The sequence below is a fragment of the Amaranthus tricolor genome, chromosome 10 (assembly GCF_026212465.1).
Source record: "Amaranthus tricolor cultivar Red isolate AtriRed21 chromosome 10, ASM2621246v1, whole genome shotgun sequence".
Classification (NCBI taxonomy): Eukaryota; Viridiplantae; Streptophyta; class Magnoliopsida; order Caryophyllales; family Amaranthaceae; genus Amaranthus; species Amaranthus tricolor.
This window is the reverse complement of record NC_080056.1, coordinates 5,700,517-5,761,233: the sequence shown is the minus strand read 5'-3', so window position 1 is coordinate 5,761,233 and position 60,717 is coordinate 5,700,517. Positions and strand designations below refer to the sequence as shown.

General features: G+C 32.2%; 5 protein-coding genes and 1 long non-coding RNA gene across 12 annotated transcripts; 5 read left to right on the top strand and 1 right to left on the bottom strand.

Moving 5' to 3' along the window:
• Nucleotides 1–403: 403 nt before the first annotated feature.
• On the top strand, nucleotides 404–3,469 carry LOC130825167 (putative receptor protein kinase ZmPK1). Its single transcript, XM_057690250.1, has one exon. The coding sequence runs from the start codon at nucleotides 622–624 to the stop codon at nucleotides 2,992–2,994; it is 2,373 nt and encodes a 790-aa protein (XP_057546233.1). The 5' UTR covers nucleotides 404–621; the 3' UTR covers nucleotides 2,995–3,469.
• A 944-nt stretch (nucleotides 3,470–4,413) lies between these two features.
• Nucleotides 4,414–8,117, top strand: LOC130825884 (thioredoxin-like 1-1, chloroplastic). Its single transcript, XM_057691338.1, has 4 exons — nucleotides 4,414–4,969; nucleotides 6,247–6,423; nucleotides 6,737–6,901; nucleotides 7,535–8,117. Exons 1-4 carry the CDS (start codon nucleotides 4,730–4,732, stop codon nucleotides 7,832–7,834), a joined length of 882 nt encoding a protein of 293 aa, XP_057547321.1. The 5' UTR covers nucleotides 4,414–4,729; the 3' UTR covers nucleotides 7,835–8,117.
• A 1,458-nt stretch (nucleotides 8,118–9,575) lies between these two features.
• Nucleotides 9,576–16,484, top strand: LOC130825735 (54S ribosomal protein L51, mitochondrial). Of its 7 annotated transcripts, none has more exons than XM_057691118.1 (5): nucleotides 9,576–9,755; nucleotides 10,285–10,333; nucleotides 10,440–10,535; nucleotides 14,354–14,460; nucleotides 15,956–16,484. In XM_057691118.1, the coding sequence occupies exons 3-5, from the start codon at nucleotides 10,456–10,458 to the stop codon at nucleotides 16,126–16,128; spliced, it is 360 nt and encodes a 119-aa protein (XP_057547101.1). In that variant the 5' UTR covers nucleotides 9,576–9,755; nucleotides 10,285–10,333; nucleotides 10,440–10,455; the 3' UTR covers nucleotides 16,129–16,484. The 7 variants fall into 7 exon arrangements, with proteins under 7 accessions (XP_057547101.1, XP_057547103.1, XP_057547106.1 ...); XM_057691120.1 differs by having other exon boundaries at nucleotides 10,416–10,535; XM_057691123.1 differs by lacking the exon at nucleotides 10,285–10,333 and having other exon boundaries at nucleotides 9,576–9,750.
• Nucleotides 16,485–21,974: 5,490 nt separating this feature from the next.
• LOC130825734 (uncharacterized) lies at nucleotides 21,975–23,422 on the top strand. The gene is made up of 3 exons (XR_009046941.1): nucleotides 21,975–22,270; nucleotides 22,657–22,697; nucleotides 23,113–23,422. It is a non-coding gene; the product is annotated as an uncharacterized LOC130825734 (long non-coding RNA).
• Nucleotides 23,423–24,770: 1,348 nt separating this feature from the next.
• On the bottom strand, nucleotides 24,771–34,048 carry LOC130825802 (uncharacterized). The gene is made up of 14 exons (XM_057691226.1): nucleotides 33,853–34,048; nucleotides 31,952–32,036; nucleotides 31,285–31,639; nucleotides 30,458–30,644; nucleotides 29,990–30,224; nucleotides 29,844–29,912; nucleotides 29,395–29,496; nucleotides 29,246–29,286; nucleotides 27,603–27,736; nucleotides 26,778–26,841; nucleotides 26,601–26,697; nucleotides 26,392–26,507; nucleotides 25,150–25,172; nucleotides 24,771–25,056 (listed from the first exon to the last, which is right to left on the bottom strand). The coding sequence occupies exons 2-14, from the start codon at nucleotides 31,989–31,991 to the stop codon at nucleotides 24,960–24,962; spliced, it is 1,560 nt and encodes a 519-aa protein (XP_057547209.1). The 5' UTR covers nucleotides 31,992–32,036; nucleotides 33,853–34,048; the 3' UTR covers nucleotides 24,771–24,959.
• Nucleotides 34,049–46,880: 12,832 nt separating this feature from the next.
• Nucleotides 46,881–51,583, top strand: LOC130825326 (uncharacterized). The gene is made up of 7 exons (XM_057690492.1): nucleotides 46,881–47,284; nucleotides 49,139–49,210; nucleotides 49,297–49,361; nucleotides 50,130–50,277; nucleotides 50,368–50,451; nucleotides 50,971–51,066; nucleotides 51,196–51,583. Exons 1-7 carry the CDS (start codon nucleotides 46,982–46,984, stop codon nucleotides 51,199–51,201), a joined length of 774 nt encoding a protein of 257 aa, XP_057546475.1. The 5' UTR covers nucleotides 46,881–46,981; the 3' UTR covers nucleotides 51,202–51,583.
• The last annotated feature ends 9,134 nt before the right edge of the window (nucleotides 51,584–60,717 follow it).

Here is a 60,717-nt window from a genome sequence, read left to right as displayed (position 1 = left end):
ATTACACATGAACAGAGCAACAAAGCCGTCTTGAAGAATTAGGGACCCTATGCAAACTTTTATATTACGCCTTATTTATATAGTAAATATATTTAATTTATTAATAAACTTAACATATTTCTTTTTTTATTAACTTTTTTATTAATAAACTCGCACACCTTCAAACACCGATATATAGAGCAACTGTAAAAAGTTACAATCATACAACTAAGAAATTTTAGTTAAAATAATTGTATTTCAAATGATTATTAATATTAAAATAATTGTATTTCAAATGATTATTAATATTAAAATAATTGTATTAAAAGAGAATAGACAATAAATTCATTAAAAGAGAATTAAGATATATGGATGAAATTAAAAGAGAGTTAAGATATATGAATGAAATTAAAAAAAAAATTAAGATATATGAATGAAATTAAAAAAATATGAAATTATTATCCAAAAATAAAAATAATTTAAATTAAATGGTTCAAAATAAAAAATAGTTCAAAGTCTTCAAACTGAATAGAACGTAACAGTAGTTCTACTTCTAGTATGCAAAAAATAATAAGAGTAATTGTTAATAAATAACATCATCCCCATGAAGCAACAATACATTGATACAAACAGTAATTAACAATGAAAACCCAAACAACTTTCTTCCTTCTCCTCCTTTATACCAATCTAACATCCCTCTCTTTTGCTAGAAATTTTCTTCCAAAAGGATCTTCCTTAAATGTCAAAGATCCATCTAACACTGATAATCTTCTCATTTCTCCTGATAAAACCTTCACTTGTGGATTCCTCAATACAGGAACAACAAATGCTTACTACTTCTCTATTTGGTTCACAAATTCCAAACAAAAAACATTTGTATGGACATCTAACAGAGATAATCCTGTTAATGGCCGCGGCTCGCGCCTAACATTAAGAAAAAATGGTGTGATGGTATTAACAGACATTGATGGGTCAATTGTTTGGCAAACAAACACAACAGGATCAAATGTTGAAAGAGCCGAGCTTCTCAATACAGGAAATCTTGTTCTTAGAAATCAAACTGGTAATATTCTTTGGCAAAGTTTTGATTTTCCTACTCATACTTTGCTTCCTAATCAAATTTTTACAAAAACCCAGAAATTGGTTTCTGGTATTGGTCCTGATATGATTGGAACTGGGTATTTTAGTTTCTTTTTTAATATTGAAAGTGTGCTTATAATGATATATGACGGTCCTGAAATTTCTAGCCGTTATTGGCCTAATGTAGAGCTTTCTTTTTTAAAAAATGGTAGAACAATATATAATAGTAGTAGGATTGCTGTATTTGATGATTTGGGTACATTTTCTTCAAGTGATCAGTTACAATTTAGTGCTTCAGATGTAGGAATTGGGATTAAAAGAAGGTTAACCATGGATTATGATGGGAATTTTAGGGTTTATAGTTTGAATGAATCATCTGGGTTATGGAGTATAACATGGGAAGCAATTTCAAAATTGTGTAATGTTCATGGTCTTTGTGGTAGGAATGGGATTTGTGTTTATACACCAAAACCCATGTGTAGTTGCCCACCATTGTATGAACCGATCGATTCAAGCGATTCGAGTAAAGGTTGTAAGCCGAAATTCAAAAGAAGTTGTTCAGATTCTAGGTTTGTTGAGATGCCTCATGTTGATTACTATGGTTATGACCTAAATTCTAGTCTTAATGTTTCATTTGAAGGTTGTAAGGAACTTTGTGTAGGAGATTGTAGATGTCAAGCATTTAATTATAGAGTAACTGGTAACGGAATGTGTTTCACAAAAAGTGCCCTTTTTAATGGATATAGGTCGGATGAATTTCAAGCGAGTATGTATCTTAGATTACCAAGTGCTAAACAAACATCATTGAAATCTGTTGATGGGCTTAATGTGTCTCGAATTGATTGTAGTCGAGGGAAAGTGTTAGAATTTCCGAAAAAATATGAGATCATGAATCAAAGATTCAAATGGGTTTATTCGTACTCATTTGTTATTGCAATTGGTACGATTGAAGTAGTTTTATTGTTAGCGGGGTGGTGGTTTTTGTTTAGGAAACACGATCTTTCAGCTCCGATGGAAGATGGGTATCAAGCACTTTCGAATCAGTTTAGGAGTTATAGCTATAAAGAGTTGAAGAAAGCAACCGGGAATTTTAAGGAAGAAGTTGGAAAAGGAGGGTTTGGGGCTGTTTACAAGGGAACTTTGGTTGATGATAGAGTTGTTGCAGTGAAAAAACTCGGAGATGTAGTCCAAGGAGAGGAAGAATTTTGGGCAGAATTGAGTACGATTGGTAAAATTAACCATATGAATCTGGCTAGAATGTGGGGTTTTTGTTCGGAAAGGAAACACAGAATGTTAGTGTATGAATATGTACCAAAAGGATCATTAGACAAACACCTGTTCTCGAGCACAACCCTTCTTGGGTGGAAAGAAAGATTCAAGATTGCATTAGGCACGGCCAAAGGCTTAGCTTATCTTCACCACGAATGTCTCGAATGGGTTATCCATTGTGATGTGAAACCCGAAAATATACTCCTAGACGAGAATTATGAGGCAAAAATTTCCGACTTTGGGCTAGCAAAGTTACGTCAAAGAGGGAGTCATGGTTCATCGGAAACGACTAGAATTAGAGGTACAAAAGGGTATATGGCTCCGGATTGGGCAATGAATCTTCCCATTACGGCAAAGGTTGATGTGTATAGTTACGGGGTTGTTATCCTCGAGCTTGTGAAAGGGATTCGACTATCGAGTTGGGTTGAATTAGAGGAAATACCCGAATTGGTTAGATTTGTGAGAATGGCTAAAAGGAAAGAAGATTCTTGGGTGGAAGACTTGGTTGATTCAAGATTGGTAGGAAATTTTAGCAGGAATCAAGCTGCTATAATGATTGAGATTGGACTTTCTTGTGTGGAAGAAGATAGAAACAAAAGGCCAAGCATGGAATCTGTTGTGCAAGCTCTTGTAGAATGCTATGGAGATGAGAAACTAGTTGTGTAAATTCTCGTAACTTATGTATGTTTTTATGTATACATGTGATTTTGATGTAGCCTTTTAATTTCAACTTCTAATGTACTAAGTAATATATCCACATGTTTTGTGTATGTTAGAAAAAGGAAATGTTGTTATGGTGTGACAATTTGTCACATAATCACCTCATGGATTTATTTATGTGGACACATTCACAGGGCACTCGTGGGCTTGGAGTCATAAATCCACGGGTAATGAGCATTGACTTGCATATATATTTGATGGGGTTCACTATTTACAAAAATCATATGGTAGTAGGAGGATTACTTACCAAACATTATATGCAAGTGCATAACATATTGTTTTAACGATGTGGGATCATGTTCATATGTGAGACACATCATATCCAAGAATAATGCCTACTACCATAAATAATTAGGCATGAAAATATTGTTTTACCCTGTACAAGTTAAAATTGCTATATTTTGGGATTAAGGATTGACATTATTGTTGTTGTTTGGCTGTTATGATTGGACTTATCAAATTTAACTCGAAACCCATAAATTAGGGGTTATAATCTAGAATTTTTGATGTAATATGAAAATCTCCAAACTCGAAAATACTATAAAAAGTGGGTCAAATTAGGGGTTATAACGATACTTTTATACAATTATCAGCAATCTCAACATTTTAAGATGAAAAGTGAAAATATCGACATTATTAAATTTTTCCTACATATAAAATAAAACCACTAAAATTTATGGACACAATTCTTTACCTTTAGTTGATGCCTACTCATTAACAAAAAATTCTTAATCAATCACAGTGATTTGTAAATCATCATAAAAAGAAAAAAAGAATAATAATAAAATAAACAAAACTAAAAAAGATAAATTAAAATAACAAAACTCTCACCCTGTCAAATCTTACCACTTAAATGTGATTTATTAATCTTACAAATAACTGTTATTTACTAAGATATTCTATCCATACGTCACACTTTTTATTTACGTTAGTGCTTTTTGACTTTATAATATTTATCTCTTTTACTTTGTAATATTTGTATCTTCACAAGTCTTTTTCTATTTTTTTATTCGTACATTTTTCCGTTTTTAAATATATTCATACAATTTAATGGTTTTTATCAATTTTTTAATACTTATGTCAATTGTCAGTATTGTAATATTTTAGGGAGGGACCAAATTGTAATGGAAGTCAGGTGCATATCCAGATCGCCACAAAATCCTAAATGTAGAAATTATAATATGATTTCATCCACATTTGGATTTTATTTCTTGTAAGTTTTGTATTTTTCCTTCTCCAAAAAAATGTAGAACACACAAAATAATAAACTCTCATTATCCACCTTTCAAAAAAAAAAAAAAAAAAAAAACTCTCATTATCCACTGTCAAAATATTGAAAATATCTTATCCAAATACATTTGAAAACTAATAAATCACATAACTTATGACACGTGTCATTAATCTAACCATAGGATTTCCTTCCCATCACACAAACCAACGATTATCACAATTCTCTCTTCAAAAAAGAGTTTATATGCGATGGCAAAACTAAAATTGAAAGACACAAACAAAACCCTATTTCCCCAATTTTCCCTTCTACAATTTGAGACTTTTTCGTATTCTTTTCCAAATCTAATTTCTACCCTTTTCATTTTTTTCAAAGCAATTTGCAACCCTTTTCATCTTTTGTGAATAAACCCTATATTTGTTTTCAATTTTTTTTTCTGGGTTTTTAGTGTTCATGACAATGTCTAAAGTTGTTAGCAAGTATAGTGTTTTCTCGTCTACAATTTCCCATCATCATAATGATCATAACAAATGTAGAAATTTTCCCATGAAATTTTCTGTTTCTGTTGGTAAACGAGGAAAATTAGTTGGTTTTTCTTCTTTGAGGAGTAGTTTTGGTGGTGTTAGAACTGTTGTTGATCAAAATGGTAGCGTTTGGTCTCATAAGAGGAACCCTCAATCAATTCATGCTAAGGTTTTCACCTATCTTTCTCAATTATTTTGAAGTTTTTTGATTTTGTTGTTGACTTTTTGCTATGTTCACATCCTTTAGAGTTGGTTTTAATTGAAAAGATTCCTCCCAATTTTTTTCCATCCTTGATAGATTATGTTAATGTTGTGAAACTGGATTTTACTTTGGCATCCATCAAAAGTCTATTGTTGTATTAAATGTTGCTATACTAGAAAGTTGGAACTTTGCAATTATAAAAGAGGGCTTGGAAGATGAAAGGTGATTCAGAGGGGACAAGCATAATGTAAAAACAAGGTTGCATCGCATCTATTATAATGAACCGAAATTCCCCGTGTTGTAAAGGTGTAAAAAAAACCCGCGTTTTAGTCTGTATCAATGGATATTTTAGGGTTTCAACCGATATTTTGGCGTTATGATAATCACATCAACATCACTGTTATCGGACATGATCGTTACTGCATTATTACACTACGGGGACGAGTGGAAAAGGATTTTAGAAAGTTTAGACTTTTGGGTCGAGATTGTAGGAAATCGAAATGAAGTTAGGAAGAGAATCACGTCTAGGACTCATCTAGCCGAACTAAATCTTTATGACTAAGGCTTTGGTATTGTATTAAGTGTTGCTAATGCTATAGTAGCTTTTGTTATAAGCTTAACTAAAATAATCCAATGTGAATTTTCCTTTAGTTGTGCTTACATGGGATTCAAAGTAGTACCGTTTTAAGTCAACCTGTCAAATTGTGTGACAAATTACATGTATTAAGTGTTTGCTATGTTTCATCGATCTGGTCTTCCTTTTGGGTTTTGTTGAGAGGGTACATATAACTGAAAGCATTAATGCAAATTGTATAGCCTTTTGGGATTAATGAATTAATATGAGATTGGATTTTTTGATTTAGAGAGACTATTGTTATCATCATCAACATCAACATCAACCCAATATCCCTCTTGAAAATAGAGTCTGGATGAGTGAAGGTGATGGGTAATACATACCCTTACCCCCTAGAAGAGAGTGCCAGAAGAATACGGTCAATTTTATCTCCAAAAGGTGAAAGCTTTGCATAGAGTAGAATATGAGTGACACTGTTGCCTCAAGAGCAAAATTGTCTTTATGTTCTTTTTAATATGTGAGGTTTCTTTGTTTATATGCTGTATATGTTCACTCTTTCAGTTTGGCGGCGGGTTATGTTATACAGTGTGTTTGATGTTTGGACCTAAGTCTATCTTCCTGCAAGTACCTTTTCGTTGTAGTATTTATCGTTTCCTTGTTATAAATGCAGTTGGGTCTTAGCATTGGCAAATCACAAAGATGGTGGGAGAAAGAACTTCAACCAAATATGAAAGAAATAACTTCTGCAGAAGACCTAGTGGATTCGTTACTAAAAGCAGGAGATCAGTTGGTAGTTGTTGATTTTTACTCGCCCGGATGTGGAGGCTGCAAGGCTCTTCATCCTAAGGTATATCTCAATTTTGTAGAATTTGCCGAGTTCTTCATCCTTACAATTCAACTTTGATTTTCATTTACTAACGATGTTAGTGGGTGAAGAAGTAACCGATTATGTTGTATTTAAGTTGACCGCTTTGTTTTAAAAAGTGCGCTTAGGCGCAGGGTGCACCATGGCGCCAGCCAAAACGCCTCCTAGACTCTCAACGCAGGCGAGAAGAAAAGTGCGCCTCACCTGTGCCTCACGCCTCTTAAAACTAGGTTGACCGTGAGACTTCTTTTTTCTTATAGAAGATATAATTAAGTATATATTTTGATTTTTGCAGATATGTAAGTTGGCGGAGATGCACCCTGATGTTCAGTTTCTTCAAATTAACTACGAGGAACACAAATCGATGTGTTATAGCCTTAATGTTCACGTTCTTCCTTTTTTCCGGTTCTACAGAGGTGCTGATGGTCGTGTTTGCAGTTTCAGCTGTACAAATGCCACGGTTAGTTTGTATTTCTCACACCGTTCATTTAGTTGAGATTTGCTTTTTTGTTGAGAAGAATAAAAACTAGTTTTGTTCCATTTTATGTATGGATCTAGGGCTTTTGGCATATTACATTTTCATGTGTTAAAAAGTCGGGAAAAATATATTATGTATTTTTGCCAAACATAAGAAGAATTGGAATGTCGATTGAACATTTGAACTGATTGTGACATGATAAAATGTTTAAAACAAATTTTTGCTACCAAGAGTCAATTAGAAACAAGCTTTTTGTTACCACTAACAAGGGTAAGCTTACGTACATCAGCAGGCCAAACCAGTTTAGATGTGAGCAACTTAAAGTCATTGGGTAACCGAATGTTTTGCGATCAATCCTCATATTTTAAAACTCTGTTTGAGAACAAATTGTCTTGTATGAGACTGTCTCACCATGAGACGGACTATATAATTGGCCAATTTTTCTAATTGATCACTTTACTATTGTAAGTGATCACTTTACTATTGTAAGTGATCACTTTAACACGCTGAATGTACATGGGTCAGCCCAATAAAGATGGTCTCACCATGCTCATTTAAGAATTTGTGATTTGAGAAGTATTTATCTAAATTATATATTCAACCTTTTCATAACAGATCAAGAAATTTAAAGATGCTTTGGCCAAGTATAACACAGTAAGATGCAGCCCTGGGCCAACAAAGGGGCTAGAGGAGAAAGAGCTCCTTGCTCTTTCTGCCAACAAAGACCTTTCGTTCACTTACACGCCAAAACCCGAGAAAGCACCCACCGAACAAGAAGTCTCTATTGCGACCGACACAAAAACTGGAGCAGAAGAATCCCACGTTCCTTCTAACAGGAAGCTTCTTCACTCTCCATTTACCGCAAATTCTTCTCAAGATAACGAAGAGAAAATGCTAGTGACTGCTAGTAGATGATTTTGAGCTTCTATCCAGCCATTTACGGCCTGTACAGTATGTAAAAGTATGATTCGGGATATCGTTTTAGTCTCTTGTAAAAAGGAAATATGTAATGTGGCAGGTTTCGGGTTCGTTTTTTAGTCTAAGCTTGCCATATCTGTGGAATTGTACCAGCTTGTAGGGTGTGTTTTTAGATCCCTCATCCTTGTAAATAAGAATGAACTCATGTTGTTTCTCACTTTCGATGTGCTTTTACAATTATTGTAATGTTGAAGCATCATATTTGGTTGAATTACCTTAATCGTTGCGTTTTCATTTATAATTAGGTAACAAGTTTAAAGGTCGATTATTAAATTAGATCTTACTCCCTTTGCTCCGTTGAATTCGCTAGTTCTCTACAGAACGATTAAAAACCTCACTTTGATTTGTGTTATACAACTAATTTATATACACCGAGAAGAAAATGCTAATGAATTTACACATTTTTTATTTTGACAATTTGCTTTTCTTTTAGTTTTATCCACAATTTTGTTCAAGTCTTTTTCACTTTTGTGTTTCTTTTACACATTTACTTAGCTTTAGTGAAATAAAACACCTTTGTGTATAGAAACTAGCTTTCTCTCATGGAAAATTGAAAAGGCCATTTAGGAGGGAGTTTTTGATGGGTTACTCTCTCAATATATATTTTTTAAATATCAAATTTATTAATTTTTTAAAACCAATAATATGTATTATTTGAGTTTTAAATTTGAATTGAAATCTATGAAAAAAATAAATGAAAAGAGCATAAGCAAATAAAAGAATAATTAGTGAAAGACTTCACAGGGTGAAATTTGAGCCAAAATTTAGACTCATTCCCATGTGTGGATTATTTTTATAAGTAGTCGCACGTCGCAACAAATACAACTCCTTCCATTCTATTCAATTTGCGTTCTTTGGTATTTTAGGTTGTCGCACTTATTTTGCATCATCTTTATATTTTAAAATGGACCAATCACTTTCTTTTAAACTCATCCATATATTATAACTCTTTTTTAATTTCATCTACACAATTCAATTTATTTATTATCAAATATCTAGGTTTTTCTTACAAATAATTCATTTTAGTATTTCCAGCAAAGGGAGAAAGCGAGTCTCTCGAGTCTCCAATTTGCAAACTTGTAACATCTAAAACCCTAACTCGTTCTCTTAGACTCAAGTCAGGGGCGAATTCGATGTAAGTGTCAATTGACTTCATTTAAATTTTGGACAAAAAAAATATTAATATAAATTTTGTTGGCTAAATTGGTAAAGAAGTAGACTTTTAACCTAAAGTTCAAACCCTTTTTAACTCATTTTATTTTGGATTTTTCTTATTTAATAGGAAAAATTAATTAGTATAATCTAACCATTTTACGATATTCTTACAATAATCGCACCTATTGATTAACCATGAATAACTCTAACTTTAGAAGGTATTTTCCTAGAATAAAATTGGTAAACCGATGACTTGTTATAGCAAGTTTTATTTTTTAAAAAGAAAGATAAATTTAAAAAATCTAAAAAATATGAAAAAATTATTAAAAGAAATTCTAATATTTTTAATTACTCGAAATTTTTTCACATTAGTATTTAATTTATTTTTTTGTGAATTATCTATTATATTAGGTCATCGAGTTACCCAAACTTACCTCTAAGATTAGAATAATTAGTTGGATTATTCTAATTCATTTTTCTAATTTAATATCATGACCCCATTCCCATCATTTTTTTTTTCTTAATTCATAACCCAGTAAATCCCAATCCCCCATTCCGCGAACAGTAGCCTCCCCATTTCCCATTTTCAGAAAAATACCCTTCCCTTCCCTCTCATTTTCACGAACATCAAGACAGCAACAGTCGGCAGGCGCAGGCCGCAGGTGGAAAGCCGGAAACCCTCACCGGCGGCAAACCCAGTACAGTAAAGGCTAAAGCCCTCGTCTTTCTCAGTTTCTCTTCTTTGGGCTTTTGTATTTATATTTCTATCTCTAGTTGTTTATCTTTAATCATTATGTTTATGAGTTTATCTATTTATGTTTAAAAATTAGGGCTATGTTTATGTATTTAGATAAGTTAGGGCTTTTAGTTTTCTTATTAGTTCTTAGATGAATTAGGGCTTTATAAAAAATTAGGGTTTTTTTTATTTGTTTATCTAATTATCTATTTAGCAATTGACAATTGTGATTAACTAGTTCGATAGTTTAAATGTTATATACTGGATAGTTTAAAGGTTGTATAATTGTGATTAATAGTTATTTAGTTTGATAGTTAAATCGTGAATTCGTGAAAATGATTGTATTTGCGGTTCAAATGGATAGGTATTTCAAAAAATTAATTTCTGGATCGCCTTTTGGGACTTCTAATTCAAGTTCAAATGGATAGCTATTTCAAAAAATTTACTTCTGGATTGTATATACACTATTAATGATTGTATTATGCGCCATTTTCAGAATATGAAAACTCGGCTTGGAAAATTACCTTAATCAATCGTTGTTCAATGTAATATTTTTAACGTAATTAATTGTATTTTTTTAATTATCGACATCCCTTTGTTTAATTTTCTGGTTCCGTCTTGACCCAGTATTTGCATTCTGCATAAAATCAGATCGTTGAATTACCAAATGTCACTAAGAGGAGTATGGCAGCTTCAGAAACTCGTTGTAAGCTACTGTGATTGGGGTGGCAGTAGTCGCGGTATCAGGTTACACCTTCAATCCCACTTTCTTTCATTTTCCATTTAATTTTTGTTTGCTAATTTTCTGCTGTATTGATATTGATTGAGTGATTGCTTCATTCATAATCATCACAAGTTTAAGTTGCGAATGATTCTATTTTTAATTACAGCTAAGAATTCAGTTTATTGTCTATTCATTGAAAAATTGAAAATTGTGGCATTCGAGAACTTCCATTGATATTGTATAGGCTATTAACTTGAATGTTTGTTGGAAATGCCCAAATATGGTGTCTATCTAGATGTTGGTTTTGAGAGATAGCGTGTGCCCATTGCCATTTTCCATCTGGTTATTTGTATGCTGTAGGCGAATGTCGATAAAAAAGACGGATACTGTGATTGTTGTGGTCAGTCAAGTTTTCAAAATGCTCAACATTGAGATGAATGATGTGTAAGTCTTTGGTTCATAGTTATGTGAAACGCAAAACTTGGCCCTGAATCCCATTTCGAATTATTGTTTCCAAAGCTCTAAATTAAAGTTTTTCTTTCATTTCCAAAACTCTAAATGGTTATTGGGAAGCTAATTTTTTTTCTTTTTGGCACTATTGCACTATCCTTTGGAGGCAGAATTGTCATTTCGAGTGGGTAGTGGTTTATTTTTGAGCAAAGGGTTGACAGTAAATATTTTAAAGTGTCCTTATGGCGCTTCTTCCCATTGTTTTGATTGTCTAACTGTGTAACTCTCTGCTTCAGTCGCATGTATAGGGGCTGGGGCATATGTTCTTTAAATAACCCTCATGTTAGCTTTAGTAAGTTCAGTTTGCTGCTAAGGGGGGCTTACATAATAATTGAAGTCAAAGCTTCATTGAATTTGACGTATTTGATAAAAATGAAATTCAAATAGCAAGGTAGTGTAATAAGCTATAATGATGATATTCTTAACCAAAAAATGTTTAGTTTATTGCAATAGTTAACTGTCCGAACCACGATGTACACTATCTTTAAACACATACAAAGTATAATTGAATGTGGGAAATTGGACTTACATGGCATACATATGATGTACTTTCATCAAGCTATTTTTTATTGGGGCTTGTGAAAGTGAGGACTAAGGAGCCTTTTGCAATCTCAGTCTAAGAAATGTTTCATCAGAGTAGTTGGCATGTGGTTGTGACTTATGTCTTACAATTCTATCAGCAAAGTCTGCAAGAGTTATTTGGCTGGTTTGTCACGAAATCAAGTGGGCTCGATGTAGTCTTGAAAGCAAATATTTAACACTTTGAGTTGCTTTAGTTTTTAGCTTATCATGGGTGCCTAGTATGATATTAAAGGGACGAACGAAAACAGCCAAATGATAAAAATTGAGGTTGGAAATATATGTAGCAAAATTTTTTTAAAAAGTAGTTGCTAAGAAGACTTGGCTCTCTACCTCTATGCAATGTAGAAGTTTCCTTTACAATTGAGCCACTACTCCTTGTGCACAATAAAAAGTTTGTAGTAGCCAAACTTCAATAAATGGACTGCAAGGGTGGGCCACTACCATATATTCTCTTGAGACCTGAGTAAACACACATTCAGGTCAAAGGAGGGAAATTTTAATGAGAAAATGATAGAATGTTTGTGATATCAAATGGGATGATAAAATATGGTTTAGGGCAGAGTGTTGTTCCTTATTTTAAAACACACGCCTTGCTTTGCGCCGTGTGTGCCTCAACTGAAAAAGCTTCGGCTAGGTAAGGTAAAGCCTACTACAAGAGGTGTGCGTCTTGGTGCGCGTCATTTCGCCTCGATGTGTTTAGCGCCTTGTGCGCTCGGTGTGCCTCGTCGTTGTGTTGGATAATTAAGTTAAGCATGGTTGTTTGAAAAAGAAATGAAACTCGAAAACAAAATTTACTTAAATATGAAATTATGCGCTAAAGTAGTGTTTCTCGCGATGATAATCAATGTTTTCAAGCTTGTTGCTATTATAATATGAATTTCTTGTTGTTTGAAGTATAATGTGTTTTAAAATTTATTTTTAAGCTTTTTAACGTAAGTGTATCTCGCCTAAAAAAAGCTTGCGCTTTTGCCTTGCCTTAGCGCCTACGCTATAAGGACCTTTTGGGCCTTGGTGTGGCTCGTACTTTTCAAACTAAAATGTTGTTAAGGAAAATGTAGAGATTAAGAAGTGAAAACAAAGATGGATGCAATGCTCTTTGTTGATACAACAACACCACAGCTTAGAATAAGTAAGCAACATTTAAATAAAATGAAGGTAATGGAAACCCATTGATAAGTCATAAGTCTGATAGAAATTTTGATTTAACGCAAGCGTACGATGTATGTGTAGCTAACAAGTCTAACACGCGGAAGCTAGACCAATCTATTTTGTAATTCTAATTATCACAAAATAAATTATTTAACCATCTTTGGAAGGGAAGACTAATTAACCATACTTTTGAAGTTAAGGCTCACATTTATTTTAGAAGATTGCTCATTTTTGGTGGTTGTATAACTTCCTTAAAACTTCCAAATAATGTAACCTCTATGCAATTAATAACTTTATATGGTGTCCGTCCTTTAAGGGTGATGTAGCTTCCTTTGGACTTCTTGAACTTGTTTGCCTTTGCTCCTTGGACTCACATGAATATTCCAACTAGTAAATATTCTAGCTTTACTTAATTTTTTGAGACCCAGACCTGGACGGCTAGACCCATACCTTTAGGTTTGAAATTTTCAGACTCATATCTAGGCCCTATAGGTTTAAATGGAAAAAATCCCGGTCGTGGATGCGTTTGCGGAAACGGTCTTGGTGTTGTGGAAAACGGCTATAACGAAAAAATAACACGAATTGCGGCCGATGCAGTATGATTTTTGACAGAGAGAGTTTGAACTTATAATTGCATTTTTGTTGTTGAACTACAATTATTATGCAATATTATGCAACTAGCTATTATAATTGTAATATTTGAGATTTTTCTAGTGTATTATTAATTAACTTATTAGTGATTAGTTATTTTATTTATCAGCTAAAACTATGAGTAACTGTAATTTAAGTGATTGTAATAATTAAAGTTAATGGGTATTAATGAAATTTTAACAGGAAGACAAATAACGTTGTAACGGTGAAATATCGCTGTAACGGTAAAATAACGGGCGTTACACGTTACGTAACGGTTAGCGCGGCGTTTTGACCGTAAAATTTCATGCACCGTTATATGACGGGATTTAACAGTGTGACAACTTTCAAACAGGTTATATAACGGGGGTTACGTAACGTAACGGGGGAGATTTTATTCCATGGCTCTAATAGGTCTAAGGAACTTAATGCGTCTTTTTATCTTTCTTTTTAGACATAAATTTATTATATAAAACCGAGTTAAATCCAACTTTATTAATTTACATTTCATCATCCAACACTAAAAGTTAACTTACCAGTTCTATTGGCGTCGATCGTCGACATAGTGTAAAAACAAAGCCGCATCGCATCGGCCGCATTTTTTTAATCAAGGGTCCAAGGGTCGGGTCTGGGTCTAAAGAAAGTAAATCCAAACCCAAACCCACGCATACTCATTAGGTGTTAAAATTAGGACCCAAACCCTTAAATAGAGTTGAGTCTGGGTCGGGTCCCCTAGGATCATGGACCTATGACCATCTTTATTCGCAACATCGCGACCTCGTTACCACAATTGCGACATTATCCGCGATTTTTTTCTATGTTTACTAGCCATAAAATCTATGATACAAGTGGGTATTGAATTGAAGTGTCATGTATGCAAAGTTTACGATGAGATTGTTCAAACTCTGTGTGCTAACCAAAATGTTCACCGAGTTAGAAGCTCTTGAGAAGATTTTTTAATACATTGCAGGGCATTCATGGAAACACATTTGCCAACACTCAAGGAGAGCAACCCACAGCTAGAGGTGGTTACAGAACTCATTCGTGGACAGCATCCGAATCTTAAGGGTTTCTACCGTAAGCTCCCTTCTTAAACTCTGTTAGCTTTTTGAGTAGTGCACCTCTTCCGTTTTGTTTTTAATGAAAATGATGAGAAACTACTGTTTCTAAATAAATTATTATCGGGTGACTTTTGGCGATGGGAACTTATTTCGCTTGATTAATTTTAAAATGAATTTATTTGTATTTATCAAAACTAGATTTCAGATATTGAAATTGATTTTTTACTTTTACCGATTTTCTATAAGTTTCTTTTTTTTTTTACCCGTGAAACTGATTTGTAATGAATATAATTTTTGTTTGCTAATTGATAAGTCATTTCTATCTAATATATATTGGGCAGCTTTAAGAGAACATGGCTTTGTTCACATTCCATTTTATAATCATGCACTTGTTGATGATATATATTTTGAGTATTTAGTTGATTCTATTATTTCTTTTGTCTTCATTGGAAGAAACATAATTTCAGTTTTGCTTCTCCTTTTACCCATGAAATAAGAGGGTCAGAACTCAGACTTGGATCTGAGTTGCAACTTTTAGGATTTAGGAAGTTAATTTGAAATTGGGACCTTAAATCTAAACATGCAACATAATTATTTACTTGGACAGTCTTAATAGGATTCCGATTTGGTTTATGCCTTGACTGGAACTTGTTGAATCTATTGGAAACGTTGTCAAGTTGAGTGACAGTAGTATCCTTCAAGATCACTTCTTTTTTGGGTTTCAACAGAAAGGCGTTAGATTTTTGGCTGTCCTGTACCCTATCGGCCCGTTTGGTAGGTGGTAATAAATGATAGTAATGGGAATGAAAAATTAATGTAATTTTGGTTGAAAAATCTCTTGGTTACGTTGATGGCCATGCTTGTCCAACTTCAATCATCTTATTTTCTTCATAAAATTCATTCCATTGCATTACAATTGGGAGAGGTGGTATTAGGTGGTAATGGAAATTTGTAAACAAAAAGAAAATTTGTGATCAAAGTTTCATTACCATGGGAATGATATGAAATTTTTGATGAAATTTTACACTCTAAATCATTCCCATTACCACCATTTAATATCACTAACCAAACGGGCCGTACAGTTTTCAGCAGTGTTTCCTTTGTTATAATCTTTTTGGTGACTTTTACCTGAAACTCAAAATTCAGTCCTCACTCAGTAACGCAATTGGTAGTGGGGCTTGTGGAATTAGAAGGATTGAAGTGTAGAGCAGTGTAGTATTGTCGAGTTGTAGTCATATCTGCTTATGGAGAGAGCTGAATTATCCACTAGTTCTGGCAATTGACTTTTAGTCAAGGAGATTGCAAATATGCACAACATAAACTATATACTCTAGTTCCACATAACAACCAGGCTGAATTTTTCTTAAATTCTGGAGTTCCAAGCTTCTAAATGCAATTGTTAGTGTGTGCCCCCAACTCGATTCCCTTTTTTCTTAAACGAAATAGATTAATAGTTGAATTACTGCAGCTTTAGGGCTTTTATGTTTCATTAACTCTGCCTTATCTTATAGGGAACAAGAATGAACGAGTAGTTTGCGTAAAGAACATGACTCCAGAAGAAGTATTGCTGCATGCAACTAGGTTAAGGAATGCTTTGGGAAGGAAGGTGATAAAGTTGAAGACTAGACACGTCACGAAACACCCTAGTGTTCAAGGCACCTGGACAACTGCCCTCAAGTTATGAAGCTATGACAAACCGGCTAGTCCGTGGTTCATTCTTGCACCATTGTGTTAGAGGTATCTCGATAACGAAAGCTATGATCAGCTAGCAAGCTTATGATTCATTTTTGCTCCTTTGTTAGACCCCTTTACTGAGAAAATTTTATATTTTGGGCTATGTTGGATTAACCATTTTGACAATCTTCCCTTTGTTGGCTAGACAAATAGGATCATAGTAAAGCGGACATATAACTACCAGACCATGTTATCTCTTCTCTTTGTATTATAATTAAAATAACTGGATTTCACCAATGTTACAATTTCTCAGAATCAAGTGACAGAACCTTGATCTCAAAAGATTAGGGTTAATAGTTTCTAAGAGACGAGACATCAGAAAGTTAAGTTTTACTGCGTTGAAATTATATATATATATATATATATATATATATATATATATATATATATATATATATATATATATATGTATATGTATATATATATGTGAAAAAGTTTTAGTGAGAACTATCCTTAAATGAAAACTAATTTGGCTTATAAAAAAGTATTACTTTTTTTTTTTATTAAAATGTGTTTTTTTAGGCAAAAAAGTGTTACTTTTTAAAAAAATTCTGAACAAAACTCATAAAAAGGTTTTACTTTTTACATAAAAAAGTGTTGCTTTTCGGAAAAAAACATGTTACACTGTATTCTTTTTTTTGAATTTTTCTTAAAGTACCACTTTTTTAATAAAAAGTAGCAACGTTTTTTTAAAAAACAATTACTCCTCCTATTCCTCCCATTAGTCCAATTTGACTTTTTACCAATTTTTAGGTGGGTCAAATGGGACCATTTAAATAGGATAAGGAAGGTGAATTAGTAAATTGTTAAAGATTCCTTATTAGATTAATGATTCCCTTCAAAATTTTAATTTTGCCTCCTAATTTCTAAAAATGGATAAAAAATCTGAAAATGAATTAAAAAATTCAGAAAATTAAAAATAATTCTGAAAATTAAAAATCTGATACAAGCCCTCACTAATACATTCATGAATTTATACATTACATTTTAACCATTGATTAAAATTAACAATTCCAACAACGAAAAATAAAATTACATAAGGATCGACTACTTAATTTCTCCAAACTTTTTCAACTCTTCAACTGCATCGGGATAGTCGATGTCTTTGCTGATCATGTGATTACGTATTTTTTTTCTTTCATCGACTTTAGAAAATAATCAAAACATAAACTGATGCATTAAAATTAGGCCACAAAATTCAACCAAACAACCACATTTGTCAAATCTTTTTGTTTCATCAAGTATCCAAAGGTCCAAAAATTTCAAAAACTAAAAACAGAGAGGAAACCGTCAAAAATCAAAATCCAAAACATCCAAAACTAAAAATAGAAAAACAAAAGGGAAACAAGCAAAAATAAGCTAAACAGAATTTGAGAGGGAACCATCAAAAATCAAAATCCAAAACAGCCAAATTTGAAAACTGAAAATTAGGAGGAAAACAAGCAAAAATAAGCTAAATAGAATTTGCGAGGGAACCATTAATAATAATAACAAAATAATTATAGCTGTCAAGTATACATTGCCTCTTACTTTCTTAGTTTCTTTCAACCTTCAATTCTTACCTATTATGGACTATGACCAAATTAAAAAATAATTGTGAAAAGGAAGATTTTGACGAAAAATATAGATTGTGAAAAAAGCGTAGATCAATAATGGAGAAGACGCAAAGAATGACGATGATATTTATAAAGATGATTTTGGTCAACTTTCATCTATTGTGCGATCATAAGCCCTAATTACGACCCTTGCAAAGTTAGGGCTATAATTTTTAGATCTAGGGTTTTGAAAATTCATAAAACCTAAAAATGACAGTACAATTATAATTTATTCCCTCTAGAATCTAGATGTTGTATTCATGTTTTGTCCGGTTTAGTCAATGGCAGCAAAATTGGCGAGTTCGAGTAATATAAGTAGCAATTAGTTTTAAGGAAACGCGAATGGTAATATTTTTTTAAGTTTTTTAAAACATGTTAGCAATTAAAAATGAATGAAAAGACAAATATGCCCTTATATTTTGAATAAAGAAAGAACAAAACAACAAACCCTAAACAACCTAGCCCCACCCTAGACCCACCCACCACTACCCATACCACACCTTTATCCCACTCAGCACCACCGAGCCATCCACCACCACCCATGTTGCACCTTTGGCGCACCTAGCACCACGAAGCCTCACCAACACACCAAAGCACCCTAAACCTTACATTTGTGTCCTCTATTCAGCAGCTGAACATCACGTTTTCCGTCCAACAACCCAACCTAACCCTAACTAGACTCACCAACCAATGCAACCATGACTTTAGCCTCCACAATAATGCTACAATTTAGGCACCATAAACCACCAGTAATTACGACCCACACATTAATAATCCCGTCTCCGATTTCAAACTAGGTGGTGGTCAACCCACTTCAACCTCAATCCACTTCGTAAAACAAGTAAGATAGGGGTAGCCATTTGGATGAAAGATGTTTTGGGTGGTAATGGTCTGGTTAACAGCGTTTTTTGGTTGGGGGTTGGAGGCAATATGGGGGAACAATGAGGAAATCGATTGGGGTGGAGGAAGGGGTTGGGGGCACGGTGGGGAAGGGTCGGGATAGATGGGTTCAAGGGTTTGATTTTTTAACAATACTAAAAACAAAAAAAACTTTTGTAAAAAAAGTTAACGAACTATGCTACGTTTTAACGGAATTTGTTATGGCTTTTCTAAATTTGAAACCTTGTTGCTACTATGTGGAAAAAACGTAAAAAAATGCTAATACTTGCGTTTCCTTAAAACTAGTTTCTACCATGTAGAATTTTCTTGAGTAAGAGTCTCATTCTTGAGTAAGCTTGTACGTTTTCATTCTCCCTAATGATTTTTTTTTTTCCAGATTGAGACGGTCTCAAAATATTTTTTTGTTCCAGCTAAATATAAGGTTTGTTTATTGTAATGATTTATTATTATTTGCTTGAACTATGATATATTACTATAGATTTATAATTATCAATAGTCTAATTATAATTGAAAAAAACAAAAAATTAAACTATAAGGTATTTTACACAATCTGACATTTTTATATGATGGAAATTTAGAAGAACAAAATTATAAACGGGCCGGAGATTGCCTAGAGGGCTCAACCAATTTGAACCTGTTTTATTATTTATTTGCCCAACTCATTTTAATTTGAGCTTGACCCGACCCAACCTGACCCTTATTCGGCCAATTGCATAGGTCTATCTACTCATTTCTTGAATCACTTTGATTGTGGAACTATGATGAAGCTAAGCATTATTTATTTAATTTAGAGTTCTTGCTAGAAGGTATTTTGATGGAATATTTAATCTTATTGTAGTATAGTCAATTTTTCATTATGTATGAGAAACTTCCGAGGCTATCAAAATCACTTTATGGCTTGGGGTAATTGTTTCTGCGACAGTGACAATTTTTAGTTTGGTTTTTTGGTTCATTAGTTTGGTTTTTTGGTTCGTTAGTCTATTTCATTTTGTTTGCACATCTTTTATACAGTTGTAAATATTTTTTTTTTAGTTGAATAAGACAAATAATAAGTGAAATGAGTTAATGAGCAGATGATATTAGAAGATAATAAAATTATGGATGCAATTAAAAGAGAGATATGGGGATCATTTTTAAAAGAAAAAAAGGGTGCAAAGTAAGTGAAACAACCTAAAATAAAAATTAGGTACAAATTAAATGGGACAGTAGGATTATTGGGAAAAGCAAGGGTAATAATGAAGTTTGGCCACTGGTTACTAAGATGTTTTTGAGTGGAAACAATGAAGTGTACTTTCCATGAATTAAATCATGAAAAGCAAGGGTAAGTGCTTGGAACTTGGGTATTGGAATGTCTTGTGTGTTGTGTCTATGCATGATATTTCTACATATATACTTATGTCTTTTATTTTTTAGTTATATCGTATTTGTCCTTTCTAAAATAACTTCTTGTTGTAGGCAAAACGTCTTGGAGCACTCAACAAATTCAAAGCTGGAGAATGCAATATCTTCATTTGCACTGATGTAGCGAGTAGAGGTCTCGATATACGCTCAGTGGATATGGTGATAAACTATAATTTTCCCGCTACTTTCAAGGTCGATTTTTCATGCTTACTTGTTGGATGTATGCTGTCTTAAGTTTCGTGAATTAATGCCTCTTTTCTTTTTCTCCAATGCCTATGCTGGTATGTGGATCCTTGATGAATTTTACCTGTGTCACATGATCTGCTCACTTCTCTAGCAAATTCCGATTCCATTCGACCTTTCTTCTATTGTTCTTGTTTGTGGGTCCAATCGTGCGAATAAGCAATTTGAATCGGTAAAATCTTTGACTTGAACACAAGACACATGCTGAGTTGCAAGGAAAATGTGTATCACGAGAAGATGAATGAGAGAACTAGTGGTATCCCGATTTCCAGCTATCCCGTCCAAAATCGTTATGTCAATCATTATAATATGAATTGTGTGGCTGCCCATTGAACCGCCCTATGGAAGAGGCGCTTTCTAAAGAGAGAAGGTTGATGCAATAGAGTAGAGGCAACTTCTTTTCTTGAGAATGAAATTTGTTTAAACCCCAAAGCCTTCTCCACGTAAGAGTTTGTCCAATTCTTTAATTATTTCATTACAATTATAATAAAAAGGCATACATGCGTCCGACGTTTGCCTTGCCCACCCACGGTCCTGCTAGCTCTTGTTGCATGGGTTTTTCTTGTATTTCATTTTTTTTTACAATGTTGAGAGTTTCCGTCCTACCGCCTAAAACATATACACAACAAATAAATTTTTAATATACTTGTAATCTATTTAAAAAATATAAATATTATTTGTATGAATGGGTATGATACCAAGGGTTTGATGCTTTTACTTCCCCAGATTTGTCCGGGTCATTGGTTTCTTTCTTCGAAAAATTAGTCTACATGTAAACGACTCTACCACCAGATGGGGGTATTCCCGAAAAATGTTGTCAAACTGGTTTTTCCTCTTCTCCTAAATTGAAACATAAATCATACAAATACTACGAATTTACAATACATAAACAATTTATAATTTAAATTAAACTATAATTGAACATTTGAATTACCATTATATTGGTATTTGACACATCTTGCACCACCTTGTTGTTGTGGTTGTTATCTTATTGATGATTGTCGAGAACTAATTACCTTAATGAACTAATTAGCTTAGTAGGGGTAGCTTGTTCTTAATTAATTTCAAGTTGATCTTCCATTTCATTTTTAAACTTGTCTAAATCTTGATCGTACCCTTGGTAATTTAGCTCATAATCACTAATCGAGCCTTTTTTTAGCTTGATCATCCTAATGATTATTCATCTTACTATTTTTTTCGTGGCTTTACATGAAGAAAGACATGATTATATATCTGAATTCGATTTGTTAACACGAAATAAGTGGGTGTGACTTTCGACTTAAGAACCAATTAGGTAGATGGGTCAACTCGGCCTGAACTGTTTATTAAATGTGTGTAAGTAAAGGTAAAATTTATAAATTTGAAACAAATCGGTATAACCCATATAATTAAATAAGTTAATTTCGAATCAAGTCAATCAATATAACTTGAACTTACTTCGTGTAATATTTTTCTATTTTTTATAGTAAATACAAAATAAAAAACTCATAAACTATTAGTTTTAAATTGAATCCTAAAATATATAAGATGTTTCAAATGTGAAAACCCTAAAATGAAAATATAAAATTCTGAATAGATTATGTTAGGGTTATGTTTTCGAATCCAATTCACTAAACGGGTCAGGTTCGGATCAAGGGGTTTTTTGACCTGATTATATTTGATCTAAACACGAACCTGACGCGACATGATTATAATCCTACATATTGGTATTTCATTATTAAAAAATTAAAAGAGTAATTAGAGAAATTGAAAGACTAATTAAGTAATTATCAAAGCAATTGCGTAATTAGAAAGAGTATTTAGAGAGTATGTGTAGAGAGAGAAGGAGAGAGAGTAGAAGGTGTGGAATGGATACATACCTTTATCCATAATACCCTCCAATGGGTATAATAGACCTCCAACGGCTCGAAACTAGCTCCAACGGTCAAGTTAAGCGTTTTTAAAGAATCAATGGTCAGTTCATTTCGGTTTCCTTGTTACTGTTTGTTTCGGGTCAGGCTTGATTTTGGAACTACCCCTGAACTGCGGTTCGGAAAGTTCCATGCTGTACCGGTTTAGGCCAATTTCTGATTGGTTTGGCTCCGGGTAGACTGCTAAGGAGCCGCCAAGAACCGGAACCAAAAATATGCTTGCGGTGCGGTCCGAATCAGGTTCCACTTTGGTGGAACCAAAACCGGGCCAACCTTGGCCGTGGTTATCTCTTGTTGCAGGTAGCCTGCCCTATGGCTATCTGTAACGAATCAAAGCGAACCGTTAATCATGTGACGATGAATTAAACAAAGTTCATCAAGGTGTATACTTCCATTGCATCTAATTGACAATGCCATTATGGATTACAGGATTACATACATCGGGTTGGGAGAACAGCTCGTGCTGGAAGGTCAGGAGTTTCCATCTCATTAGTGTCTGAGCAGGCTCATATTTTTTGGCAAATGATTACAACTTACTGTTGTAATAGTTGTATTAAAACTTTGCATGATGACGACTTAGAAACTTCAGGGCCAGCTTAGTTGATACTTGAAAGCTACTAGCTACCTTTGTTTTCCATAATATTTTTTTTCGGATCAAAGTCATCGAGCCACGGTTCTCTGGGATATGTGTGAGCCGTGTGAGGGAGGGAGCCTTGATAAAATCACCTCATGGAACATTTTTGTCTGAATTATTTTCACATTTTCGACAACATTTATGTCAATTTGACGTTGTGTGTTCATCCATCTTTAACTTCAGTGAAAAAGATGTATGCTGGTGTTTCGTGACTAATAAGAGTAAACGGCTCAATTTGTTTTCACTCACAGAAAAACAAGGAGTCGGGGCAGAAGAGAGGAAGAGAGATGGATGATGATGAAGAGGAGGAGATTCGGAGATACTTGAACAAGCCCAACAAAAGTCGCAGCAAAAATGGCAAGAAAAGTAGCAAACCATTCAAGAAATTTAGAAGATGAACTTCGCTTGATTGGTTCGACCGGCTTTTTGTTAGAATCATCCGATGCACATAGCCCACAGATATCAAATTATAATTTGATAGCCCAATTCAATTTAATTAAATTTTATGTAGGTATTTATTCAACTTTTAATAATTCAGTCATTTTAAATGTTTTATTTCTAATTTAGATATGTTAACTTTATCAATTTACCCTTACTAATTTAACTTTTTCACATTTTTGCACTTATTAAAATTTCATTTTTTCCTATGAAAATTTAAAAATAGTATACTTTTTCTTTCTCCTATGGTTTTATTTGACCACTTAAAAATGGTGAAAAGTTAAATAGGACATATTGAATGAATAGAAAGGAGTATCTTCCATTGATTTTAGTTTCTTTAATTTGAATACTTTTTGAATTAATTGACGTATAGATATTTATATTATCTTATTTAATTTGTGGCATCTTCTATGTACAAGCACATATACCATTATGTCAAAATAATCTAAATATGAAATTTATTAAAAAAATATATAACTTCCTATCAAGATTATATGGCGTAAATATGCTTCATCTCAAAGAAAATTTGAAAAAAAAAAGACTTTTTAACAAAGTTTGTCAAAATTAAGCTTCGGCCAAACTTTTATCCCAAGATAAGCGTGCTTGGCTCTAAAGTTAGGTTTGGTATATACTCGATGTTACTAACAGCGAACTAAGAAAACTGGTCAAAAAATAGTCAAGCCTTTGTTCGTTGTTAACAACGAACAAAAAGCAAACTTAGTCAAAGCAGGTCAAACCTTTGTTCTCTGTTACTAATAGCGAACAAAGGCTTGACCTGCTTTGACCAGGTTTGCTTTTGTTCGCTGTTAATAACAGCGTACAAACATTTGACTTTTGTTGACTTTTTTTCTATGCTTTAAACTAGGAAGAAAGGAGAGCTGTTGTATTTAGGGTCGTATTAGTTCGCTGTTACTAACAGCGAATAGAGACTTGGTCAAAAAAAATTAATATCTCTGTTCGCTGTTAGTAACAGCGAACACATATGTTGACTTTTTTTACCATAACCTATGTTCGCTGTGACAACAGTGAACTAACCCTTGACTTAAATTTCATCACTCTCTCAGTTCGCTGTTAATAATTCACTGTTAATAACAACGATTAGATACCGAACCTAGCTTTGGAGACAAGCACGCTTATTTTGGGATAAAAATTTGGGCGAAGCTTGTTTTTTTGACTAATTTTGTTAAAAACACTTAGTTTTTTCAAATTTTCCATCTCAAACATGTTCAAGCTAAATGTTTTTATACACACATACGCTTGATAAAGTACAAGCATATAAATGTTAAATGTGCAATTGTTCGACTCTTACACATCTTGACGCCATTTTAATAGCCGATTTTCAAGTTGAATGTTACTTAATAGGTCATGTAAGAGTACAACACTAAGTTCATACATTTAAAATCAAATTTTCCATTATTTTTTTTTAAAAAAAACTTCAGTTTAAGTTTTAAATAAACCGACTAAACTTCAATTTTTATCTGTAAATCCCTAATTATACTCGACTCACCTTTACTTATTCTCAATAAAATCCCCGAGGATTCCTCAAAATTAATGTCATCGTTATACTTGCATTGAAAGACAACGTTTCACCAATTAAATTCAACAATTTCAAAACGAAGCAAAATTCCGACTACTCATTCTATGTTAGCGTCACACTCGATCATGAACCACTGGCACCAGATGCAGCTTCCGCTGCTTTCTTCTCCCGCTGCTTTTCTCTTTTCTTTTTGTTTTTCAACGCGTTTTTACTCATTTCCCTGCATAAGCATGTGAATTATGCTTCAGAGAACTAAGGGCAAAAACGAAAGGAAAATTAATCACTTCAGACAATGTTATTTTCGAGTACTTACTGTGTATCCATCCCTCCTAATAGCTGTCAGATTAAAACAAAAAAACTGTGTTACTAACTTGATTATAGGCCTAAAAATGAATATCATATGCAAGATCTACAACTACATAACGCAAAGCATTCCAGATACCGACAAATGAGCATTACGATTGTAGCCACGCCTTTGTGCGCAGTGAACTTGCTGCCTAGCTTCCCGGGTCACCGATAAGTGGTATCAGTGTAACATAACTCGGTAACTAATTCACTTTTTAAATTTGCGATTCGCTCAAATTTGCCCAAGAATAGCCCAAAACCGACCATAATTCGCTTTTTTTGATTCGCAATTCATGAGGAGATTAGCGAAGTATGTGACACTGGGTGGTATTGATTCCGTTTTATTTAATATCGGAAACTATATTAGCGTATATTCATTTCTAATATTAGCATTAGCCTGTCATAAGTTCTTTTTAATATAGACTACAAGGTCTAATCAGCATAAGCTTTGAATTCAAAATGACCTACGATCCTACGAAACAACGGATCTACTGAAAGGAATTGGATATCAACAAACTACCAATTTGAAGACGTTATTTCTAGACTTATAAAAGAGGGTAAAATTCAATAGCTGGAGAAACATTGGAGAAAAAATTTATAACCATACCCATGTTCCAACTCCTGCACTAGTCGGGTGTTTGGATTTTGGTTTTTACATCGGCTTTTTGGTCGACTTTTGACTTTTTATTTGTTGGTTGGTCAAACATCAAAAGAAAGTGTTTGGTAAATGGCTTTTAAGCCGGTTGAACTTTAAACCACAATAAAAAGCTACTCCAGTTAGCTTTTTTGTTGGCTTTGACTTGTTGACTCGCTTTTAGCTTGTTGACCCACTTTTTCGCAAATAAACAGCGAACAACTAATACCTGAATTCACCAAACATCTCCATAAACAATTGGCTTTTTCAGCTAGCTTAAAAGCCAATAAAATAACCAACATTTCCAACTGGTCAAAGCCAACTAAAGCCATCAGTCAATTGTCAAACACCCCCTTAGAATTTTAAGGCATACATGGAGTTCATTATATTGCCCAATGCCACACTAACCTGGATTTTCTTGTTTTAGCACTTAAATGAACGGTTCTAGCATTCAAATCCAGAAAGATATAAAAGTTCTCTAGAACGAAGCTTGCCAACCATTTACGTTCATTATGTTAAAGAATATAAATAATGATAACTGACAAATTAAGCACAACGCCAAGGTGTAGCTAGTACCTCTGCCTTAACAGAAGCCGCCTGCTTAGCATGAGGTGGTCGATATGCAGCAGGTTTCTGCGGTAGATTTCCCGAGCTGGCTTTTGTAGCACTTTGGGACGCCTTTGACCCTTGTCCTACAAGGAGAAAACTCTATTTATTCAAGCAAAAGCACATTACAGAGACAAATATTTCGAGCAAATTGCACAAAAGGTGATCAAGTGAAGAACCTTGTGATTTGATATCTTCAATCTTCAATGAACCAAAAGACTTTACAGCTTCAGCAACATCACCAAAACTATCTGCTGATTCGGGTTTCCAATCAGCCTGAGGTTGACATAAGACACAATGAGCATTAAAAGATGCTATTATGAGGCAATAGAAGAGGTGGCACTCGTCGCACTAACCTGGAACAATTTGTCAAACATTTTCTTGTAATACAACGAACCGTTGTGGTGGAAAATCTTGATCCTACATTATGAGAACATGTATGATCAATTAAATCCGCCCCTAAATTAGAATATTGGACCAGTGTAACATAATTCGCTAGCTAATTCACTTCTTGAATTCGTGATTCACTCAAATTAGCCTAAGAATAGCCCAAAACTGACCACAATTTGCCTTTTTTTTGATTTGCGATTCGTTATTAGATTAGTGAATTATGTGGCACTATACTGGACATCCATTTCGAAGTATTACATCATTGCACTAGTTACAGTGAGCCAAATTCATAGAAGTTTTTCCATTATCTCTTAAAAAATAAAATCGATACGATATTGTTGTGATTCCAGATATATAAAATTTCTGTGAGTAGTTGTGTTCCAAGAATGCGCTTTATAAAGTCATATTAACGCGATTCGCCAAAAAATTGCATTCTTGAAATGCAACGACTCACATGTTGACATACTAATCTCAGGTAACTTGTTCAAAACAAAGAAGAATGGACAACTGTACAAAAAAATTGTATGCAGTTTATAGAAAATCCAAAAGCGATTTTAGCTGACATGCAAGCTCAATCCCATTATCCCCCATCATACAAAAAACAAATACCTTGCCTAAATAGGCAACAAAAAGAGTTATAGCTTACATGTATAAGGAATTAAATCATTAACTTGAAGCATTCGTCAGATTAAATCATGATAGTCCATACAAGATAAGGTGCAAATCAACCTTTTCATACGAGTCACAATTACATTCATACATTAGCTATGTTTAAGCAGAAAACAGCATACCCATTATCAACCTGACGTCTTGGTGCAGTTGATGCGGTCATAAAGAAACACCCATTAGGAGACCATTCACTAGTTACAGACCACTCAGCTTTAGTTGTTCCAAGCTTCTTTTTCTCGGTAAAATCCCAGAAAGCCTGCAACACACAAACGTGTAGTTGCACAAGGCAATGGTTTCCAGTTTTTGTAATATTGTTGTAATATTGACAGCATAGATACGAACGGGTTTAATATTTTATTAAATAGGTCTAAAAGAAAAAGGGGATCATAAATGAATCAAAAACAGAATTGGTGCTTCAAAGATAAATTACTCGTCTGAAATTAGCAACAACCTGCATCCACTTTCATACCCATAAAGGAATGTAATTACTGGAAACTATTCTAGATATTAGAACTGAAGGAAACTATAATCAACATTTATTTTCTAAATCGGGTGGAAATAATGGTAAATACTCGGTAAAGGGCATACACAAATCCATCCTAAAAAACTTTCGAGTATTAATCGAGTCATCTATGTGATGAGTCATTATTGTTTACAAACATATTATTTAAACAGCTCATCCGTCTTACGTGTAAAGAGTTGTTTGTTATTCTCCATTTGTAACTTCCTCTTAGTATTTGCCACATTCTATCTAACGCATCCTCCAACACACTATTTAATACTAATATCTCAAATTACGAATAAGTAAAATTATAAAGTTGATAAAATATTCATTGAGAAAAATCGAAAGATTTCACTTAACTATTTTTTACACAGTTTGTGAGCGAATATGATCAAACTTAGGAAACAAATCGCGTAGATAGTCTATATGCTACAACTACTAAGAATAAACCAAAAAATGACAACTCTTTAATTTCATTCTGCGCATCAGAGAAATGTGAAGTGGAGTTGGACAGAAACCAGGCGCAGATTGGTGAATCTGGCGAGATAAGAATTTCAGTAGCCATGAAACTCTTCTTCACATGGATATTCACGAATTCGCCATTAACTACAACAATACTAGAGCCTTAACACTAAAAGATTGAAATGGAGTCGGCTACATGAACCCATCTATCAGTTCTAATGGTCGTCCACTCCACATGAATTCTTGTTTTTCATTCATTCCGATTTTCTGTCAATCAATATGTAAGTTTAGATCCTTCATATCCTTTTCCACTCCAACCTTCTAAATCATCTTCGGCCTTCCTCGGTCACTTTAAGTGTCCTGAACTCCAACTATTACAACTTGACATTTCAGGGTTTTCACGAGTTTTATGCCTCTCCTTTGAAAGTGCCTCCAAGAGGTTAGTAATAGTAGTAATAGGAGAATTAATTTACTGCACTTGCCCTTTAAGTATTTACTAATAAAGTTTTTAACTTAATCCAGTAGTTCTTTCTCTTTTACTTTATTTATGATTTTATATATTTTTCTTGATTTTTAATATTTTTCTTGATTTATTTAGAATATATTATACTTTCAAACAAGAATCTTATATGAAAAGAAACTACTGCAGGGAACGAATCTTTTCACAACAAAAAACTTCTCTTTCTAACATTAAACAACCTATCTTTTTGCTACGACTCATAAGTCACAAACTCACAACCCAAGAAAAATATTAAAAGCTAACATACAAGCAATTTAAAAAGGAAAGCCAGTTGGGCATACCATATCACCAGGTAAGTTTCCGAAACCAGCCAAGCACAAAACTGCATGAGGGGACTTAAGGATTTAAACAAATATAAAGAAAGAAAGACAAAAAAGCAGGAGGATTATGAGAAAACGGAGATGGGAAAAATCAGTTGTATGAAGGATACATCTTCCCTTGGGATTCCATTTGATAGTGTTGTACGGGCCTTCACCAAGATCGAGGAGTGGGTTGCACTTCTTATCAAATACTGTAGCTTTAGCAGGCATAACTGAAGTTAGGTTAAAGAACAACATCAATAAGAAACAATCATCTTTTTTAAGAGTAATCCACCGTCATTTTACGAGTCTTCAGTTGAGCGACGTATCTCGGTCCACAGTTCCGAAGAAAACTCCTCTAGCTCTAGAAATTAATTGATCAAACACACATTTAATCTTTCTAGAGCTACTCTTGTGAGAGACCGTCTCTCGATGAGACGATCTCAAACAAGAAGTCTATTTCCCATATTATGTATTAGATGGGCTATTTAACTCATGTATAAGGCGCGTCTCTCGGTGAGACCGTCTCATACAACAATTCGAGATCATTTAAGGGAAGTGTTTAACATCGAAAGGATACATCCGTAAACAACAGCAAATTCTGAACCCGAGTTGGACCACTGAACATCATGAATGGGTCCTTCCTTGCCTGTAAACATATCCAACTAAATCAGTTCTACAAGAAAAGTCGAACCATAACTGGAGCTATAAATATCGGTCACATACGAAGAGGTACAAGGCCTTCATGAACTCCATCGGTTGTCAAGTAATTCAATTTTGACTCTCCATAGTAACTTTGGTTCGTTTTATCAACATCCGCTTGAGCCACAGCTAGAAGACCAGTAGATCCATAGTTCCAATGTAATTGCACAGTTGTGCAGCGGAAGAAACTACGCCGTGCAACAGGCTGGCTAGAGGCATCACTTCCACATGGAAATATCTGGACACTTGCAGGAACTCCCTAATAAAGGGCATCAAAAGCAGGGAAAGGGTCGTTTAGAAAACAATTAACTTAAAAAAAAATCCCAAATTTGTGCATACTAGCACTAATATACCGTAAATTTTGGGCTCGTGAAACATCCACTACAGGGATTATTGAAGACCAAGGACAATATTATCCTTATTTAAACACCATACAATATTATAATTTGTAATGTCACATGGGGATGAGAGAACAACACAGCTAAAGCCAACCTTTGATTCAGGAACAAATGCCGCAACATATGAACCAGGACGTTTGGAAAGCTGAGCCGCTGCCACTCCTGGAATTCTGAAGCGAGATACAAATCCTTTGGAGAATTCAGCAGGATCAAAAAACTGCAGTTCATTTGTGACAAGCCGGCATGCAACAACTTCGTCCGAGCTGAATAGAATAGAGGGCCTGGAAAGCACATATACATTTTCATTAAGAGGGCCAGGATATCACTAAAATAACTATGGATACTTAGGAAAAGAACACATAAATATTCACGTCAATATCAACTCTCTTTATCTCGGTTATGAACCAATACAAGTTAAAGCCAACCAAAACCCTATTTTCTTAAAGGAATACATAAATATTAACATTCATATCAACATATGGTTACACAGGATATAGAAGCAGCATTTGAACTTAGCTTGGGTGGTTCTAGGCACATTCTGGGTGCCGGACCACGTAGGGCCCCCATAAATTTAGGGGCTTCAAATTAGTTCTAAGATGCATTTTTTTGTACATTAATTCAAGTATTGCAGTTCATATTTAATTTTCGCTTTTAATAGATTTGTTGGATTATGAGATGAATTCTGTGTTGTTCTTGTTTACGAACGAATATTCAAGCATAAACTATTTCATTTTATACATTTTAGTGTTGAATATTTGTACAGTTGATGCAATTTTCTATAATCATTAGTAAAGGATGTAAGGACCCCATTTCAAAAGAAATTGCACAAAAATTAGGGCCCCCATAATTTTTGTTCTGCCCCTGGAACTTAGAATACAAAGGCCGAACATCTGTTTTCCTACATATATTGAGTAAACGTACCAGGTGGTTTTACTTATGTTCTTCTGAGAAAAACTATACACAGAAGCGCCCGTCTCAACACTCCATATGTTGACATTTTTCTCCTGAGGGGCTGACTGTTTCTGAAATGTCTGAAGGTATGTCCCACGGGGTGATAGATTTGCAGCGGCAAGGCTAGGAACTTGAATGAATCTAATCTCTTTGTAGGTATTGCATTCAAAAATACTTATAATTCCATCAGGTTTAACCACCATAAGCCTAGAACCATCTTCACTAAACATAGCACTACTGCAAGGAACTTTCGGCATCCTGGTGTTTGGTTCACCATTGTTGAAGGGTGGAACAGTCCATATACAAGATCCTTCTTGATCACGGACTAGAGACAAAATAATAGAATTCATCAACTCAGCCATGATAAAAGTTCAGCTTTTAAAAACCATTTGAAAGCATAAGTATAGACTATATTACTCGGACTCTTCATTTTGCTTTACGTACCCGTGTCCGATCCTTGATGCTCGGACATTGGTATGGCACTTACAAACTTCGTTTTAGATGTAAAATTGAAAATTTAGACGTATCCGACACTTGGACACGTACTAGTATCCGACATCAATACCCAAGTCCAAGTAACATATAGTATAGAGATAAGCACAAAACTATTTGGAAGCATAAGTATAGAGATAAGCACCTAATATCTCCAAAGACGGTGGAGGCTTTGCAGCAGCCATATTTGTGTAACGAAATAAGCTGCAAAGTACTAACCAAACGCAACCCTGCAGATATATAACAATGTCGAAATTAAACGTGTTTCCTAGATATCAAAAAAAATTTAAACATGTTATTTGATTCTATGCGCTTGAACCTTAAACTGAAGAAAACGAAGTTACAGTAGCTTTCTAAGGAAAAAAAACATTTTCCAACAGCAAACTTTTTCTCATAGGATTTGTTAATAAATAGTAATTTATTTCTGGAGGAGAAAATTATGTTCCTTGTAAAATGAAGCCTTGTTTTTCATTGAAATACCTCATGTAAAAATGAAGTTCATTATGAATGTTTCCTTCTACATTTACTCGTCACATTGTTTAGCAAAAAACCAATTAAAGGTTTGTTGAAGTTTGAAAAGAAAATTTTCGTTGAAACATACTTCGCTTAGGAAATAAAATTTAATGCAAAATGCTTTCCATAAGCTCCAAAACAAACTCACCCTTAGGGTTAGTTTTCCTTAACTTATTTTCAATTGTATAATGTTTAGTTCAAATAGTGAAGTTAAGTTCTCAATAGAGAATTTAGTGTTGTCTCAGTTCGAACATGTATCACTTTTCCCGGACAAGAACTAAGGTCGTGGGTTTGATTCCCACTACCCCCCTCCTTTGGCTCTCTCATTCCCTCAACCTACCTTGTCCTCCAAAAAAGGTACAATTCAATAATATTTTCCATCACTTTGTTTCTCACAATGTCACTTGTCAATTTTGATAGCTTCACTTTAATTTTAGTAAGTTTAATTTACTACAGTATAGAGCCCGATTAAATCCGCGAGAAAAATTCTTTAATGCGAATAGAACCAAAGTTCTAATTTGATTTCAGTAATAAAACAAAAATCTTATCTTTCAATTTTATGATAGCAACAATGCAATAGCGAAATCCTTAACTGGTTAGCCCCATATAGGTATGATCAATAAACCACTAATTTATCTTGAATCAATGATCATCCACATAGCTCATATTTTGCCATTCAATAAGGAACTTAGCATCAACAAAACTTAAATGTTCCGACTAAAGTTTGCTATGCTGAGAAACAAACAAACATACAAGTATTTGACACAGCAAGCAAACTCACTTGGATCAAATCATACTCCCTAGTCCTACATCCCTCTTAGTTTCCTACAATTTATACTTTTGGTTGTCCCAATAAATTTGCTACATCTCTATTCATAAATGTTGATTCCCATTCTTTCCCCTAATCTTATCTGGCAAATTCAATCTCTCACTTCATCTCATCCATACATTTCATTCACCCACTAATTTTTATCTTAATTTTCCAATTACAAGCAACCAAAAACTAATATTCAGAATCGGGTTTTGTCTCAATTGGAACATGTTCCACACACACAAAGAGGAAGGTTATATTCTCGATGCCCTCTCCCCTAGGCCTACCGTTCCCTTAGCCTACCCTCTACCAAAAAAAATTCCACCAAAAATCAAATGTAGTAAATTGAGAGACAAGGTTGGAAATCAAAATCAAACTTTATGCCATCAAGCTCATTAACCCATCATTTTGAAGAAATATAGTTTCAAAACAACATTAAACTATTTACTAAAATTCACAGACAACAATCAAACTAACAAAGTGATGATCAAACATAAAACAAACTAATTATAGGGAACAAAGAATAGACACCATCATTTTCAGCATACCCACAAACAACATTAACTAATCCCATCTAAAAAAAGTTCGGAACTTTAGCAACAAAATTCAGAGCAACGAACGGAAAACAAATTGAACAAGTAATTTATATTTGCAATAAAACAAGCTATAAATCAAGGGCAAAAAAAGGATTGAGTGTAATAGTGAGATAGTTAACACTTAACAGTAAGAGGAACACTGGAGCAGACAAGGGGAGAAACGGTTGTGAGACGCCGGAGCCGATGACCTCTGAATTATAATAGAGATGCAAGGGAAATGTTGTTGGGTTAATGGTATCTGGTTTTTTTTTTTTTGGTTTTGGGTTGTTGATATTGGATCTTTCAATATGGATCTTTGGAGTTGGAATTTGAACCGTAAGCTGAAATCAACTCACCATGAAACGGATCTATATAATTAGCTTAGCCTATTACTCTAATTGCTTTAAGATTGTTAAAAATCAATTTAAGATTATAAATGATCATTTTAAAATTATAAAATAATCACTTTAAAATCATAAGAAATCACTTTAATCGTTATAAATAATCACTTTAAGACAATATATATATTAAATCAGCTTAATAATAGCCTTATTGTGAGCCCCTCTTATTTGATAATGTGTGTTGAAGTGTCTCAAAACAAGGAGCATGCATTCTTTCTCATTATTTGTATTTATTTGGCACCTTAACTTGAGTATGAGACTCATCTCATAATGAAATTGGCTCGTATGATAATTTGTGGGAAACTAATCACAAATTATTGTATGCACCCATCTCTTATGGGTTGGACTCTAGGAGGATGCATTTTAGTCAGAGACAATCTCTCATACAACAGGTAGATCATGTTACGCAGAGATATATTTGAAGTGGCTCTTCTAAAGAGTTAAAGTGAATGTTTTAATATTTAAAGCCTCAATTTTAATATCCAAATTGATATGCTAAATATATTAAACAACTAAAAGTGAGTATTTTAAGTATGAAAGTGAATGCTTTAATAAAAAAAAAAAGTAATTTCTTTTCTTTTGCCAAAATAACATGCAACCCGTTTTTAGATATAATTATGGGTCTAAAATCCGGTTAAACTTGTTATAGACTTGACCTTTATCTAAAAATATGGATTTGTAATTTAGAATAATATGGGTCCAAGGTTGAGTTAGGATCCGACTATACTCAACCTGATCCTAGAGTCAATTAGGATTTAGTTACAAACCATAAAACAATAATGAACCTTTTCCCTCAATATTGCAAATTCTATAATTATTTCCCACTTTGCATGAAATGGAAAAGTATTTCCCAATATACCGTCCACGTGGCAATTTCTTTTTTTTTTTTTAATTTCCCAAATAAAAACCGCCAAATGAGGTGGTGGTCTATGTTGAACAGTAAACCGCCACATGAAGTAGCGGTTTGGTTAGGGTAAACCGCCATCTCATGTGACGGTTTTCTTTGGGTAAACCGCCATCTCATGTGGCGGTTTGCTCTGTGCCCTTGCAACATTTTATTTTGTTCTTTCAATTCCCATAAATAGTTAGCACAACCTGCATTAAACTAGTTCAATACCATGTATTCCATAATAATCAACTACGAACCAGCTTGATTTGTAAACATTAATTATGAAAATAATGCGAACATATATTACAATCATGGATTACAATCATGGAAAGTGATACAAGTAGTTCAAGCCATATAAATTGATACAAAGTGTGCTAAACTACAATCCCTGACCCCTTTTGTTGTGCACACCGGTGGGTGAGGATGGTGTATACTCGTCAACCTCTGCAATGACATTAAGAGCAGGAGCTTGTCTTTGACTAGCACGCTGATATGTAATGATCGTATGCGGAGGCGATGGATGTAGAGGAGTGGTCATGGAAGCTGAAGGAACGAATGACGACATAGCACCGGATGTCGATGGGGATTTGGAAGACCGACCTCGAGTAGATGATCGCTCGCGACCTCTTGCCGACTACTTGATCCTCCGAAAGAGCTACCTCGGTGGGCCGAACTTCGTGGAGAAGGAGTGTGGAATGTATCATCAACCTCACCAATGATGGGTGGAGACAGAATGAGGTAATCATACCCCACCTGAGTCAATGCATCGGGCAATGACGTGTTAATGGAGCCAAGGGTCTGAGAACATAGTCGATACCCCACATCAACTGGCAATGTAGCGGCCCCGTGAATCGTGTTATTGCATTCTATAAGGACCGATCTGATGTGCTCAGCCTGTATGTTATCATTAATTGTTAAAAGAATCACATAAAAGTATTATTATATATTATGATTGTTAAAAGAAGACGTACCAGTAACGTAGATGTCAGATGGTAATGTGGTGTTCGTGAGGCGTAGTATGGAGATACGCCTGTACCAATTCATGTGCACAGCAGTGCTATGACCGGTGTAGTTCTCTCCCTGAACCAATCGAGATGCTCGGTCATTCCACGCATCTACTTGCGATCTATGTCATATGATGTAGTTCTTGTTCCCAGTCCTCCTATCAATCGCATGTAGTTGAGGTTGGGTGTCACAGGCATGCGGAATAACCTGCTGCAAACCGAATTGACGCATGACACGATCCGGAAGATATAGTTCGACGATGTCAAAGCAAATTAGTGGACAACGCAATCTCCAAATCTCGTGGCCCGATCTACATAAGTGTGGCAAAGCGTCCATCTTAGCCGTTGTGTAAGGCTGCCATTCTGTAACAAGCATGAAGTTCTTCTTGTATGTGGATACGTATTCTGTAGTGCGAAACGAAGGGTCCATAAAAGGATCATAAGAAATGTTACGAGCTCGACACACTGCAAGAACATGTGAGCATGGTAACTTGAACATGGTTGGTTTCTCACAAGAGCATGATGTTGCTGTGAGGTCAACCATGTAACATTTTCCACCTTTTCTTGCTATCATGTTGCCACAACCAGTGTTGACCTCAAATATCCCACGTACTGTGTCATATATCCTAACATTATGAAAGCGAGCTTTTTCAATATTCTTATCAATCGTGTTAGTTGGTTTCTTGGCATACACATGTCCATTTTGTAATCTCTTTCTCCCTAAATTCCTCCTTTTTGCAAAGTATTCGTTAACCCGGTAGAATGCCATCCTAACCAATGAAGTGATTGGGAGACACCTGGCCCCCTTCATTACGCCATTGAACGCTTCAGACATGTTTGTAGTTTTCACTCCATATCGATGACCACCATCATGAATCAAAGTCCATTGGCGCTCAAGAATGGAACCATCGACTAAGTACTTATATGCGTCCTCATCATACTCTTTAAGACGATTCATATAGAAATTATATTTCCAAATCTTGTCTGCTCAGAAGCTTTTCCAAATAAGTTTTTAACTGCTATGTTCTTGAACTTCTTATGCATTTTTGAGGCAAGATGACATTTACAAAATCGATGGAATGCATATGGCTCTTCCCACCCTTTTCCAACTCTATTCATTGCATGCAAAATTCCCTTGTGACGATCAGATATAACACATAAGCCATTCCTTTTAGTGACATACTGCCTTATACAATCCAAAAACCAACTCCATGTCTCGTTGCTTTCTCCCTCAACAAAATTAACAATTGACTTTACCTTGAAAGCTGGATCAACTCTTATCATATCCACGATAAGATCAACAACAAAATCAGAAGTAATGAGGGGATGTTCATCACTGTAATGCGTTGCGCAATCTTGATTATGACCCTTATATCGCACAATCTTAAATGAACCAGTGGCGGTCATGATAGCTCGCATCCTCCATTCACAACCTTTCTCCTCCTCATTAGTACATTGGATAACATACTTTGAAGGCTCCGACTCAATTACACAGAAGTTTCTATTGTTAGATATCGCCCATGCTTTAACATTCTTCTTAAGGTGGTCTAACGAGCTAAACTCTTGCCTTATCCTAAAGTCACCATTTTCAGTCATGGAGTTGTCATTATTTCAGATCATCAATCAATCTTTGATCAACCTCATCAATTCTAAGCCAGTCTTGAGATGGAGCACCATCTCTAATCGCTGCATCTAGAGCTTCTCTTTTTTCATCATCCTCCTCTAAATTAGAATCAATATGCTCATCCTCCTGATCTAAAGAGTCAACCTCGTTGGCATTACGCCTACCCAAGTGAGTCATAGAGAAGGTGTTCATTGCACCACAACCAATGGCACGTGAGTGAGTTGGAGAAGTAAACTCTTCTAAGTGCTCATTAACGTAATTTGGGTTTGTTAAAATTTCTATAAATGTATCATGGTGTACACTAAGACCTGATTCTGGAAGTTCCATGCTAGTCATGACTTCCCTCTCATTACCCAAATTTGCAACCATTTCGACATAAACCTCCAATGCCGTTCCTGGGGATTGTGATGCCGCATAAGCAAGAGCACTTATGCTTTCATCATTCTTAACCGGGACTAACACATTTTTCCCAGACACCGGATATTTCATCTCCATTTTTAATATAAAAGAGTTGCGATCACAACCAATTACATCATAGACTTTGCTAACAAACACCTCAAAAGTCGTATTTTGACGATGGATAAACATCACTGCATTCAATCCTCCATTATACATAATATCGGATCCCGTATAACTTACTTCCCCACCCCAATACACTACAACGGGATAATGATCCATATTCTGCACACACAAGCATATTTTTCATGTGATTTCACATAAACTTTATTGTTGATTGTGTGTAAGAGAAGTATAAATGTGTATACAAGAATGTGTAATATTAAAGTATTACAACACTTATTAGAAGGTCAATTCAAATATAAAACTAACAATATCATGAATATATACTAAATCCATTAAACTAACACTAACACTACAAAGTAGTAAACTTTCATTGTAGCATTTCATCGAACACTTTATATGCATACATAACAAATCATAAAATTCAACTACAAATGTGTAAAATGTAAGCTTAAATGATGAAATCTATACAATGTTACAAAGAATCAATCTACTATAAGTTCAAATGACAACAATGATGAACAAAAAAAATCAATTTGCAAATTGAAAAAATTTAGGGTTATATTCATACCTTAAATGAGGATGATAATAAACAAGTAATGAAGGAGAAGATGGCAATTTAGTTAATTGATTTAGTTAAATGAGAGGAATTGTGAATATGAAGTAAATGAGGAGTGTAGAAAATATATTTTTTTAAGAAGAACCGGCAGCAGCAGCAAAGAAATGGGAAGAATTGGGAAATGAGGTAGCAGGTGCGTTTTTGTACAGGAGCAAAACCACCACTTGAGATGGCAGTTTACTATAATTTAATTTTTTTTTTTAAATTCCACTGCAAAACTGTAACACCCCGGCCCCTCGGACCGTTGGTGACTACTCTTGGAGACTGTAGACTAGCCCCACAAACCAACATAAGTCTCTCCAGCGCACTTTAGCCTCACTCGTGCGCACCCAGGAAAACTTCTCAGGATGTCACGCATCCTAAGATTGCTCTCCACCAAGCACGCTTAACTGTGCAGTTCTTAGTAAATGGGCTCTCTAGAAAAGAAGATGCACCTTGTTGGTATGACTAGTCTATCAATCCTTTTTCAAGCTAAATCTAGGGTATTACAAAAACGCTACTTCATGTAACGGTTTTGTTGGAATTCCTAAGCAAACCGCCACACGAGGTAGCGATTTTATTTTAAAAAAAAGAAAAAAAAATTTCCACACTTGTCCTACGTGGACAGTATTCAGGGAAATATTTTTCCCTTTTACGTATATTGGGAAATATTTTTCATTTAGGCATTATTTTAGGAAAACTTTCAACAATAATATTTCATTATTTCAATGACATTGAGTGGCTACACCTACAACTATAAAAATAACGAATTATGATAACATTAAAAAAATATTATTTTTGTTGACTCTTGATTTCAAACCATAAAACCATTTCAAAAAATAAACATTGTGGAATAAACATAATAACGCAAGACCTATTTTAGACAAAACTCGTCATAACTAATATATAGGATTAGGTCCAAAATTTCTTAACACTAATGACAAAAGCATGAAATGAGACATGCTCAATACAATCGGCTTTTCATCTTTGCCCTTACGATATTAAACCATAGTGAAATAGTCTTTCAATAATGTTAAACCTTTATGGCCTGTTGGGTCAATTTAACTATGTATATAATAATAGAAGTATCATATAAAAATATTTTTAAAAAAAGTATTAAAATATTTTTTATAACCAATTCCTATAAGGCTATAATTATCCGGCCCGATCCCGTTGACCCCTTACTCAAATGCCTGTTAACGACACAACCCGTTATTAACCCGACCCATTAACAACCCGTTAAAATATTACCCGACCCTTGACCCGTTGGATCGACCCGCCCCGTTAAACACCTCTATTCAAAACTTACATATGATCACACAAAATATTATTCTATAAAATTAATAGACAATCACTTATAATTAAATATAAATTTTCATAGGCATAAACTCATTTAATATTAAAATATTATCTTTAGGAAAATAATTAAAACATTCAAGTCATCTACCTTAATTTTATAATTAATGCTCAATAAAATGTTATATACTCAATCACGCCCACTTGATTAAGATAAACATTAATTATACAAGTAATCTCGTTCTTGCTTCATAACTCCAAATAGATAGATTAGTCCAAACTTAGCACCACTAAATCATATTTTTGTAAAAACCTAAGTCACCCATCACAACAATATTACATAAATAAAATCTCGGTTATCCTAAAATATTCTCTAGTTTTAATAATAAATCTAAATTTTTTAATAAAATATTATAATCTATATAGATTGTAGACCAACCCTAGCTTCCCCAAAGTGGTAACACTAAACGAAAGTATGATTCATGCTACATACCTTATTATTATTAAAAATAAAAGAGTTCCTCATCTTGGCTTGGCAATGGATAAAGCTTGAGATAACACAAAATGTGAGAATAGTTCATAATGTGGAATCCATCCAAGTAATAATAAATATTCTTTTCTATTATGAGAATCATAAATTATGTTGTTTATATTCATATGATAAAGACAACCTACCAAATAAAATACTACAATCTCAAGATGCTCAAAAGCCTAACTAGTTGTATAATTGCAAAGAATACAAATCAATGATAGAAGATCATTAAAAAAACGCCATGTATAATAATCAACCATATAGTATAACATGATGATTTGCACTTTATTTTATACTAATTTGCAAATTATATTTTTAAAATTTATACAATTTGTAAATTACAATTATAATATTAGTTTTGCAAATTATAGTCGTCAATATTTCAATGTCTATAGCATTTAAGCCAATTTTAAGTTAAGTGGTCGAAATCCAGAGAATTTGTCTGAACGCTGTGGACATAGATATTTGGTAGGGGTAAATTGAAAAAAACTTAGGTTGTTGACTTGTTGCAGATTTGTAGTTCACAAATACTTTTACTTTAAGGCTATAATTCACAATTTAATCTTCTTTTCAATGTAAATATTTTTAAAGGATAATTTTTTTTACTACAGAATAAGTTATAAAAGGAAAATATTAGGTAGAATTTGAACTTACCTCTTGCGAAAGGTGGTAAGACTCGATCAAAATGTTAATGCAATTTTTTCATATGTTAAAAGAGCCACAACAATATCTAACACAGTTAAAATTCAATTACCAAAACACTATTACTATTTGCTAATTGCATTTGTATAGAAATGTTGTGTTTATTTGACAATTGAGCTTATTTTGACACGTTGATAGTTAAGTTATCAAATCATCTGATAATAGCACTTGGTAAATTAGGTGGTTGAAACAATTTGTTATTATAAAATATTTTTTAATAAGCACCTCCTAGCAGCGTTTTCAGAATCAGTTGATCGAACCAGTTACTCAAATCAGTTACCAACTATCAAATATCAGCAGTTCACCAATAAAACCTTATATCAATCAAGATATGCGCTCTCACTTGTTGATTTTGTTACACTTTTAAAGAATTTGTTCACTTTTTATTTCAGCTTATTTTATTTATTTATTTATCTTACAAATATTCTACACTTTTCCTTTAATTTTATCCTGAATTTTGATTATTTCTCTTCATCTTAAACATACTTATTTCATTAATTTTTTGTCTCATTTAACCAAAGGATTAACTTGAAAAATATTATTCCTTAAAATGATAGAGAATAATTATTAATATCCAAAAATATAATTTTCACATTAGTTATATGGTACACATAGCACATGAAGTATCATGCCACATTGTTAGATGGCCCAAGACATCATTATCTTAACATTATCCAAGTTGTTCTCTCTTATCCACACTTGCAATTATTGTTATTCTAACCACAACTTGGAACCTTTTTTTTTTCTTTCCTTAATACGCAATGAATTGATAGCTCCTAAATGGCTTCGTTGACAATACAATTTTATATTACTAATAATAACATAATATGTTACCAATTTAATAAGAATCACTAAATTATATAAGTAATATTAGAAATAAAAAAAAAGAAAATGTAAAGATAAAATTTAAAAATAATGAAGACATTACTTATAATAAAAATAATACTCTCATAAAATTTAATAAACGGACTAAAAATAAAAAATATGATAATTTCATGGTGATTGAAAAAATAATAAAAATTAAATATTGTTTTAGAATATAATTATAGCTTATTATTGTTATGATGTTATCAAGATTTGAAGTTATACACCGCTAATTGTAGGACATGCAAACTGTCATGCTTTCGTATGATGATGTCTATGTTATTTGGTACTCCTAATAAGTAATACCTTTGTCCATTAGGATTGCATCATCTTTCATATTGGACGTACGAAAATAACAGATATAATTAAATAAACTTATGAGAAAATAAATCAAATAATATAAGTTATAATTTATAATTATATAAAATTACTCTCTTCTATTCTATCCATTAATTTCATTTATATTTTATCACTATTCACTTATCACTTTTAATTTGTATTTTTTTGCTTAATATATAAGTTAAAACAAGTCATGTGAGATTTTGTTTGATTCATCTCTACAATAATTATTAATAATAATTTTTTTATAATTTTAAATTAAGGACAAATAGAGATATTAGGGTCAAGATATTGTTTTGACAAATATGAAAAACTAAATGAGACTAGTGAGTTAAATACGAGATACTGTTATTTTTACGCATATTCGATATTGTTGTGAGACGCTCTTCATAGAACTGTAGGAAAATTTAGATGGTAAAATAGTGAATCGATTTATTTGGAGAGGAAGATGAGTGAATATGTAGAATGAATATTGTTCTTCATTGCCTAAAAATTGATTACATCAATGGATATTTATAGTGTTGAGTTTAGTTACAAGTTTACTAAAATATCTTAGATATTTTTATTTTTTAATTACTTTTTCTAGGATCTTCCATTATATTATCTTAGATATTTTTAATTTTTAATTCTTTAGTTTAGATATTTTTATATTTAATTAAAATCCTAAATTTTTCTAAATTATTTTAACATGAACTAAATAATCCCATTAATATAATTATTTGCATATAAATTTCGGTCATTTTACCGAAAACGGTATCTAAAAAAATAACTCGTTGTTTTCATATTTAATATTGTATTATATATTTTTTTTAGATAATTTAATAGGCGCATTGTGGAAGTATTATTGAAAGACGATATGGTAGCGGTTTGAAAAATAGGCACCAAAATGGTCTTGTAAATGGCAAGTGGTCAAAAGCAAGAGGAGCAACAGTTCAGCTTTTACGGGTAGTTGTTACACCACACTTCATACCAATCGCAGCATTCCTAGATATTTTCCCCCACTCTCCAATAAACTCTTATTATTTTAATTATTTTAATTTTATCTTTGAACTCATTTTATATACTGTAGATAATATATAAGAAAAATATAATCAGGTGCGTTATTGTTTGAATTGTTCAATAGTATATTTTCATAAGGAGTATCAAAATTTTAGAATGTTTAGTTATGCATAACTCGGAATATAGATGAACAAACAACACATTAAATTGCGTTATAAAGTAAAATACAACAAGTAGAATTATAAAGAAACAAAGAAAGTACAACAACTTTCCACTTTAACACCCATTAAGTGGTTCTTAGCTAGAGTAAGATATAAAAGACTTCAAGGTACTCAACTTTATCAATACTAATACTCCCTCCTATTCAGCTTATGTGTCCCATTTCCTTTTATGGTCAAGTCACCTTAATTGTCCCATTTCTATTTTTGGTATGCATTTTTTACTTTTATGCCCTTAGTTTTTTTATTCTATTTTCAATTATACCCTCCATTACCCATACAAATTTTCCTCCTTTTTAATTAATCAACATATCTAAATCCTAATTAACATACACACCCATTTAAACACTCCCTCCCATTTTAACCCTAAAACCCTACCCATCCCCATTTCCCTTGCCGTTTTCGTATATTCTGGGTTGAAGCTTCACCTTCTTCCTCAAGTTCTTTTGTGTTGTTCTCTGATAACCCTAATTCTGGGTTGAAGCTTCACCTTCTTCCTTAATTTCTTTCGTGTTGTTCTCTGATAACCCTAATTATGGGTTGAAGCTTCACTATATTCCTTAATTTCTTTCGTGTTGTTCTCTGATAACCCTAAATCTAGGTTGAAGCTTCACCGTCTTCCTTAGTTTTTTTCGTGTTGTTCTCTGATAACCCTAGATCTGGGTTGAAGCTTCACCTTATTCCTTAATTTCATTCGTGTTGTTCTCATGGCAAACTCCAATTTGCCTTTTAAATCCCCCTGAAGAACCCTAACTCGACAATCAACTCACCCATGAAAACCCTAACTCGCGTACTTCTATACTTCTGAGAATTCCCAAATCTCCTTACAAATCGCCTTCTAAGATAGAGTTTAAGGGGTTCGATGATGGAAACCCTAGATATGGACTGAAATCGTTTGAGGAAGAGTCTTTTGATTACTATGATGACTCAACTTCTGTTGAGACTGATCCTAAGTGGGGAAGAGAACTTGACTCTGAAGGTGAACCCATTTACACACCTGAGCTTGATATGTATCATGATCGTGAATATTCTTCCATAGATGCTGTTTTTTCGAATACTGATTGTGAAGAAGAAGATTGGCTTGATAAGCTTGGTCTTTTCTCAAGTGAGTTTCTGTTCCTGTTGGTGCATGTTGATTTTGACTGATGATGATTTTTAATTTAAACGTTTTTGTACGCATTTTATTTCATTGATGTGTGATCTGTAAGTGAGAGCATTTTTTAGCCACCATAAAATCGAACAAAGGGAGTTTGGATTGTTTTCCAACGTTGTATGCACAAAGATGTTCGATGTTCCACTTAATGATTTCAAAAAAATAAAATAAGTATACCTGAGAGTACTAAAACAACCAATTTTTTCATTAATGTATATTTGAATACAAATGTTTCATTGAAAACAACATAAAATTTTTGTTGTTTGCATCTGAAACATCCCATGTTAAAGATCCCAAAAATATGTCCAAAGTCAAAAGGAATTTACATTTGAAACATGTTGCTGTGTTGGTTAAGGTTGTGTTGGCTGCTGTTCTGTGCTGTTGTTGCTTTACTGTGTGTCCCAAAAAATTTTGTTAGTTGTTGTTCTGTTGTTCATATGCTGATTTCTGTTTCTCCTGTTGATTTCTGTCCTTACAATTAAAAACCCATAATACCACTCTCTTTCCTACCCTTAGGGTCCCATCTTGACTTTCCTTAAAATCCGTAAAAAGTCAAATGGGACTCCTAAGCTGAATAGGAGGGAGTAATAAAATAAAAGCAAAGAAACTTGTTTTCAATTGTCATTTGGTAATAAACGATAAACAACTCATCCTGTATAAAACTGTCTAACAATACATAACTATATAATTAGATTAGCCCATTTACTAATTAGATTGCCACTAAAGATCTTTAATAAACCATTTAATTTTAATACATAGAAGTATTTATTTAATCAATTTCAAAAAAATTATTCCCTCTCATTTACTTTTTTTTCAAATCCCAATGTAAACTTTAAATCAAATAATTTTAATTATGAGTTTTTAAAAATTCTAAAAAATTGATATTTAAAAAGTGTATATTGAGACGAATCTAACAAGATTAAAACATATCAAAACGAAAGGATTACTATATTAAATTTAGAGTTGTTCAAAAGTGGCCCGACCCGAAAATCCGAACCGAAACTCAAAGTAAACCGATCCGAAAACGTGTTCCTTTTTTAGGTTTATCGAACCGATATTACCCGACCCGAAGTTACTCCCGAACCGGTTGACAACCTAAAATGGGTAAACTAAACCCGAGTTGTAACCGATTTTTGTAACTGACACATAACCGTTAATCGAGATTACCCAAACCTAATAATGACCGACCCGAATCATATCCGACCCGAATCATGCTCGAAATCGAATCGATCATGCTAAAACCGACTTAACCCGAATGAAGTTTAGATCGAACTGCTGTAAACCTGAACCAATTTTTAACATAGAAGTATGATAGACTCATATTCAATCATCTTATTCGTTATTCTAATAAAGTGATAAATATTTTAATAAAATAAATTTTATAAATGCATAGTTTCATATATTTAGAGTTAATGATCAATGGTCAATGTTTATTTAACTACTTTTAATCGAATTAGATGAAAATTGATAAAACTTTATAATTTTAATTTTCGGTCAAACAAGTAAAAGTAACAATGTAATAATGATCAATAATTGATTTGCATTTTAATTATTTTGCTTTAAGTAAAGGAAACCTTATCGATTAAAAAATGACTAACAACTTAATCTGATACTGACTCGATCGATAGTAATTAGTAATTCGTAATTCGACGCCGAATTCTACTTGAAAAATACCCGATAAAATCGAACCAATTATTAAACGATGACAACCCGAGACCGATTGAAACTCGACACGAACTGCAACCGACGCCGAACTGATGCTAACCCAATAGCTCGAATAACCGATCTTCAACCGAACCGTGACTAACCAACCCGACTCGAGTGTGACCCGTTGTAATACGCATCCGAAATACAACTGAACTGTATGACATCCGTTCGAAACCGACCAATCACCCGAATGAACACCTCTGATTAAATTAATAAAAGTCCAAATTTAAACCCGCCCACTTTCGTAACTTCTGCCTCTTAAACCACCCACTTGCTTTTTTTTCCAAACATTATGAATTTTCTTTATATTATTATTTTTATATTATTATTATTATTATTATAAACCAATCTTCATCATTTTTCTCCTTTTCCTGCCCTTTCTCTCACTCTCTCTCTATCTCTTCCTCTGTTTTTCTCCATTAAAACCAAAAATGGTGAATGATTTCATGGTCTGTGTGGATCGCATCATTGCTTCAGCTTGTTTGCATTCTGTTTCTGGGATTAATCTTGATCACGACAAGAATATTCTTACAGAAAAACAAGATATTTTGAGTACTAATAATAATAATAATAATAATAATAATTATAATAATAATAATAATAACTTTATTACTCCTTCTTCTTCTTCTTCTTCTTTGTTGGGTCATAAAGAGATGAAAGAGTGTAGGATTTGTCAAGAAGAAGATGATGATAACTCCTTGGAATCTCCTTGTGCTTGTAATGGCACTTTAAAGGTTTCATCTTTTTCCCCCTTTTATTTTTTTTCAATTTTCCTGCAAAATTATATATTTTCTATTTTATTTTGTGCTACTTAAATTTGGGAAATTTGATTTGAATTTTTGGGTATGTTTTATTTTTAGTTATCTGTTGTTTGGTGATTTGGGTATTTTATGATTTTTTCAGTAATTGTTTTTTGAAGTTCAAAGTTCATGGTGTCCTTGATTTTGTTGCTTTATTTGGGAAATGATATTATTAGCTTGTTTTGCCTTTTTTTTTTTTTGTGGGATTGTGTTGGTCAAGTAAGAAGATTTTATTTTTTTAAATTTATTGTAATTTGTTCTTAATTTTTTAAAATATTTTTATTGTAAAATTAATTTATTCCACTAATATTAATTTCTCACATCTTTCTTTTAATTCAAAAAATTTCTCCTAAATGAAAAGAAAAAAGTAGTAGAGGAATTAGGAAAAGTCTGGTTTTAAGATTCCAAGATATTTGTGGGGTGAATATCATAAATTACTAGTTTTACATTTTGTTTAAATTTGAATTTTTTTAAAAGAAATGTTTAATTTTATTAATGTGGAGTGCTGTTGAATTGATTATAATTCCTTTAGTGATTATATTTCCTTTTTTTTTTTTTTTTTTTTTTTTTTTTTTTTTTTTCCTTTTTTAGGATTTCAAGACATTTAAAGAATTAGGTGAAAGAAATATATGAAAGAGATAAAAAATATGATTTTGTAGATGTGATAAAAAAGTAGTGTAGGATTACTTAAAATAGAAATGTTACATAATTAAAGCAATAATCCAAAATGTTAAGTGTAGCAAACTGATATGGCACACAATGTATCCTTATTTTTCTAAGTAGGAGTAAATTTTTAACTAGTATTATTGGCATATTTTCAAGTTTTTAACCTGCTTAAAAAGTTTAACCATTAATTTATGTTCCTAAGTATTCTTTCAACTAGATTATTTATCAAGTTTTAGCTTAGATTGCAAGCTTACTCCTTGATGATTAATTGCTATGATGTGGGTTTATCATGGATTAGCTTTTTAATGACATCTTAAGGCATACTCTTAGCTTCTTAATGAAGTATTTTGTATTAGTCTCTTAGAGATATAAGTATTAATATCCCTTGGAAAAACAAAATGCAATCATTTGCTTGTGCTTACTTTGAGGTCTTGATGACTTATTTATTCGTTTTAGATCATCATGACTTTTTTCCACAACACTAGCATAATATTTGGATGTCATGATGTGGAATAGGCCATGGGCCGGGCCCTATTGGGCCTTGTTTTCGACCCTTAATTACTCTAGCTTCTCTGTGAAGCTATATGTTGTGCAAAAAGTTTTGTATGAGACCGTCTCACCATAAGACAAGCCTACATAATTACTCTAGCTTCTATGTGAAGCTATATAGGTAATTGCTCTAAAACTAATCACTTTAAAACTGTAAGTGGTTAGCCCAATAGAAATGGTCTCACTGTGAGACTGTCGCTTGAGAATTTGTGATATATTGTGTAACATGAGTATCTTAGTCATTATTTGGTGTGAATGAAGGATAACTATACCAATTTAATGAATTAAAGCAAAGAAGAAACCTAAAATTTGTTACTTTGTAGGTGTTTGTCATTTGTAAATAGGATTCACATTAGTATTCGACTTTACTTGGGAAATACTGGTGTTAAGATATGGAATGAAAATCACCCTTTCTTTTTGTGTCTTTTCTTTTACCAAGTCATTAAACTTTCTTCCTCCGAAAATATTGTTAAAGTCCAAATGTAATGTGTGTGTTTTCATGTCTATTTCCGAGTGTATAGTCTTTTTCCTATCAATATTATGTTATTAACTGTAATGTTCAATGTTTAACAGTTTGCTCATAGAAAGTGCATTCAGAAATGGTGCAACAAAAAGGGGGATATCACCTGTGAGATTTGTAATCAGGTTCGGTTTCCTGATTGTGCCGACTTACTAGGACTACTACAATTGAATTTTCGACTAAAATGTATGTTCTGGCCCTTGTGCTGCAGGTGTTTACACCGAACTATTCACTCCCACCAAGATCCGAGCCAGACGTTACAGCAGTTGATATCAGGTATTGGAATTATTTTAGGGACTTTTACCAAATAGCATCTGATACATTTGTTATTGCGCTTATATACAATAAGACCCGCATAAGAGAAGAGTTGACTGCACATAAACCCGATAAGGTTCCATCCTAAAATCAATTTGAATGAGGGATAGCTTTAGGTAATGTGGACTTATGTGGTTTTTCCGTGGTCATGGGTAGAGTAGCTTTTGCCATTGTCAACTTTTAGGTTGCGATGAATGCTTTCATTGTAGTAAAAGTTCTCTCGGGTCATATTCTCTTGGTTAGTGTCAATTAAGTGAATGTTTGAAATGGGGCTCATTTGTACAAAGCCATTTGATGGTAAAGTTGCGAGTATATATTGGTGGTTTAAGGTTCGTGTATATTTTTCTAATCGTTTAGGATCTTAGGTGTTCGCTAGTGCAAGTTTGGACCCCTTGACCCATGAGATGTGCTAGGAGAAAACTCCTTTGTACTGAAGTCTGTCAGCAAATTACTCTTTTAAGAACTTTCTATTTTGGGTATCCTCTTCTATAAGAGTTGCTTATTTTTGACAAATCAAACATAGGAATCTCGTAAACTCTAGTGTGCATCTCCAATTCTCGATTTTGCATCTTTTCAAGCATTTGCGTTGCAGTATGATTTGCCCGCAATAGGATGAGCCTTTAAACTATACTTCACTTTCTCATAAAATACGTCGTTCTTGTGCTATTCGAGAATCTTTAACATGATGCATCGATTTTTTACATGATTGGTCGATAATTTTTTTTGCAGTCAAGCTTGGACTCATCATTTCGATATCCATGATCATCATCTTTTAGCGCTAGCTGCTGCTGAGCGTCAATTACTCGAATCAGAGTACGACGACTATGCTGTTGCAAACGATGGCAATGTCACATATCTACGATCAATAGCTGTTGTTGTATGTCCCGATAAATATAGTTGTTACCTAAATTTAACCGAATGTTCTCGACATTTAAGCTTGATTCATTCTTCATTTGCGTTTTTTCAGTTGATGTTCATCTTGCTAATCCATCAAGTACTGATGATTACAAGAGATTTCGGGCTGATGCAGGGGTATATGACATTTTTCCATGTAAGTCTGTCTAGCCAATATTGTCAATTGTCGTCATTTATGAATCATGATCGTTTTTTCTTTTTTCTGGCCACAACTTGGCAAAGTCGTCAGCTAGTAATTGTCGTGCCCCCCTTGAAATCAAGTTGATGGACCGGATGGGAATTGCAGCCCCTTCGTCCCATTTACCTAAAGTGGTAAACTCGTAAGGACATTTTTAAAGTATTCGAGGGTAACTTAAATGAATGGTGGAAGTATCTTCAATTCAAGTTACATAGTGTCTAGAGGTGTTTCACGGTGCTGGTTGACCCGGGTGAAGGTCGGGTTACATTTTAACGGGTCGGGTTGGGCCAGGTCGGATAATTATAGGCATTGGTTGCGAAATTTTTTGTACCGCTATTAGTGTCTAAAGTGATCCGCATAAGTTCTAAGTTACTTGCAAGAATGTATCTAAATTTATGTGTTCGTAAAATGGTGGTTAATCTCCGTAAACAAAGAAAAATGGAGTTTAACAATTTGTCGTATGAATATACTATGCAGTTTGAAGTTTCGTTTCTTCAACTTGCTGGTCTTCTTCTCCCATGCTATGTTCTGGGCCGTTCATGGTATATTCTGTATACTAGGAGGAGGCGACAGGTCAGTTTCTTACATTGAACTGCCCGAATGATTTGCTTTCTTTTGTTGTTCTTCGAAGATATGTTTGCTAGCAACGGATTGATTGCACTCGAAGATTCGCTAACTGTATACATGCCTTTCCGGTTTCAGGGTTGAAATATCAAGATAGTCGAGATCAACCCATTATCATTTGAATCGAGATAATTTTACTCCGATGAAGCTAGAGGTACTCCGCTAGCTACATATGATTAAGCGACATTTAGATTTCGGAACCAAGTTCTTGGCTTGCAAGCTTGCTTCTAAATATGTTATTAGTTTATCAATCTTTGATGATTTAGGGTGAGGGCACTCGAACGAATTGTAAATGTAAAACTCGAGTGCGTTAGGCTATTAAAGCTCTAGCCTACGACATGCTCTCGCTCTAAACTTTTCAATCTTTTTCGGACATCATTAAATTATGTCCGGTTTTCTTTGTAAATGTTGCGAAAAATGTGAAAAATTGGAAAGCTTAATGAAAAATTGAAATTGCCTTTGGTAGCGTCTTTAGAATCAGAATCTTATTATATTTGGGTATGATAAAAGCTAACTTAATTTGCTAATTTGATCTGAACTTAATTTGAAATAAGTGGTTTTGGTTTGAGATTTTTGATCTGATTAAGAAAATAGGACGATTTAATCTGATTTGTTTATTAAATTGTTTATATTAATGTTAAAATTTAAAACTAATATAAATCTAGATAAATATCATCATCGTCATCATTCCCAGTGTATCCCGCTCATAGAAAACTATGGCAAGGGTCTGGGGGGAAGGACGGCAACAACTCATACCTATAAAGGATAGCGCGGCTAAAGAGTCTCCCGACTCGACTCGAGAAAGAATAAAAAAAGTTTTTGCAATTGATGAGACCGAGTGAGTCTGAAGCTAATAAATCTAGAGAAATATAACTTATTTTATAAAATAAAGTTGATTGGGAATTAGGTCAATCAGTATGACTTGAACTCAATTTATTTAAGATTTTTTATTTTTCATAGTAAATATAAAATAAATAAATCATGAACTAAAAGTTTAAAATAAGGACTGTAAAATAAGATATAGTCAATGCTAAAAACCTATAATGTAAATATTAAACTTTACGGAGGTTAAGTGGGTTAGGTTAAGATCATAGTATTAGATTAGGATTGCGATTTTCAACTAGCTAACTTAATGGGCGAGGTTCAAATTAAGGGGTTTTTAATCTATTTATATATGATTTATATGATTTGAAAACAAATTTAATCCAACTTGATTCTAATGTTATTACTACAAATCAATAAAGTACTCATCTTTTCTACTTGATCTGTCTAATTTTTTATTTTAATTTGTTTAAATGAGTTTGCCTTAATTTTATTTATAAATGTCTACGTTACTTTTAGTCTCTATATTTTCTCATAAGTTTAAATATCTCACTATTTTAACTCATTATATCCAATTTCAAAGATTCATGTCAAAAACAAATAAAACTAAATATTAAAACGGAGGAAAAATCTTTATAATCTCACATAAATTTAAAGGATGAAATGAAATACTTGAAAAATGTTTAAAATTGAAGAAGATTAAAAGTTGTTAATGAAGTAGTTGTAGGCCCTAAGACACTTTAATTGGTGGATACATGAAGTTTCCTTTTATAGAAGTCCCTTTCCTAACATTTCATCCATGTTTGGTGCCTTGATTACCGGTATGCTTCTTAATTACTTTGACTTTTACTCTTAAGACTTAAGCTACTTTAGTAGTGACACTGGCGACTAACCACTAATGTTATTTTTTTTAAAGGTATATAATAATTCATTCATAAAAATTTATAAAAATATCATATGATATTTATATTATTTTATAAGACTAAAATTCGATCAAATACACAATAAGTTTTATCAAATAAATTTTATATAGAAAAATTCACGATTATTATTAAGGAGATTTGACATTAAAGCATTTCTTTTATCACATTGATATTTGATACAGTTTCATCTAAAAGGTCTTTTGATCTACTCATTATTATTTTTGTTAGTTTGATTTTAGTTTTATTTTCTTTTTGTTTAATAATTTTTACAAATAAGAAAAAAAAATTAATTATTTTTGTAGGTAGTGAGAATTGAACACCTATTACTATTACTAAGTTGAAACGAAAAGAAATCAACCACAAGGTTCATCTACAAATACTGTCATTTTAAGACTCGTTTGTAACTCGTTATCTGGTCCATAAATCCAATCTTTATACTTTTTCTAAAAAGACCCTAATTCATTGATAAAAATGTCATACGACATCCACAACAGAATAACAATCGATCAAATACATAAAGATTTTCTATATAGATTAAGTCACGATCATTATAAAGGAGATCTAACACTAAAGTCTTCCTTCTATTACATCCCTGTTTGATACAACCTCTATCAAAGAGATTTTTAGATTTAATGTGACTTTAAAATAAAAATAAGTTTAATTCTATTGATTGTACTAATCGAACTGATACCCATCATGATTTCGAGGAAAAAGAGAGAGAGAGAGAGGAGGGAGAGCCGTCAATCCATTCTTTATACTAAACTCTCCATAAACTCAATATCCTTCTAATTTTCATTTGCACATTATTTTCCATCAATTTTTGTAATCTTATTTTTTCAGGAGTAATAAAATAAAATTTCTTTATTGTGGCAAAAATAAAAAGACTGAAAGAGTGCTACATGTTTGTATACTTCTATCTACGTATTCTTGTATTGCGTGACGATGAACAATTTCAGTAACCTATAAATCTATAACCAAATTTTAAGAGTAATAAAAATGGTGAGAAATTTTTAATTTGTTAATTTTTGATTCAACTTAAAGTTGACTCGAACAAAATGTATTGTATTTGGACATTTTAAGGGAATAAATGTAAGAAAAGTACTTGTACGACTTGTGTCAAATAACAAGTTTGGAAGACATTTTCGCTATATTTAGATAATAATTTTGGATAGAAAAGAAAGAAAATAAGGAGAAGGGAGCAGAAGGAAAGAAAGAGAAGAGAAATGGAAGGAAAACAATTTTTGTTTGTTTAGTAGGGAAGGAAAGGGAAAGAAAAGGAAAAAAGAAAAGCAGAAATTTTTCCTTCAAATCTTTCCAACTTTAGAAAGATTAATACATTAACAAATATTATTCATCCAATCCCTTAAATCACTTCCCTCTCATTTTGTTATCCAAACAAGAAATCTCTAATCCTTCTAAATTTTTTCCCTTAATTTCCTTCCATCCAAACATAATGTTTATCTACGATATCTCTCCACGTCCATAAGCTCGTGATTTCAATTTCGTTAAAAAAGATCATAATCAAATTTTAAGTGTTTGTGATGTAAGAAATTATAAATGTCAAAATGCGAGAAACATCAACAATTGTTAAACGTCTATAATCCAAAAAAATTTGTATATTAAAATTATTATTACACAAATTACAAATATTGTGGGTGAGCCACAGACAGAAATTGAAAACTATCAAGAAATATTGAAATGGCATATGGCACGAGAGAGTCACACGGATTGGCTTAGTCAACACAACACGTGACACAACATATAAAAATTATTATTACACAGATTACAAATATATATCATCTAAATAAATAAATAATACAAATAGACAAGCGTTTAAATAAATAAATAAATAATACATGTATGTAATATAATCATTTACTATATGTAATTCGAAGTAGTCTAAACATAAAAGTATCATCATCATATCTAGTGTATCTCGCTCATAGGGACTATAAGCAATAACAAAAATCCAAAAATTAGTGAACTTATACATGGATCAAGGCAGGACACGATGGCATGTGGGCCTGGGTCATGCGTAGGCCTTATTTTTGGATGACCTAACATCATGACACGAAATTTCACGATGCTATTCATGGCACGACTTAGTCTGTGGTACAACAGACACGATATATATTTTCATCCACACATTTAAATTATCCTTTCACACCACTTATCTATTTCTTTCACTTTCCTATAAATCTCACTTTATTACTCACTTTTAAGACATATCTTATTATCTCTCCTTCACAAGTTCTCAAATGAGACAATATCATAATGATCACTTACACTTTAAAGTGATCACTTTTATAATTTCAAAGTTATCATGTATAACATTAAAATGATCACTTACAATTCGAATGTGATCGGTTAGAGAAATAAACTAATTGTATGAACCCGTCTCAAAATCAGCCCTAAGGGTGGGCGAGAAAAACCACCCCCCAAGGCTCAAACATTAGAAGTATAATTATGGTAAGAAAAATGGCTTCTTTTAGAATTATAGAAAACTAGTGTAAAACCCGTGCAATGCACGATTTTTTAAGTATTGACATATATAAATATATATTTTTAAAAAAATAAAGCCAGAGATATTATGCTGTAAAAACACTCAATTTTGACAGCTATATGTATAAATTAACATTGTAATTTTAGATATCATCAACAATATATGATGTAGTATATATATATATATATATATATATATATATATATATATATATATATATATGATATACATATATATATATATATACATATATATATATATATATATATATATATATATGTATATGTATGTATATATATATATATATGTATATATATATATATGTATGTATATATATATATATATGTATGTATATATATATATATGTATGTATATATATATATATGTATATATATATATATATATATATATATATATATATATATATATATATATATATATATGTATATATATATATATATATGTGTGTGTGTATATATATATATATATGTATATATATATATATATATATATATATATATATATGTATATATATATATATATGTATATATATATATGTATATATATATATATGTATATATATATATATATATATATGTATATATATATGTATATATATATATATATATATATATATATATGTATATATATATGTATGTATATATATATATATATATGTATATATATATATATATATATATATATATATATATATATATATATATATATATATATATGTATATATATAGATATATATATACATATATATATATATACATATATATATATATACATACATATATATATATATATATATATATATATATATATATATGTATATATATAGATATATATATACATATATATATATATACATATATATATATATACATACATATATATATATATATATATATATATATATATATATATATATATATATATATATGTATATATATAGATATATATATACATATATATATATATACATATATATATATATACATACATATATATATATATATATATATATATATATATATATATATATATATATGTATATATATAGATATATATATACATATATATATATATACATATATATATATATACATACATATATATATATATACATATATATATATATATACATACATATATATATATATATATACATATATATATATATATATATACATACATATATATATATATATACATACATATATATATATATATATACATATATATATATATATACATATATATATATATATATATATATATATATATATATATATATATATATATATATTCATTACTCATGCTTATTCAAAAGCATTATTGTTTTTAGAGTCCGGTTCTATTATTCATTCCATGGAAACTATTGTTAGATATTCTCCGAATATATATATATATATATATACATATATATATATATATACATATATATATATATATATATACATATATATATATATATATACATATATATATATATATACATATATATATATATATATATATACATATATATATATATATATATATATATATATATATATATATATATATATATATATATATATTTTGATTGCTCATGCTTATTCAAAAGCATTATTGTTTTTAGGGTTCCGATCTATTATTCATTCAATAGAAACTATTGTTGGATATTCTCCGGATAAAAGTTAGAATATGATTCTTATAAGGGGTTAACAAAACATGTGCCAATTACAAAAAATGCTTTTTTAATAGTTATACTTTCTCTTTGTGGTATTTCCACCGCTTAATGATAGTCAAAGATAATTTAATGGTAGAGATATTAGTCAAGATCAAATGCGATTTATTAATTTACTCAATTTAGTTTAATAAAATAATGATTAATTAATTTGAATATTCCATGTAACAAATTTTTAGAAGGATGCCACGTGGAATTTTCAGTTCTTTTAGGTATTAGTATGATGATTGGTGGATTTATTTTAGTTTAATAAAATAAAATCAACTTTATCTTATTTAGTTTAATAAATATAGCAATTAATTAATTTGATTATTCTATGTGGAAAATCATTTTAAAGATGCCATACGAAAATTTTCAATTCTTTTAGTTAATAGTACGATTTGGTGGATTTATTTTAGCTTAATGAAATAAAATAAACTTTACCTTATTTAGTTTGATAAATATAACAATTATTAATTTGATTATTTCATATGACAAATCATTGTAAAGGTGCTACATACAATTTTTCAATTCTTTTAGTTAATAGTATAATACTCATGAGAAGTTAATGATAAATGTGTGTGCAAGAAAACTATAAAGGAAGTAATGGAAATGTAAAATACAGGAAATTTTTTGAGAAGAAAGTTATTTTCTTGAGATTAAATATAGCTTCTCGAATAAAACAATGAGTTACATATTCTAGGTAATTGTCTTATTGTCTTTAAGCTAGGTATTATTATTGTGTAATTTTGTTGAGTTGGCTATTTCATGAGATAATTTTTTTATAGTTAAAATGGCCTAAAATGGAAGAGTTAGTAGAGTTCTTTGGCGAAGGAATCCATGAAAGTATGTAAGTTTAAATGCTAGTTCAACTTTTAAGGCCGTTGTAGGTAATTCTTTATGTCCATTCAGATTCAAGTAATTAAAAGTTACAAAACAAAGAGAAAAAATTAACAATTTATGATTATATATAAAAGGGCTTAAATTCATAATCTCGTCTAAGACCCGAAAATAAGCAAAGCGGGCGTTAACCCGTCTACGGTCTCGTACAAGATTTGGGTCTTACCTTTTGTCTTATTTTGAAAATAGGAGCATCAAAGGAGGAAAACGCGTGGGACCGACCAACAAAGCATAGACATAAACTAGACTACTTGTAGACTTTATGTTAAAAGGAAAGCACATCCTTCTTATTCTTCTACACATATTATTAAATTACAGTGTATGTTAAGTGTTTAAAGGTATTGTATTACTTAAAAAATCATAAATTTTTAAACTATACAAAACTTTAAAAGAAATTTTAATTTTTGATCCGCTTCTAATTTGGACATCTCATATTTTGCATACTCTGCTCACAAGTCACAGCTCCCTCGTATTCATGGCCCTACTTCTCAGTATCCATACTATCCAATATGGCAATATCCCTCTATTTTAAGAACCATTCTTTATCTAGTGCTTCAATTATCTTTATAATATCACAAATTTTCAAATAATACAGTTTCACACTGGAATTATTTTTATTGAGCTGATCTAATATATATTTACGGTTTCAAAGTGATTACTTATAATCCTAATTTAATGCAATTACTTTTATAGTCTTAGATTTCTATTAGCGGAATATACTGGGTATGAGATGAATGATGACTTTTATAGTTTTAGAGTAATTACTTATAAAAAGTAACTAGTAGAAAATTTAGCTAATTATATAGACTCGTTTCATAATGAGACGATCTCATATTAGAAGACTAGTTGTTATAATATACACCTGTCTTGTTTCTACTATATTTTTATTTTGAAAACTTTTTTAGCATTAACAATTACTCCTTCTGTCTCATTAAATTAGTGAAGCATTTAAAAACCTCAATGATTTGAATAATCGACCATGGACCTCCTAAAAGTCTTGATCAATGTGTAGTGCCCAAGTAGGTGCTTTTTTGCATTCTTCTAATATCTTTATAAACAAAAGGGATTCTTTTTCATTTAGAGCCAAAAGAGTAGGATAAAACAACCATAGTCATATTTTGGAGTTCAGGGCACCCCTATGTCCTTTTGAGTTTTGAGATTGTAACTGATAATAATTTTTTTTTAAATCATTATTGATAATAATATATTGTGAGAGAAAATATCATATTAAAAGCATTCTCAAATAGACATAGTAATACTGGGTTAGTAATATTGCTTATTCTTTATGTTTTTTGTATTTATTAAACATGTAAAAGTGTTTTTAACTATAGAAAATTCTATACGATAGCAATAAGGTTTTTAACAAAATGCTAACAATAATAATGCTTAATTTGATATTTTTCCATTTGGTGGTAATAAAATTCCAACTTTATAAAAACCAACAAAATTCCATGAACTTTGAGCATTTTTATAATTTTTTATTTTCTTTTAGTTTTATGATTAAAATTTTATTAATTAAAAAAATTCAATCCGAAGTTCCAACATCCTTCCTTCCCCTTGCCCCGCCCCCTAAATGGCTAAAACTGCCCTCCTTTCCTTGACTCGGCTACAATACTACCCGTCCCTCTTCGTATCCCATCCCTTAACCCCGCCCCTTTTCCCTCAACTTTAATTCATGTATACGGCTATGGGTTAGGGTCCAGCAAGGACTGGCTAAATGCATGGAGAGGTAGTTATGGGTTAAACAAAGAAAAAAATAAAAAAAAATATGAATTTATTTATCTTTTTATTAATTTTCAATAACTTTTTAGTTGTTTTTGCTACGATTTTTATAACCATGAAACTTTATTTCTAGTATATGAAAAAATAGAATGTTCTTATTAATGTTTCATCAAATGTATCTCGTTACTCTCATGTAAACTTTTCTTTAATTTAGTAGGGTAACAAATTATAATTAGAACAATGTAATCAAATTAGACATAAAAAATTTTCCTTATATTTAAATCGAAATATATTACTCAAATTATTTAAAATTTAAACTATCACTCCTCTAAATTTCTTTTAAAATTTTACTATCCTACAAATTCGCAATCAGTCTAACCTACTCCATAAAAAAAATTGTCCTAAATAATCCCACTTATTGTTTATCTGTTGTGGATAATCCATATTATTATTTCTAAATAATCCAACCTTTGTATATTATTTCCTGACAACATCCCTTTCCACATTTTAACCGGCTATTATAGGTATCTACCACCAAAGAGAAGTAAGGTAAGACCAACGAAGAAACATAAGGGGGAAGAAGAAGTGAGTGTAACGGCTAGTAGGTACTGACAGTAACCGATTAAAATGTAAAAAGGGATGCTGTCAGCAAACAATTTACAAAGGTTGGATTATTTAGAAATAATCAATAGTAGGGATTATCCACAACAAATTGATAGTAGGCAGGATTATTTTGGACAATTTTTCCTCAAAAAATAGAATAGCAACAAGCAAAATAAGACAATTTTGGTTCCTCTATTTGCACCAAGTAGAAATTAGAAAGCAATTTATTTTATGGAAAATTCCATATGGTAGCATCCAACTTATACACTATCTAACTGCCATAGTATTTTCCGTTAAATTCTTGTTAATATCCGTCTAATTCATCATTTTGTAAGATTTTTCCATATGGGTAGCATTCAGTTTTTGCTCTCAAATGTTTAATTCACCATTTTAATGTTTAATTCACCGCT

Bases quoted from the DNA above. Each gene is read 5' to 3' on its own strand.
- LOC130825884 (XM_057691338.1), top strand. From the start codon at position 4,730: ATGACAATGTCTAAAGTTGTTAGCAAGTATAGTGTTTTCTCGTCTACA. The intron at 4,970-6,246 runs GTTTTCACCTAT...TTATAAATGCAG, and splicing joins CTCAATCAATTCATGCTAAG to TTGGGTCTTAGCATTGGCAA. The intron at 6,424-6,736 runs GTATATCTCAAT...TGATTTTTGCAG, and splicing joins GCAAGGCTCTTCATCCTAAG to ATATGTAAGTTGGCGGAGAT.
- LOC130825326 (XM_057690492.1), top strand. From the start codon at position 46,982: ATGGTGAATGATTTCATGGTCTGTGTGGATCGCATCATTGCTTCAGCT. The intron at 47,285-49,138 runs GTTTCATCTTTT...AATGTTTAACAG, and splicing joins CTTGTAATGGCACTTTAAAG to TTTGCTCATAGAAAGTGCAT. The intron at 49,362-50,129 runs GTATTGGAATTA...TTTTTTTTGCAG, and splicing joins GTTACAGCAGTTGATATCAG to TCAAGCTTGGACTCATCATT.
- LOC130825167 (XM_057690250.1), top strand. From the start codon at position 622: ATGAAAACCCAAACAACTTTCTTCCTTCTCCTCCTTTATACCAATCTA.
- LOC130825802 (XM_057691226.1), bottom strand. From the start codon at position 31,991: ATGGCTGCTGCAAAGCCTCCACCGTCTTTGGAGATATTAG. The intron at 29,497-29,843 runs GTATCCTTTCGA...ACCTAACTTCAG, and splicing joins ATTTGCTGTTGTTTACGGAT to TTATGCCTGCTAAAGCTACA. The intron at 25,057-25,149 runs GTAAGTACTCGA...ATGCTTATGCAG, and splicing joins TTAGGAGGGATGGATACACA to GGAAATGAGTAAAAACGCGT.
- LOC130825735 (XM_057691123.1), top strand. From the start codon at position 10,456: ATGTCACTAAGAGGAGTATGGCAGCTTCAGAAACTCGTTGTAAGCTAC. The intron at 10,536-14,353 runs GTTACACCTTCA...AATACATTGCAG, and splicing joins GGCAGTAGTCGCGGTATCAG to GGCATTCATGGAAACACATT. The intron at 14,461-15,955 runs GTAAGCTCCCTT...CTTATCTTATAG, and splicing joins GAATCTTAAGGGTTTCTACC to GGAACAAGAATGAACGAGTA.